General features: G+C 44.3%; 1 protein-coding gene across 2 annotated transcripts; it reads right to left on the bottom strand.

Annotated features, from left to right (window-relative positions):
• Positions 1 to 44,396: 44,396 nt before the first annotated feature.
• ATP6V1G3 (ATPase H+ transporting V1 subunit G3) lies at positions 44,397 to 63,509 on the bottom strand. 2 transcript variants are annotated; one of them, XM_044301680.1, is made up of 3 exons: positions 63,428 to 63,509; positions 45,852 to 45,952; positions 44,397 to 44,721 (listed from the first exon to the last, which is right to left on the bottom strand). In XM_044301680.1, exons 1-3 carry the CDS (start codon positions 63,507 to 63,509, stop codon positions 44,548 to 44,550), a joined length of 357 nt encoding a protein of 118 aa, XP_044157615.1. In that variant the 3' UTR covers positions 44,397 to 44,547. The 2 variants fall into 2 exon arrangements, with proteins under 2 accessions (XP_044157615.1, XP_044157614.1); XM_044301679.1 differs by lacking the exon at positions 63,428 to 63,509 and adding an exon at positions 60,460 to 60,593.
• Positions 63,510 to 72,089: the final 8,580 nt, after the last annotated feature.

The raw sequence follows: 72,089 nt of genomic DNA, 5'->3' as shown, positions 1-72,089 counted from the left end.
GAGGCCCAGGCATTATTTCATTGGCTCAAAAGGAAGAAGAGATAAGAGAGAGGAGATAGCACCCTGGCTTCTGCGCACTGGGACCTACTTTGGAATGTGAACTAATGTAAACATCTGGTTATCGTCGCCATTTTGTAATGGCGTTTATCCTAACAAGAATACTGCATACGTCATGTGTGACACTTCAAGGAGGTGCTTCTCTATAGGCAGTGAATAATAGGTAAATATCATCAACCCATATGATTGGCTTATGCATTCCTCCACAGTCTATATGACTCCCTTGGGACACCTGTACAAAGATGAGAAAACAGACACTTCCCACAGCACAGCTCTTTGCCCCCCCCTCTCTTCTCCAGTCTTGTAACAGAGAGGGGGGTGGGAGGCACTTGAAGAAGAAGAAGAATAAGTTAACTCATTACAGTCCTAGAGATACAAAATATAGAATACAATTCACACATCTTTAACAACAGTTTTCCCCAATAAACTTCTCCTTTCACCTTATGTTGTAATCACTTACATATATCATCATTCCATTCACACATACTGTAGAAAGTTCCATTTGAATCCAACAACTCCTTCTTGATGCGTTTTCTGTTTTTGTAAATGAGTGTATTTTGTAGTTTTCAGTGCCACCATTTTGAGGTACTTCTGCTGTATTCAATTCACTGCAAAAAATGCATGTGAGTTGGTTTAGACCCTGTTCACACACTACGGGTAGTTGAGTGGTAGGACCCCATGCTTGCTGAGACACTGTGACATGGTGCATGAGGGGCTCCGATATGTTCCTGACTGGAAGATATTAGCAAAGCTCTCAGCTTTTAACATCGGCCTGAGGAATTAGTTAGTATTGTCAGTTGCGTATCATTTTGGTGCCTTTTTTGCTGTGAATTGTGTTTGTATAATTTTTTTATCTGCACAATGTATCATTTTGTGTAAGATGTCCTTGTGGTGCAGCTGTCCTGATGATGGAGATACAGTTGAATTTAGGAGGGCACCTGAGTTAAATGGGGGAGTCAGATCATTATGTACTAAGCCAGCGGCTGTGTGGTGGGATCAGTATGCAACTGGGCATCGAAACACCATGGAGTTTTCCAATAGGGTCAGTCTATGGCCAGTCTACCCCTCACAGCACAAAGTCTGTAACATACTAAAAGTTCATTTACAAGGCAGTCATTGGGAAAAGCTCAATATTTAAAAAAAATTGCCTGATTCTCTGCTGGATGGAATGAGCATTCAATACAGTACAGGCTTCATTTCAGGACAGTATACGGTATATCAGCGGGTTGGTGAAAACCAGACAGTGTCATAGGCAGATATTATAGAGCATTATAAAGCCCCATAGCAAACCTTAGGGGTGGGTGGAGGAGTTATGCTGAATGTCCAGCTTTCTTGTGGAGGAATTTTTTAATTAAATAAAAAAAGGTTGTGCTCCACATCACCGTACCTGAAAAATGTGGGCGGGTGCTTTATAAATACAGCACTAATTTTGAACACCATATTTCTCAATGTATTTACACCAGGCAACCAGCATAAATATGTTGATAAACCTCCCCATACAGATTCAAATTGAATTCAATGGAAGCTGTAAAATCTCTATTCACTGAGCTCTCCTTATTGGTACCTGCTGGATTATGCCATGGTTTTATGGCAGGAACAGGAGAAGGAGTTCAGCATGGTGCCTCCTCACACCAGGGGTCCCATTTCAGTTGGGTTGTCTACCTCCACGGTAGCATGCCAATGATACCAGGAATAAATGATGGTTACAATATTCATTAGGTTTAATATTTTCAATTTGAAACAAAGGATTTTAGTTATTATTGCTCAATTATTATAGTAGTAATGTTTTTTGGAGCAATTACGCTAGGTACCTAATATACCGAGACATTGAGAAGACGGGAGATCTTACAGGCAGCGCCTCCAGAACAGCCATTAAAGGTTAGAGATATAAATGCTTCTTCTTGCTTAAACATTGTCAGATGTTCCTACACCGATCCTCTTATAAAGACAGTATAATGTGTGTCCACCGTCATCTATATGGATGCTGCACACTTTATTACACTCATTATTTGGTATTAAAAAATAATTGCTAAGCCTTTTTCAGTTAATTGGGGGATGGGAGGACTCGGGGGCTGCAAGGTGCTTTGATCAAGAACTGGCTGCTCATTATTTTCATTCTGCTTGTAAAGTGGAGCAATTCTAGAATATGGCTAATTTTCCTGTAAATAGCTCGCTATGCAATGAGAGTTGTCTAGAAAAAAGACCTAAGATATCAGATCTTTGCGCAGCGTAAAAACATGACCAGCGTATTGTCGAATCGCTCCCCTCCAAATCTCCTCCATTCCCAACCCAACTCCGCAAGTGGATTTTATTGGCCACAGCAGCCATTTTATTAATAACATAAATACAATAAATAACATAAATACAGTAATTACCAACCCAAGGCTTTCCCACCTGAAGGCCCCGCCCAAGAACCTTCCCAAGAACACCGAAAACACTGAGAAAACATGACAGCATGGAGAGGGTCCTTGGAGCCCCGTAAACCTGACGGGTAACTGCCCCACCCCTCAATTAAATTACCTCTAGCCTATAAACGCCATCTCAGATGCAGAAACCGGTAACCATGGGCAGATACCTGCCATATCACACCCCAAAATCCACCACAATACCGCCATTCCTCACCACAAAACGACCTATTGCCTCTCCATTGACCTACAGTCCCTTCATTGCTTATGCGGCACCATATCCGACCATCCCCATTCATGGAAACTGAGCCCACAAACGCAGAAAATCAAATTTTATGTCCTTTGTGATCTCTCGAAAAGGACGCATCCCCAAATCATTACCCCCCACATGCAACACCAAGACCCCCAGGGACGTATCTAACCTCTCAAACTTGTGAAACTCTGGAAGAACTGGACTCCACAGCATTCCTCTCATCCCCAATCACCTCAGCCACCTGTAGAAGTGCCCTATAATCCACACCAGGCACGCTGGACCACCTGAAAGCAACACAAAATACAACACATCAACAAAAAACAGCCCTTAACCTGCCCACATCCCCGCTAAAACTATTACCCCCTTTTATGAAAAAGCAGGCCTAACATAGGACGGGTCCCTATCCAACCCTTTTAAACAAGCTTGCAGTACCGCGATAAACTGGAAACAAGAAAGAAACGACCCATCCTCATGAACCAATAATGGTCCATCCAAATCCCCAACCTCTCATCCCCCAAACTCCCTAAGACAGAGAACTGGGCATGTGGCCAACCCAACCACCTGATATAAAACTATCCGACAACCCCGACCCAACTGATCTGTTTTCGACCTCCTAATACAAAATTCCACCCTATCATGGAATAAATCAACATCCTCTCTCTGAAGCCCATCCGCTCGACTCTTACTCGGACTAACAAATTTCCCAATGCGCAACGTCCCAAAAAAGCAAAAGAAAAGACCAACTTAAACAACCTAATCTCACCAACTGACACACAAACCCGCCCAAACTGTTCCATCATATCTACCAACAACGCAAAAGAAACAGGACTACACTGATCCACCCCCGGCGACCGTCTCATCCAACTCTTTAATGCCTGCAATACCCAAAATGATTTAGTCACATCAGGTGTAGCTGACACTTACAACCAAAAGCATCCCCTGCCATAAACTTATCCATTCTGGACACCGACCATCCCTCCTCTCTGCAGTGCCCCACAAACAACAACATCAAAGCCCCTTCCTCTAACCCACACCCCTGAAAACGCTGCCTCCATTCTTCCCATAACCCCCATGCCTTCTCGTATGCTGCCCAGGTCCCTGCCGACAAGGATCCCTTCACCAACTCTCCAACCAACCAAATGGCAAATTCCACAGCTCCTGGGGAAAGTTCGCTCCCAGCTCATCTGCCTCCGGTGCCAGCACCCAAAACCAATCCTACTGAAAACGAGACAAAGCATCCGCAATTGAGTTACTCACCGCAGGCACGTGGGACGCTACTATCCGAGCATTCAATGATAAACAACCCAAAAGCAAATGTTTAAGCAAGCACACAACCAGCGGTGACGAAGCCGAAATGCGATAAATGGCCTCCACCACACCCAAATTGTCACAATGGAATCGCACCTTCCTATTTTGGAAAAAGTCCCTCAAATAGACACTGCCACCACAATGGGAAAGAGTTCTATCAACACCAAATTCTTCACCCAGCCTTCTTTCTGCCATCGTGTCGGCCACTCCCTTACACACAAACAACCTTGTAAATATGCCCCAAAACCGTACCCCCAACGCATCTGTAAAAAAGTCCAGATCTGCCACACCATCCACCATCCATAAGGACAGACCATTATGCCTTTCCAAAAAGGACTCCCACACCCTCAAATTGTCCCGCAGTTCCCGATTAAGCTGCACAAAGTGATGAGGAACCTGAACCCCCACCAACTTTCTACATTATGGGCATAATACAGCACGCAAAATTAAGTTTACCCAATAAGAACTGCAACTTGCTTAGGCGCATTTTTTGTCGCCCATACGCAGCTGACACCCGCAGTAGATCCTCAACTTTGTCCCCAGGCAACCTACACTTCATAGCCACAGTATCTATGACTATCACCCAAAAACTCAACACCGTCAGAGGGCCCTCTGTTTTTTTCGTTTCCAATTGAAGCCCAAAAAGTTGCGACATGGCTTCGAAAGAATGCAATATCACGGAGCATCCCTCCGAACTCGGCAGCCATATGAACAAAAAACTCATCCAAATAATGGGTAATAGAACCCATACCGACCACTCTAGCGCCACCCACTCCAAAAATTTACTGAACGTCTCAAATTAGGCACACGAAACCGAACAACCCACCTCAATATCCACCATAGCCAACAAAGCTGTCATGGTCTTACCTTCTTGCTGTTCTCCTTCGTTTGACATGTGCTGGCGGCCATCTTGGTTTCTGGGTTTCTTGTAGCCTCCCACCCTGCGGCTTCTCCTTCCCACTGGGAGGAGCTGGATGCCTAGCTCATATATATAGGAGGTCTGTGGCTTCAGTTCCTTGCTTGGTCCTCCTGCGTTCACATGCTTCTAAGACTGCTGCTGCTTCTGGTTCCTGATCCTGGCCTCGTCTGACTACCCCGCTGGTTCCTGATCCTGGCTTCGTCTGACTACCCTGCTGGTTCCTGATCCAGGCTTCGTCTGACTACCCTTCTGGTTCCTGACCTCTGGCTACGCAAGACCCTGCTTCGGTTTAGCCATCCGTTTGGACTTTTGCTTACAGCTTGATTTTCAATAAAGCCTTCTTATTTCCACTTATCTCTTGTTGTACGTCTGGTTCATGGTTCCATGACATTAGGACCAAGCCATGAATTCTGACGGTACAGGGCCATCCTCGCTACCTACGCTGGTTGCCAGACTTGATCAGCAGGATCACCTGTTGGGTCGGTTCGCTGTGGCGTTGCAAACCCTGCTTGAACGCACGGCTCATTTCGCTTCCGTTGCCGATGGGTCGGTTGTCGCTCCTGGGCCCGCTCCTACTGCCGCTCCGGTTGTTGCGCCAGAGTCTACCCCGACACCTGTTGCTGCGCCTGCGGTGTCTCGGGGTATGACCGGTTCTGCCCCCCTTCCACAGCGCTTTGGGGGAGAGCCAACTCAGTGCCGAGGTTTCCTTAACCAGGTGGGCATTTATTTCGAGTTGCTGCCACATGCCTTTCCTACTGAGAGATCAAAGGTGGGCTTCTTGATCTCGCTGCTCTCGGACAAGGCCTTGGCCTGGGCCAGCCCTTTATGGGAGAACAACAATCCGGTGGTTGCCGAGTTTTCCGGTTTTGTTGCTTCTCTTCGGAAGGTATTCGATGTGCCGGCTCGTGCTGCCTCTGCTGCGAAGCTCCTTATGTCCATCAGACAGGGTTCACGATCCGTAGCTGAATACGCCATTGAGTTTCGTACCCTGGCAGCAGAGGTGGGCTGGAATAATGAGGCTCTGGTCGCTGCTTTCTCTCATGGTCTCTCGGATGCCTTGAAGGATGAGGTTGCAGCTAAGGACCTACCAGTGGAGCTCGAGTCTCTTATTTCTTTCCTGATTTTGATTGACACCAGACTCAGGGAGAGACCTTCCTTTAAGGAGAGCCTGCGGAGGTCCTTCTAACAGATTGGCGCCTACGTTTGCTGTCCCACCCGTGCCTCCCTCTCCTCCCACGCCTCCTGGGGATGACTTGTCTGGGGGTGAACCCATGCAGCTGGGGTTTGCTCGCCTGTCCGAGGGGGAGAGGGTACTCCGGAGACGCGAGGGCCGATGCATGTACTGTGGTCTCGGTGGGCATTTTCGGTTGGCATGTCCGAACCGTCCGGGAAACGCTCGCACCTGAGATCCTGTCGGGGGCAGATCTTGGGTGGAGTCTCCTCGTCCCCGGTTTCCCGTGTTGACAAACCACTGATCACTGTTGTCCTCTCCTGGGTCGGGGGCTCGGTGACGACCCAGGCGTTGGTGGACTCTGGTGCTGGTGGTTTGTTCATTGATAGTGTGTTCGCTGCCGCCAATTCCATTCCTCTGCAGCCTCGAGGTTCCCCACTGGCTCTTGAGGCGATAGACGGCAGACCCCTTCTGCCGCCACACGTGACTCATGAGACCCTTCCAGTGGGGATAGCCATTGGTGCCGTTCACAGAGAGTCGGTCTGTCTCCAGGTGATTTCGTCTCCACACTACTCGGTGGTCTTGGGGTACCCCTGGCTCCAGAAGCATAATCCGACTTTCGATTGGAGATCGGCCGAGATCCTCTCGTGGTCACCGCAGTGTGGGGCTAGTTGCATCCATGGGCCTGTCAAGTTGCTGTGTACTTCCTCGGACTCTCTGTTGCCTCCTGAATACGAAGAGTACCGGGATGTATTCGATAAGGTGCGAGCGGTTGCCCTACCTCCGCACCGCCCATACGATTGTGCCATAGAGTTACAATCTGGTGCCGTTCCTCCTCGTGGCAAAGTCTATCCACTGTCGGTAGCGGAGAATGAGGCCATGGAGGAGTACGTGAGGGAGGCGCTTTCACGCGGACACATTCGCAAATCCTCGTCCCCGGCAGGGGCTGGATTTTTCTTTGTGAAAAAGAAGGGCGGTGAGTTGAGGCCTTGCATCGATTACAGGGGTCTCAATCGCATCACGATCAAGAACGCTTACCCGATACCCTTGATTTCCGAGCTGTTCGATCGCCTCAAAGGGGCCACGGTCTTTACCAAACTCGACCTGAGGGCGGCATATAACCTGGTAAGGATCAAGGCGGGCGATGAGTGGAAGACCGCGTTTAACACCAGGACCGGTCATTATGAATCCTTGGTTATGCCCTTTGGGTTGTGCAATGCGCCCGCAGTCTTCCAGGAATTCATCAACGATGTTTTCCGTGACCTGTTGCAGCAGTGTGTGGTGGTCTATTTGGATGACATCTTGGTATATTCTGAATCCATGGAGGCCCACATTATGGATGTCAGACGAGTGTTGCAACGGTTACGAGAGAACAGGCTGTTCGGTAAGCTTGAGAAATGCGAATTTCACCGATCCCAGGTAACCTTCTTAGGTTACATCATTTCCGCTGAGGGGTTCTCCATGGATCCTGAGAAGGTTTCGGCTGTCTTACAGTGGCCCCAGCCCAGTGGTCTCCGTGCCCTGCAGCGCTTTTTGGGCTTCGCCAAATATTATCGGAAGTTCATCAGGGACTTTTCTATGCTAGCCAAGCCTCTCACGGATCTGACCAGGAAGGGCAGTAATTTCCAGGTCTGGCCGCTCGAGGCCATCCGAGCTTTTGAGGCTCTAAAGTCCGCCTTTGTGTCGGCTCCGATTCTGTCGCATCCCAACCCTGGGTTGCCCTTTGTCCTCGAGGTGGACGCGTCTGAGACGGGAGTAGGCGCCCTTCTGTCTCAGCGTAGAACACCAGAGGGCCCTCTGCTTCCTTGTGGGTTTTACTCCCGGAAACTGTCTTCCGCGGAGTGCAACTATCAGATTGGTGACAGGGAGTTATTGGCCATCGTGCAGGCCCTTAAAGAATGGAGGCACTTGCTCGAGGGTTCGGTGGTTCCGGTTCTCATCCTGACGGACCACAAGAATCTGACCTACCTTTCTGAGGCCAAGAGATTGACACCACGTCAGGCCAGATGGGCTCTGTTCTTGTCACGTTTTAATTACGTGGTCTCCTACCTACCCGGTTCCAAGAACATCAGAGCGGATGCCTTATCACGGCAGTACTCCGAGCTGTCCGGGGAGGAGGCGATTCCGACTTCGGTCATACCTCCGAATCAGATCCTGGCCGCCATTCGCACCAGCCTGACCTCTCCCCTGGGTGAGCAGATTTTGGCGGCTCAATCTGGTGCTCCCTCTGGGAGACCCAACGGCAGATGTTTTGTGCCTGAGGAGTTGCGCACTCGGTTGTTGCGAACCTACCATAACTCCAAGGCCGCGGGGCATCCTGGAAAGAATCAGCTGTCCTGGGCTGTTTCACGTCTGTTCTGGTGGCCTTCTCTACGTTCCGACATCGCCGCATATGTAGCGGCATGCTCCGTTTGTGCCCAGAGTAAGTCCCCTCGGCACCTTCCGTTGGGCCTTTTGCAACCCATAGCCACCGGGGAGCGCCCATGGTCACACCTGGGGATGGATTTCATTGTGGACCTCCCTGCATCCCGAGGCCATACGGTCATTCTCATGATTGTGGATCGGTTTTCCAAAATGTGCCACTGTGTTCCTCTCAAGAAGTTACCCTCTGCACAAGAGTTGGCCACGATTTTCGCCAGGGAGGTCTTCCGGTTGCACGGTTTGCCCAAGGAGATTGTGTCGGATCGGGGGAGTCAGTTTGTGTCCAGGTTCTGGCGCGCCTTTTGCTCCCAGTTGGGGATTCATCTTTCTTTCTCCTCGGCCTACCACCCTCAGTCCAATGGGGCCGCAGAACGATCCAATCAGGCCTTGGAGCAATTCCTTCGTTGCTATGTCTCCGATCACCAAGACAATTGGGTTGACCTCCTGCCTTGGGCTGAGTTTGCCAGGAACACGGCGGTGAACTCTTCCTCTGGGACGTCTCCCTTCATGGCCAATTATGGGTTCCAACCTGCCGTGTTACCGGAGGTATTCTCTCCCCAGGATATTCCGGCTGTGGAGGATCACCTTTCCGTCCTACGTGCTTCTTGGGTACAGATCCAGAGGTCCCTTGAGGTCTCTGCGCAGCGCCAGAGACTCCAGGCTGATCGCAGACGAGCGCCCGCTCCTTCCTACCAGGTCGGAGACCGTGTATGGTTGTCCACCCGCAACCTCAACCTTCGAGTGCCTACTCCCAAGCTGGCGCCTCGCTTTGTTGGTCCCTTCCGAGTGCTTTGCAGGGTAAACCCGGTAGCCTATGCCCTTGCGCTTCCTCCTGGCATGCGGATCTCCAACGTGTTTCATGTCTCCCTGTTGAAGCCATTGGTGTGTAATCGTTTCACTTCCTCGGTTCCTCGGCCCCGTCCGGTCCAAGTGGGCAATCGTGAGGAATATGAGGTGAGCAATATCCTGGACTCACGCCTGGTCCGCGGTCGGTTGCAGTTTTTGGTCCATTGGCGTGGTTATGGTCCAGAGGAGCGTTCCTGGGTTCCCTCCGCAGATGTCCATGCTCCTGCTTTGCTCCGAGCCTTCCACGCACGCTTCCCTCAGAAACCGTTCCTTACTCCGCGGAGGAGGGGCCCTTGAGGGGGAGGTACTGTCATGGTCTTACCTTCTTGCTGTTCTCCTTCGTTTGACATGTGCTGGCGGCCATCTTGGTTTCTGGGTTTCTTGTAGCCTCCCACCCTGCGGCTTCTCCTTCCCACTGGGAGGAGCTGGATGCCTAGCTCATATATATAGGAGGTCTGTGGCTTCAGTTCCTTGCTTGGTCCTCCTGTGTTCACATGCTTCTAAGACTGCTGCTGCTTCTGGTTCCTGACCCTGGCCTCGTCTGACTACCCCGCTGGTTCCTGATCCTGGCTTCGTCTGACTACCCTGCTGGTTCCTGATCCAGGCTTCGTCTGACTACCCTTCTGGTTCCTGACCTCTGGCTACGCAAGACCCTGCTTCGGTTTAGCCATCCGTTTGGACTTTTGCTTACAGCTTGATTTTCAATAAAGCCTTCTTATTTCCACTTATCTCTTGTTGTACGTCTGGTTCATGGTTCCATGACAAAAGCTCCCTGCCCATAATTCCAAACCCAACAAACCGCCTCATCAAACAATGTGTACACCACCGAACACAACTCAAGCGCAATAAAACCATTAACCGAACCCCCTTTTGGAAATGAAAGGTGATGGATAAGGCAAAATGTATTAGGCTCCCTCTTCGGCACAACCCCCAATGGTGACACCTGCAGATCTTGCATTGGCAAATCCCAAAAGGGCCCTGCCATGCGACCCAACTCCACCTATTTCTGCTATTTTTCAGTAACCACCCCTGGAAGATCCCTTGCTGACCTCAAATTATTCTTCCCTTGCCAAAACTCGCCCTCAACGAACGGCATACGAAAACCCTCCCTAAAACTTGTCAACAGAAACTCTGCCGCTTCCACATTCGGGTACCTATTTAGAAAGGGCACCATCTCGGTTACCCCAACCCTTTCATTTACGACTAGAGTTGAGCGGACACCTGGATGTTTAGGTTCGACGAGTTTGGCCAAACTTGAAAAAAAGGTTCGGGTTCGGGACCCGAACTTGACCCGAACTTGAACCCGAATCCCATTGAAGTCAATGGGGGCCCGAACTTTTGGGCACTAAAATGGCTCTAAAATAGTCCTGGAAAGGGCTAGAGGGCTGCAAAAGGCATCACAATGTGCTTAAGAGCATGACAACTGTTCTGCAAACAAATGTGGATAGGGAAATGACTTAAGATAACATAAAATACAGAAAAATTAAAAATAACAATCTGGATCTAGGAGTAGGAGGTTGAGGATGCGGTGGATGGGTGGATGTGGCAGTGTCGGTGAAGGAGGAATAGGTAGCCAACATTGATTTGTGTTATTTTTTTATTTTTTAATTGGGGCATCCCCCAAAATATTGGGACATATAAGAAAATAAAACAAAGAATAAATGCACTTGAGTACAAGAATGGATGGTTGAGGCTGGTATAAATGTCTATTCTGCACAAGGTACGGACAAGTCCTGTGGGATCCAGGCCTGGTTCATTTTAATAAACGTAAGCTTGTCCACATTGGCTGTGGCCTGTGATAATGCTCTCTGCCGTGCTAAACACACGTTCATACTATACACTGGCTGCAGAGCAGGTCAGCACCTCCAAGGCTGACAAAGCTTTTCCACATTTGGGCCATGCTAACCCTGCCTTCTCAGGTGCTGTGTTGCCCCAGCTGCGTTGGCGACCTCTTCCTCCTCTTCTGCCTTCGCCTTGTGCTTCCACTGTGCCCCCGCTGTCAGGTGGGAATGCCATCAGCAGCGTGCGCTTTTAGTCTCGCATCTTCCGATCAGTAACAGATTGCAATGCAGAGCAGGGGTTCATTCACGGCAAAAGGGGGTTCATGTCACCCAGCAATAGAACAGAGGATTTTGAGAGATTTAGGCCCCTGTCACCCAGGCACAATAGGGGTTCATTCACGGCAAAAGGGGGGTCATGTCACCCAGCAATAGAACAGAGGATTTTGAGAGATTTAGGCCCCTGTCACCTGGGCAAAGCAGGGATTCATTCACGGCAAAAGGGGCTTCATGTCACCCAGCAATAGAACAGAGGATTTTGAGACATTTAGGCCCCTGTCACCCAGGCACAGCAGTGGTTTGTATATGCCAAAAATGGTAAAATGTCACCTGACAATTGAAAATAAAAAAAATTTCAATTTAGGGCACTAAAATTGGCACTTTTTTAAAATGGCTCTAAAAAAGTCCTTGAAAAGGCTAGAGGGATGTAAAAGGCAGTAAAATGTGCTTAAGAGCATGGCAACTGCTCTGCAAACAAATGTGGATAGGGAAATAACTTAAAATGAAATAAAATAACTAAAAATTACAAATTATTAACCTGCAACTCAGAGAAGGAGGTGGATATGGAGTCGGAGGTTGAGGAGGCGGTGAATGTGGTGTTGTAGGTGGAGGCAGCAATGGAGGAGGAACAGGTAGCCAACAATGTTTATTTTTATTTTTTATTGGGGTAGGTAGCCCCCAAAATATTGGGACAAATAAAAAAAAAGAAAACAAAAAATCATTGCACTTCACTTGAGTGCAAGAATGTATGTTTGATGGTGGTATAAATGTCTAGCCTGCACAATGTACGGACAAGTTTTGTGGGATCCAAGCCTGGTTCATTTTAATGAACGTGAGCTTGTCCACGTTGGCTGTGGACAGGCGGCTGCGTCTGTCTGTAATGACGCCTCCTGCGGTGCTAAATACACGTTCAGAGAGTACACTGGCTGCAGGACAGGCCAGCACCTCCAAGGCATACAGGGCAAGCTCTGGCCATGTGGACAATTTGGAGACCCAGAAGTTGAATGGGGCAGAACCATCAGTCAGTACGTGTAGGCGTGTGCACAGGTACTGTTCCACCATGTTGTTCAAATGCTGCCTCCTGCTAACACGCTCCATATCAGCAGTTGGGGCCGGTTGTTGCGGCGAGGTGACAAAGCTTTTCCACATGTCGGCCATGCTAACCCTGCCTTCTGAGGTGCTGGCGCTGACACAGCTGCGTTGGCGACCTCTTCCTCCTCCTCTGCCTTCGCCTTGTGCTCTTAGGAGAGCGTCTACCAGCGTGCGCCTGTAGTCGCGCATCTTCCGATCACGCTTCAGTGAGGGAATTAGGACGGCACATTGTCTTTGTACCGAGGATCCAGCAGGGTGGCAACCCAGTAGTCCACACACGTTAAAATGTGTGCAATTCTGCTGTCGTTGCGCAGGCACTGCAGCATGTAGTCGCTCATGTGTGCCAGGCTGCCCAGAGGTAAGGACCAGCTGTCCTCTGTGGGAGGCGTATCGTCTGCGTCCTCCGTATCCCTCCAGCAACGCACCAGTGATGGGCCCGAGCTACGTTGGATGCCACCCCGCTGTGAACATGCTTCATCCCCATCCTCCTCCTCATTCTCCTCCTCCTCGTCCTCCAGTAGTGGGCCCTGGCTGGACAAAGTTGTATCTGGCCTCTGCTGTTGCAAAAATCCTCTTTCTGAGCCACTTCTAAAAGACTGGCCTGAAAGTGTTAGATATGACCCCTCTTCCTCCTCCTCGTCCTGGGCCACATCCTCTTCCATCATCGCCCTAAGTGTTTTCTCAAGGAGACATAGAAGTGGTATTGTAACGCTGATAACGGCGTCATCGCCACTGGCCATGTGATAACAGGGCACACAGGTCTCGCATGGAGGCCCAGTCATTGGTGGTGAAGTGGTGCTGTTCCACAGTGCGACTCACCCGTGCGTGCTGCAGCTGAAACTCCACTATGGCCTGCTGCTGCTCGCACAGTCTCTCCAGCATGTGCAAGGTGGAGTTCCACCTGGTGGGCACGTCGCATATGAGGTGGTGAGCGGGAAGGCCTAAGTTACGCTGTAGAGCAGACAGCCGAGCAGCGGCAGGATGAGAACGCCGGAAGCGTGCACAGATGGCCCGCACTTTATGCAGCAGCTCAGAGATGTCGGGGTAGTTGTGAATGAATTTCTGCACCACCAAATTCAGCACATGCGCCAGGCAAGGGATGTGCGTCAAACCGGATAGTCCAGAGCTGCAACGAGATTTTGCCCATTATCGCACACCACCAGGCCGGGCTTGAAGCTCACTGGCAGCAACCACTCGTCGGTCTGTTGTTCTCTACCCCGCCACAACTCCTGCGCGGTGTGGGGCCTGTCCCCCAAACACATTCTTTTCAGAGCGGCCTGCTGACGTTTACCCCTGGCTATGCTGAAGTTGGTGGTGAAGGTCTGTCACTGACCGGATGAGGAGGTGGTAGAAGAGGAGGCAATAGGAGGCAAAGAATGATGCCCTGCGATCCTTGGCGGCGGAAGGACGTGCGCCAAACAGCTATCCGCCTGGGGCCCAGCCACCACTACATTTACCCAGTGTGCAGTTAGGGAGATATAGGGTCCCTGGCCGTGCTTACTGGTCCACATATCTGTGGTTAGGTGGACCTTGCCACATATGGCGTTGCGCAGTGCACACTTGATTTTATCCGATACTTGGTTGTGCAGGGAGGGCACGGCTCTCCTGGAGAAGTAGTGGCAGCTGGGAACGACGTACTGTGGGACAGCAAGCGACATGAGCTGTTTGAAGCTGTCCGTCTCCACCAGCCTAAATTACAGCATTTCAAAGGCCAGCAGTTTAGAAATGCTGGCATTCAGGGCCAGGGATCGAGGGTGGCTAGGTGGGAATTTACGCTTTCTCTCAAAGGTTTGTGAGATGGAGAGCTGAACGCTTCTGCGTGACATGGTGGAGATGCTTGGTGACGGAGGTGGTGTTGTTGCTGGCACATCCTCTGTTTGCTGGGCGGCAGGTGCCAACGTTCCTGCAGAGGCAGAGGAAGAGGCTGAGGCAGCAGCAGAAGAAGGAGCAGGAGGAGCCTCAGCCCTTTCTTAGTTTTGAAGGTGCTTACTCCACTGCAGCCCGTGTCCCGCATGTAAATGCCTGGTCATGCAGGTTGTGCTAAGGTTCAGAACGTTAATGCCTCGCTTCAGGCTCTGATGGCACAGCACATTGTGTGAAGAAGTGCCATGCCAGGGAACTCCTTGAACCTGTCTTTGGTGTGCTCGGTCCCTGGTGACGGTGGCCAGTAGCTGCCAGTAGCAGCTGCTCTGCTTTTGCACCCTGCTCTCGCTTTTGCTACGCTGTTGGCTCGGTCTCACCGCTGCCTCTTCCTCCGAACTCTGAAAGTCAGTGGCACGACCTTCATTCTATGTGGGGTCTAGGACTTCATCGTCCCCTCTATCGTCTTCCACCCAGTCTTCCTCCCTGACCTCCTTTTCGGTCTGCACACTGCAGAAAGACGCAGCAGTTAGCACCTGTGTTTCGTCATCATCAGAGACGTGCTGAGGTGGTATTCCCATGTCCTCATCAGGAAACATAAGTGGTTGTTCGTCAGTGCATTCTATGTCTTCCACCCCTGGGGAAGGGCTAGATGGATGCCCTTGGGAAACCCTGCCAGCAGAGTCTTCAAACAGCATAAGAGACTGCTGCATGACTTGAGGCTCAGACAGGTTCCCCGATATGCACGGGGGTGATGTGACAGACTGATGGGCATGGGTTTCAGGCGCCACCTGTGCGCTTTCTACAGAAGACTGGGTGGGAGATAATGTGAACGTGCTGGATCCACTGTCGGCCGCCCAATTGACTAGCGCCTGTACTTGCTCAGGCCTTACCATCCTTAGAACGGCATTAGGCCTGACCAAATATTGCTGTAGATTCTGGCGGCTACTGGGACCTGAGGTAGTAGGTTCAGTAGGACGTGGGATGAGCGAATTGACTTTGTATGAAACATCCTAAGTCGATTCGCATAAACGTTTGTTCTAATACTAGAGTAAGGTACTAAAAGTATTAGAATGTATTGGCTCCGACTAGCCGAAGTTATTGCTTCACGAAGTCTCGCGAGACTTCACGCAATAACTTGATAAATTAATTTGTACTGTAAAAAAACATTTCGGGTTCGGTTCCATTTGACATGGCGCATTTTAGCTTTAAAAAGTCGCATTATAGTGCCATTGGTATTAAAATGTCGCAAATAGAGAGAAATACACGAATAATCAGGTTTATATTTTGAAAAGTCACATTTTAAAAGTGGTATGCGTCTTTTGATATTTGAGGTAAAACAAATAACCTCGTTTGATTTATAAGTTTAGTATTTTTTTGGGCGCAAATTACGCAATTATTGATAAATGTCCCCCATAGTGTACAAAGATACTTCATCAGACACTGACTTAACACTACATAAATACACACAGGTGCAGGAGGACCCACATAACATCGACACAAATTTCCGTGCGGAGTTATGTGCGTACAGTAGAACTGGCTTAGTTGCCCATAGCAACCAATCAGATTCCACCTTTCATTTTCCAAAGGAGCTCTGAAAAATGAAAGGTGGGATCTGATTGGTTGCTATGGTTCCTTTACACCGGTTTTATAAATCTTCCCTTTATGTTTACGTGGGCCAGTGATTGTACGGCATTTTATAATCTTCTATCGGCCAACATGTAAATGGCCGCAGCATTTTTTGGTAGTTTTTAAGAAAAAAAAGTAGTGTGAAACCACCCTTAGACCTTGTTCACATTTCCATGTCCATGTTTGATCGTGTTTGTTCTGTTTGTCAGTTTTTTGCCCTCCACTCTGCAATATTCCATGGACACTGCTCAGATGAAAATTAATATCTAGAGCATCTTCTAGCAGTGGTCAGTGAAAAACGAACCAAAGACGGATGCTATCAGTGTTCTGTCAGTGATTTTTCACAGACCCACAGATTTCAATGGGCATGGTCCACCTCATGGACCAAAGTAATGCACTTCTCTTTGATTTTTTTCACTGATCCATGGTCAGTAAAAAACTACTAATGTGTGAACTAACACATTCAATAAACGGGGGGTACATGTGCTGTCCGTGGAAAAAGCAGACAGCACGTCAGTGAAAAATGAAAATGTGAACAAGGCCTTAGGCCCCTTTCACACGAGTGAGTTTTCCAAATGGGTGCGATGTGTGAAGTGAATGCATAGCACCCGCACTGAATCCTGACCCATTCATTTCAATAGGACTGTGTACATGAGCGTTTTTTTCACTCATCATTTCTGAGTTGTGTGAGAATCGCAGCATGTTCTATATTCTGTGTTTTTCACGCAGCCATAGAAGTGAATGGGGCTTCAGTAAAAATTCACTGCATCCAGATGCAATGCGTTTTTCACTGGTGGTTGCTAAGAGATGTTGCTTTTAAACCTTCAGTTTTTTTATCATGCGCGTGAAAAACGCATCAAAACGGATTGCACCCGCATGGAAAGAACTGAAACACTGAATGCATAGTAGACAAAACTAACTGAACTTGCTTGCAAAATGGTCGGAGTTTCAATGAGCGCACCCTGAACGCATCCTGAGCAAATCTGTATGGTTAGTGTGAAAGGGGCTTTAGGCCCCTTTCAAACGGGCGAGATTTCCGTGAGGGTGCAATGCGTGAGGTGAACGCATTGCACCCGCACTAAATCCGGACCCATTTATTTCTATGGGGCTGTGCACATGAGCGGTGATTTTCACGCATCACTTGTACGTTGCGTGAAAATCGCAGCATGCTCCTCTTTGTGCGTTTTTCACGTAACGCAGGCCCCATAGAAATGAATGGGGTTGCGTAAAAATCGCAAGCATCCGCAAGCAAGTGCGGATGCGGTGCAATTTTCACGCACGGTTGCTAGGTGACGATCGGGATGGGAACCCGATCATTATTTTCCCTTATAACATGGTTATAAGGGAAAATAATAGCATTCTGAATACAGAATGCATAGTACAATAGGGCTGGAGGGGTTAAAAAAAATTTAAATAATAATTTTACTCACCTTAATCCACTTGTTCGCGCAGCCCGGCTGGTCTTCTGTCTTCTTTTGTGAGGAATAGGACCTTTGATGACGTCACTACGTTCATCACATGGTCCGTCACATGATCCATCACCATGGATCCTCACAAAAGAAGACAGAAGAGAAGCCGGCTGCACGAACAAGTGGATTAACCTCTTAAGGACACATGACGTACCGGTACCAATCACTGGTGACATCACCACTCAGGATCGCTTTCTGATTGGTCAGTGGGCGGTCTGGCGGCAGATTCAAAAGAGGCAGGCGCTCCTCTCCTCCTCCTTTTGTGTTCCGGAGCCGGAGGAGAGAGGAGCTGCCTGCACGTGTCTGCTGCCACCGCTGCACCGCTGCCTGCACCCGATCTGTGCCCCCAGGACCCGATCTCTGCCACCAGCACCCCCCCATCAGGTACATAGGGACAGCTAGGGAAAGTTTGGGTTAGGCAGGGAAAAAAAGGGAAAGTTAGTTTTTTTACTTTTCATTGCATGACCCTAGACCCCCCAGGGGTGCTGCCACTTGCCCCCCCCCTGCCCCCCTCCCCCCTTCCCCCACTTTTTTGAGGTGCAGGATTCTTTTTTTTTTGTGTACGCTGACTGTGGCCGGCACTCTTAGCGTCCGGCCACTGTTAGCGCATCGCACACCCCACCGCTGATCAACTTCGGACGGTTGATCAGCGGTTTTGAATTTTTTTTTACTTTTTTTGGCCTTTTTTTTAGTCATTTATTTATTTTTTTTGTTAGTTTTAGGGTGAGTTCGCGAACACCCGTGCCCCCACACACACGCACACAAAATAAAGAGTTACACACACGCACATACACACGCAGACACACACTCCCCTATGGCCCGCCGGACGTTCTCGGCCGAGGAGGCATACGCCCAGCTTGCCTCCGACTCCGAGAGTCCCAGTGAGGATGAGGATGACCCCACATTCCTGTTGTCATCCGCATCCTCCTCATCATCTAGCGATGATGATGAGCCCCCAAGGCGGCGGAGACGCCGCCAGGCGGAGCAAGGGGACCGCCATGTTAGGGACCCTGTGGCCCAGCCTAGTACGAGCAGCTCTGGGGCTCGTACTGGTTTCCCGGCCCACCAGTTAAATCCACCGGAGCACCCTGCCGGTGAATTTGTCTGGTGTAGCCCAGAGCGATACGAGCCCGTGATTCCTGATTTTGTAGGCCAATCAGGAATCCAGATTTCCACAGTGGGCTACACTGAATATGACTTTTTTCGTCATTTTTTCAGTGACCCACTGGTAAATCTGATGGTGGAGCAGACGAATCTGTACGCCCAACAGTTCGTCGCTCAACACCCGGGCTCCTTTTTGGCCAGGCCCGGTGGCTGGACGCCGGTCAGTGCAGCCGAAATGAGGACATTTTGGGGCCTCGTGCTGCATATGGGCCTGGTCAAGAAACCCAGTGTCAGGCTGTACTGGAGTGGGGACGTCCTATACCAGACCCCACTTTACAGTACGGCCATGACACGCTCCCGGTTTGAGGCCATCCGGAAATGTCTGCATTATTCCGATAATGCAGCATGTCCCCCCCGAGGTGATCCTGCCCATGACCGTCTGTACAAGATACGGCCGGTCATCGATCACTTTGGGGCCAAATTCATGGAGGCCTATGTACCTGGAAGAGAGGTCGCGGTTGATGAGTCTCTCATTGCGTTCAAGGGGAGACTCATTTTCCGCCAGTGTGTGCCCTCCAAGCGGGCGAGGTATGGCGTGAAGCTATACAAAATTTGTGAGAGTACCTCAGGGTACACTTACAAATTTCGTATATACGAGGGGCGAGATTCCCGGATTCAACCCCCAGAATGTCCCCCCACTCTGGGTGTTACCGGGAAACTTGTGTGGGACCTTATGTTCCCACTGCTGGATAAGGGTTACCACCTTTACGTGGATAACTTTTATACCAGTATCCCCTTGTTCCAGTCCCTTGCCGCCAGATCCACGTTCGCTTGTGGGACCGTGCGGAAAAATCAACGCGGCCTCCCTGCCCTCCCCCTCCAGGTACCTATCCCCAGGGGTGAGACCCGTGCCCTTACCACTGGAAACCTGTTGCTGGTCAGGTATAAGGACAAGAGGGATGTCCTTATGCTGTCCACAATTCATGGTAACGGCATCACCCCTGTCCCTGTGCGAGGTACCGCGGCAACGGTCCTCAAGCCCGATTGTATCGTCGCCTACAATCGGTATATGGGAGGAGTTGATCTCTCGGATCAAGTCCTCAAGCCATATAACGCCATGCGCAAAACCCGGGCATGGTACAAAAAAGTTGCGGTCTACTTGGTGCAGGTTGCCATGTACAACTCTTTTGTACTATCCCGAAGCGCTGGCAGTACAGGGACATTCCTCCAGTTCTATGAGGCAGTCCTCAAGGCCCTGATCTTTTCGGACCGGGAAAGAGCAGGCCGGAGTACCTCGGGAACTGTAGGCGCCCGGATCGTCCCTGGCCAACACTTTCCAGGTGTGGTCCCCCATACTGGAAAGAAGGGACGAACCCAAAAAAGGTGCAGAGTGTGTCACAGGAGGGGGATACGGAAGGACACCACAACTCAATGTGACACGTGCCCCGATCATCCGGGCCTCTGCATTATTGGTTGCTTCAGGGAGTATCACACTTCCATGGAGTACTAAATTTATATCCCAATTTAGGACTGACATCGGATAAAAAAAAACTGGTTCTCAGACTTGAGACACCCAAAAAAACTAAAATAATTTATTAAAAGTATACATATTAGGTATTGCCGTGTCGGTAATAATCTCCTCTATAAAAATACCCCATGACCTAACCCCCCAGATTAACACGGTCAAGGAAAAAAAAAAAAAAAAAAAAAGTGCAAAAAAAGTTTTTTTTTGTCACCTTACATAACAAAAAGTTTAATAGCAAGCGATCAAAAAGTCATATAGCCCCCAAAATAGTGCCAATAAAACCGTCCGCTCATCCCTCAAAAAATGAGCCCCCACATAAGATAATCGGATAAGAAAAAAAAAAATGACACTTAGACTTTAGAGATACAAAATTATTTTTTTTGTATCAAAAAGGATAATATAGTCTAAAACCCAAATAAATGTAAAAAAAGTAGACTTATTAGGTATCGCCGCGTCCGTAAGAATCTCCTCTATAAAAATACCCCATGATCCAACCCCCCAGATTAACACGGTCAAAAAAAAAAAAAAAAAGGTGCAAAAAAAGATTTTTTTTGTCACCAAACATAACAAAAAATTTAATAGCAAGCGATCAAAAAGTCATATAGCCCCCAAAATAGTGCAAGAAAAACCGTCCGCTCGTCCCGCAAAAAATGAGCCCCCACATAAGATAATCAGATAAAAAATAAATAAAAAAATGACACCTAGACTTTAGAGATACCAAAAAAATGTTTGGGTATCAAAAAGGATAATATAGTCAAAAACCTAAATAATTATAAAAAAAAGTAGACTTATTAGGTATCGCCGCGTCCGTAAGAATCTCCTCTATAAAAATATCCCATGACCTAACCCCCCAGATTAACACGGTTAAAAAAAAAAATGAAAACGGTGCCAAAAACTCAATTTTTGGCACTTTTTCATTTCAATTCCGGTAACAAAACAAGGGTTAACAACCAAACAAAAGTTAATATTTATTACCCTGATACTGCAGTTTACAGAAATGCCATATTTGTGGTCGTAAACTGCTGTATCAGTAAAAGGGAGGCCGCAAAAGGAAAGGACCGACATGGTTTCTGGAAGGCCGATTTTGATGGCCTTTTTTATTGACACCATGTCCCTTTTGAAGCCCCCCTGATGCCCCCCTAGAGTAAAAACTCCCTAAAAGTGACCCCATCTAAGAAACTACACCCCTCAAGGTATTCAAAACTGATTATACAAACTTTATTAACCCTTTAGGTGTTCCTCAACAGTTAATGGCAAATGGAGATGAAATTTCAGAATCTCAATTTTTGGTAACCTTGCCTCACAAAAATGTAATATAGAGCAACCAAAAATCATATGTACCCTAAAAATAGTCCCCCAAATAATGCCACCTTATCCCATAGTTTCCAAAATGGGGTAACTTTTAGGGAGTTTCTACTCCAGGGGTGCATCAGGGGGGTTGAAACAGGACACGGTGTAAATAAACCGGTCCATAAAAATCAGCCCTCCAAAAACCAAACGGCGCACCTTTCACTCTACGCCCCGCTGTGTGGCCGTACAGTAGTTTACGGCCACATATTGGGTGTTTCTGTAAACGGAAGAGTCAGGGCAATAGAGGTACAGTCTTGTTTGGCTGTTAACCCTTGCTTTGTTAGTGGAAAAAATGGGTTAAAATGGAAAATTAGACAAAAAAAAATCTAATTCTCAAATTTCATCCCCATTTGTCAATAACTCTTGCGCAACACCTAAAGGGTTAACGACGTATGTAAAATCAGTTTTGAATACCTTGAGGGGTGTACTTTCTTAGATGGGGTCACTTTTAGGGAGTTTCTACTCCAGGGGTGCATCAGGGGGGTTGAAACAGGACACGGTGTAAATAAACCGGTCCATAAAAATCAGCCCTCCAAAAACCAAACGGCGCACCTTTCACTCTACGCCCCGCTATGTGGCCGTACAGTAGTTTACGGCCACATATTGGGTGTTTCTGTAAACGGCAGAGTCAGGGCAATAGAGATACAGTCTTGTTTGGCTGTTAACCCTTGCTTTGTTAGTGGACAAAATGGGTTAAAATGGAAAATTAGACAAAAAAATCTAATTCTCAAATTTCATCCCCATTTGCCAATAACTCTTGCGCAACACCTAAAGGGTTAACGACGTATGTAAAATCAGTTTTGAATACCTTGAGGGGTGTACTTTCTTAGATGGGGTCACTTTTAGGGAGTTTCTGCTCTAGGGGTGCATCAGGGGGCTCCAAATGGGACATGGTGTAAATAAACCGGTCCATAAAAATCAGCCTTCCAAAAACCAAACGGCGCACCTTTCACTCTACGCCCCGCTGTGTGGCTGTACAGTAGTTTACGGCCACATATTGGGTGTTTCTGTAAACGGCAGAGTCAGGGCAATAAAGATACAGTCTTGTTTGGCTGTTAACCCTTGCTTTGTTAGTGGAAAAAATGGGTTAAAATGGAAAATTAGACAAGAAAATGAAATTCTCAAATTTCTTCCCCATTTGCCAATAACTCTTGTGCAACACCTAAAGGGTTAACGACGTATGTAAAATCAGTTTTGAATACCTTGAGGGGTGTAGTTTCTTAGATGGGGTCATTTTTGGGAGGTTTCTATTATCTAAGCCTCACAATATGACTTCAAACCTGAACTGGTCCATAAAAAGTGGGATTTTGAAGATTTCTGAAAAATTTCAAAATTTGCTTCTAAACTTCTAAGCCTTGTAACATCCCCAAAAAATAAAATATCATTCCCAAAATGCTACAAACATGAAGTAGACATATGGGGAATGTAAAGTCATCACAATTTTTGGGGGTATTACTATGTATTACAGAAGTAGAGAAACTAAAACTTTGAAATTTGCAAATTTTTGCAATTTTGGGGTAAATTAGGTATTATTTTGTGCCAAAAAATAATTTTTTTGACTTCATTTTACCACTGTCATGAAGTACAATATGTGACGAAAAAACAATCTCAGAACGGCCTGGATAAGTCAAAGCGTTTTAGGCCCCCTGCACACGATCAGGATTGCGTGCGGATTTTCCGCGCGGATTTGCGTGCGGAAAATCCGCACCGTAGGTCATGTCCATTGTTTTCTATGAGAATTTGAAATTCTCAATGCACACGATGCGGATTTTTTCCGCGCGGATTTTGACCTGCGGTGCGGATTTTAAAATCCGCGACATGTCAATTATTTTTTTTTTTCCTGTCCGGATATCTTGCGGATTTTCTCCATTCACTTCAATGGAGAGGCTAAAATCCGGATGGTACACGCACACAGTGCGGATTTCGATGCGGATCCGCATCAAAATCCGCATGTATGTAATAGGAAGGGGAAATGATGTAATAAGGGGAGGAGAATCAGCCACCATTTGGTGTCTGTTCATTGCAGCAAGAGAAGGAAGCAAAAGAGAAAGTGGTGTTAACAAACCTGAAAATGGAGATGCCACATTGGTACCAAAGAATGAGACTGAATGTTTCCAGGCTTATTGTCCAGGTAAGTGCAATTTGTGTGCATGTATGTCTGCATGATGTTTGTATGTATTTTGTGCATGTATGAGACTGAAAATGTGTGATGCTGCAGGTATGGTGGTATGCGTGTCACTACTTTTCAACTTTTGCAGCATTTGCATGGTTTTGTGCATGATGCATGTATGTATTTTGTGCATGTATGAGACTGAAAATGTGTGATGCTGCAGGTATGGTGGTATGCGTGTCACTACTTTTCAACTTTTGCAGCATTTGCATGGTTTTGTGCATGATGCATGTATGTATTTTGTGCATGTATGAGACTGAAAATGTGTGATGCTGCAGGTATGGTGGTATGCGTGTCACTACTTTTCAACTTTTGCAGCATTTGCATGGTTTTGTGCATGATGCATGTATGTATTTTGTGCATGTATGAGACTGAAAATGTGTGATGCTGCAGGTATGGTGGTATGCGTGTCACTACTTTTCAACTTTTGCAGCATTTGCATGGTTTTGTGCATGATGCATGTATGTATTTTGTGCATGTATGAGACTGAAAATGTGTGATGCTGCAGGTATGGTGGTATGCGTGTCACTACTTTTCAACTTTTGCAGCATTTGCATGGTTTTGTGCATGATGCATGTATGTATTTTGTGCATGTATGAGACTGAAAATGTGTGATGCTGCAGGTATGGTGGTATGCGTGTCAGTACTTTTCAACTTTTGCAGCATTTGCATGGTTTTGTGCATGATGCATGTATGTATTTTGTGCATGTATGAGACTGAAAATGTGTGATGCTGCAGGTATGGTGGTATGCGTGTCAGTACTTTTCAACTTTTGCAGCATTTGCATGGTTTTGTGCATGATGCATGTATGTATTTTGTGCATGTATGAGACTGAAAATGTGTGATGCTGCAGGTATGGTGGTATGCGTGTCACTACTTTTCAACTTTTGCAGCATTTGCATGGTTTTGTGCATGATGCATGTATGTATTTTGTGCATGTATGAGACTGAAAATGTGTGATGCTGCAGGTATGGTGGTATGCGTGTCACTACTTTTCAACTTTTGCAGCATTTGCATGGTTTTGTGCATGATGCATGTATGTATTTTGTGCATGTATGAGACTGAAAATGTGTGATGCTGCAGGTATGGTGGTATGCGTGTCACTACTTTTCAACTTTTGCAGCATTTGCATGGTTTTGTGCATGATGCATGTATGTATTTTGTGCATGTATGAGACTGAAAATGTGTGATGCTGCAGGTATGGTGGTATGCGTGTCACTACTTTTCAACTTTTGCAGCATTTGCATGGTTTTGTGCATGATGCATGTATGTATTTTGTGCATGTATGAGACTGAAAATGTGTGATGCTGCAGGTATGGTGGTATGCGTGTCACTACTTTTCAACTTTTGCAGCATTTGCATGGTTTTGTGCATGATGCATGTATGTATTTTGTGCATGTATGAGACTGAAAATGTGTGATGCTGCAGGTATGGTGGTATGCGTGTCACTACTTTTCAACTTTTTCAGCATTTGCATGGTTTTGTGCATGGATTTCAACATGCAATTTATTATAGTTATGTTGTGTTTCCATTATTATTTTATCATCTCCAGGTGGAGTCGCAACCCATTTTATGGGATGCAGCAGAAGAGGGATACTGTGATCGTAACCAAACTAAAGATGCCTGGACCCTTGTATGCAGAAATCTTTACTCTGAATGGGATTCCGCTACGATCACTGAACAAGAAGTAATTGGTAAGTAATATTATTTAAAGGCGTTATCCACTTTATTTAAACCTAAGATCAATCCTCTGGATATATAATTAGATTCTGATAGGCCGGGGTCCGACACCCGGGACCCACTGCCGATCAGCAGTTTAAGAAGGCAGCAGCGCTGGCAGTAGCGCCTCAGCCTTCTCGCAGTTTACCGCAGGCCCAGTGACGTTGCAACTACTATCACTGCCCTGGGCGTGGCTAAGCTCCATTCAAGGAAACAGAGCTTACCCGCACCCAGGCTAGTGATACTAGTCGCGACGTCACTGGGCCTGCGGTAAACTGCGAGAAGGCTGAGGCGCTACTGCCAGCGCCGCTGCCTTCTCAAACTGCAGATCGGCGGGGGTCCCAGGTGTCGGACCCCGGCCTATCAGAATCCAATTATATATCCAGAGGATTGATCTTAGGTTTAAATAAAGTTGAGAACTCTGAAATTTTATGTAAGAACACCCAGTAAAACATATATATGTCTGTACTCTAGTTAAGGATGTGAAAAATCGGTGGCGGACAGTCAGTGACCGGTTAAAAAAATGGCTCAACAAGGTTGAGCAGAGTGGGTCTTCTCCTACCAATAAAAAGTGCCCATATTATGACGAATTGCAGTTTCTGCTTACTAGTCGTGAACTCAGACCGTAAGTAGTATTTTTCAGTTTAAAATGTCTAATAATTAGCCCCCCCCCCTGTGAAATCAATTTTATTAATTTTTTTTTATTTTAATAAAGGTCTGAAGGAAACATTCCGCTATCTAGGCAGACATCAGCTGAGGAATCTGAAGAGACATCAGCGGTTGTGGACACCCAAGATTCTTCAATAATTGAAACTTCTGAAGACCACACTTCGCAATCTTCATCACAGGCTGCTTCACAATTGCACGAAAGCAATATATCAAACACTCTGGTGGCTCCTCGGCGGGTAAACCGTAGGCGCAATAGAAGCTCTGCTCAGCCATCGGTTGAGATTGAGGCTCTTTCAATGATCCAGAGGGTGGAGAAGGAGGATGAATTTGACCACATTGGAGTGTCACTTGCAAATCGGATTCGCAGTTTACCTAAGCAACGGCAACCATCTTTTATGGCAGCCATGTATACGCTGTTAGATGCTTATGAAAACCCATCACCAATAGCCAGTGTATCTGCAATCGTAACTGCGATTCAAGAGAACTGTCGTCCTCCTCCTCCTCCAACTGAATACTCCAATGTGCGTCATTCTCATCCTCCTCCTCCACTTAACCCACAGAGTCAACCATATGGTATTAATTCGCATGCTAATGCGCATTCGGCAAATTATCATCCTGCCAATGTTCCATATTCATCATCTTACATGTCCTACCTCCAAATGACTCCCCCTCCATGTACCTCAAGTCAGTCATCATATGTAAATTCCACTCCCTCCACCGGAAGTTCAAACAGCTCCGAGTATACCACACGTCCTCATCTACTTAATTTGGAGTAAAGTAGTTTGGGGGATAGTTTGCTATTGAGGTTCTCTGGGTACACCTGCATCCCCAAGTGGTGGTCCGCTGCTCGGTGTCCTGTTGCTGCCCCTCCTGGGTTAATATAAACTGGGATTAGGTATCGCTACTATTTTAGCGTTAATCGGGGGACCCAGCGCTGGAGGATGGACACAATAGTGATCTTAAAAATAATGGCCCTGTGGTTCTCTTTTTATTTGGAGAATAACGATCTCACTTGTATAGTTTATCTCTTCTATCAACATTAAGTTACAGGTTTAAGTATGCTCCAATATATCCGTTCATGAAGTCAGTACCCTGTCCGTAGGGTTTTTGTTTAGCTCAACACAACCCTATGGGCAGGAAACTAAATGTATGAACTGATATCTTTGAGCATACTTATTTGAAGCTGTAAATTTGCAGTGTTGACAGATGAGATAATAGTGATATCATTCACCATATTAAAAGAGAACTACAGGCCCTTAAAATAAGATCACTATTGTGTTCTTTATCCTGCGCTGGTGCCCCATACTGCTAATAGTATTGATACCTAATCCCAGTTTATTTTTTGTTAAATTTTTGTTTTCAAAAGTTCATGTTGAAAATGTCTTCAGAAGGGGTTATCTGGCTTCAGAGCTTAACCTGGACATACCTAAATTTTCACCCAGGCAGCAGCCGCCCTGGCAGGAGCTTCGGAGCAGTTTATGCTAAGATGCTCTCTTTTGCACTGTGCTACATTGCGTGGATCAAAGACATTATTACAAGCTCCGGTCACGTCCGAAGCTCTCCAAGGGACTGCCAGGGAGACAGTTTACGTGATATTACCATGCGGGATGTTGCCTGGCCCTGCAGGATGTTTTGTGTGGCAAAGGAGATCATCGGAGCAAGAATAGCTCAGATGCTCAATTCTGGGGTTCTGTCAGGGTGGAAACGGAGGTATATCCAGGTTCAGCTATGAAACGGAAAAAAAACATTTTCGGTAATATGTTAAATTGAAAGTTAATTTCACAATTTAATATATTATTTTGTAAATGTAACACTAAAGTGAAATGTGTTTATACTCCAAAAAAGTTCCGCCACCTGTTCTTGTGAAAGCACTTTATTGTCGCAACACTTTGCACTATTTTGAAATGGTAGTTTATTATCCAAAAAATGATAAATTTGAAGATACTGCACTCTATAATCGCAGGACATAATATCCACACCTCCTAGTACAAAAGCACCCACAAACTCAGTAAACTGTGCGTTACCTGGTGGATGGGCTTCATATATCACATGGGGTGCGGTGGGTGATCCTTGGATGTTGCAGGCACAGGTCGGGTGCTATTAGAACGCCGTTGGCGAGGCTCTTGAAACCCTACAGTGGTTTGCACTTGCACGGAGCGAGAGTGACATCACTGCTGTGACTACGGAGAGTCACAGGTACCACAAGACGTCTCTACGCGTTTCGGATAGATTCTCTATCCTTCATCAGGAAGATTGATGACTAATCCTGCATATTCCCCCTTGCTTATATGTGCCTGTTGAATCAGCGGGGATTTGGCAGGCACATATAAGAAAGGGGGAATATGCTGGATTAGTCATCCATCTTTCCTGACGGATAGTGAAACTATCCGAAACGCGTAGAGACGTCTTGTGGTACCTGTGACTCTCCGTAGTCATAGCAGTGATGTCACTCTTGCTCCGTGCGAGTGCAAACCACTGTAGGGTTTCAAGAGCCTCGCCAACAGCGTTCTAATAGCACCCGACCTGTGCCTGCAACATCCAAGGATCACCCACCGCACCCCATGTGATATATGAAGCCCATCCACCAGGTAACGCACAGTTTACTGAGTTTGTGGGTGCTTTTGAACTAGGAGGTTTGGATATTATGTCCTGCGATTTATACGAGTTAGAGCGCTGTATCTTTGATTTTATCATTGTCTTTGAGTTAGTGCGGCAGTTGTCTTTCGGTTCTGCCGCGATACTGCTGCTTTGTAGTGATGAGGAAGATATAGCGCTGCTGGTATATTTATTAAGAGGTTATTTCAAAAATATGTTTTGCCATATTCTTTGATAATAAAAATATCCTTATCAAAACAATGATGTTTCTAATTTATCGCTGAATTTTATTCAAAATGAATAAAAATGTTATATAACATTTTGTAACTTTTACTTACAAATTTCTAATGTCCTTGAATACCAGAAATTGTATTGCACATTTTGTTGTAAATGCACTTTATTGAAGCAATACTTTGTCTATTTTGAATAGGCAATTTTTTGAAAAGTAAATATTTTTTGAAAAATCTAAATTGTGTCTTGATTGATTTTAAGTATGTTAACATAATTTGATAATGACATTATATTATTGCGTTCTAAGTAGAGTACCACAGGACCTCTCTCAAGCCAGCAATTGCACATGCTGCCTTGAGAGAGGTTGTTATCAAATATGATGACGTTACTAACTACATAACCGTTTGCCTTTACATTTTTACATAACCACAGACACTGGATAGATAAATTACAATTATTTTAATTGGATATAATCAATTAACATGTGAATACTTGAAAAAAAGAAAACAAAAAGGTTTACTGCAACTACAAAAAGTCTGCTGGCTTCCATGGAAATGTCAGGAGCCTCAAGACTGAGAAGATGAAATCTGCTGGACGGCCTGCACACCACCAACACAGGAGAATTGCCAGGGCACGGCACCTTCAGGAGTCAAGAAGTAGTCAGCAAAGGTATCTCGTACACGGACACCCGAATTGGTTGGACGTCCTTGGCCCCAGTTGATTGCAGTGTTAATAACTGGTAGCTGTGACTCCATGTCTATGTCTTGAGAATATTCTCGAGCATAGTTGTGGAGTACACAGCATGCCTTAATCACTGAATCAACTGTGGCTGGGTCTAATTGAATTGTTGTGGTAAAGACCCTCCACTGACTGACCATGATTCCAAAGGTGCATTCCACGAGTCTTCGTGCCCGACTCAGCCTAAAATTAAAAATCCTCTTCCGGGCATTAAGTCCTCTTCGTGGGTATGGGCGCAGAAGGTTTGGCATAAGAGGAAAAGCCTCATCTGATACAATCACAAATGGGACTGAATGCGTGGTTCCAGGAAGTGGTTGAGGTGCCGGGAGCGAAACACAATCTCTAAGAATTTGCAGTCCAATCTGTGAGGTCCTCAACACCCGTGAGTCCCCAGTGCTGCCGTAGGCACCTACATCAATGGCAACAAATTTGTAGTGTGCATCAGCCACCGCCATCAACACCACAGAAAAATACTTCTTGTAATTAAAGAAACGTGAGCCTGAGTGCGGTGGCTGCTGAACACGTACATGTTTACCATCCACTGCGCCTATGCAGTTTGGGAAATTGGCAACATTTTGAAAGCCCACTGCGACCTGACGCCATGTCTCTTCGGTAGGTGGAGGCATCACTATGGGCTGCAATTTCAGCCAGATTGCATTGCAAGTGCACCTCACAATTTTGGAGATGGTTGAGTGGCCAACCCGAAATTGGAGATGCAGGGATGCAAAGCTCTCTCCTGTGGCCAAATATCTGAAAGATAAAATAAAATAAAAATTAGTTTATTTGCCTCATACACTTTGTTCAGTTTTGGTGTCAATAGATGCTACCCCAGCCTCAAATAATTTTAAAACTTACCGCAAGGTGATGAGCAGCCGTTCCTCAGCAGAGATTGCCTTTCTCATCACAGTATTTCGATAGGTCAATTCTCGTCTCACAATTGACAACAAGCGATCAAATCCGTCAATTGGTATACGACAAAAAGATATAAATTTCTCAGGGTAACTAAAACAGATCAAAAAAGGGGTATATCATTACTATGCTACTATTCTGGCCATGTATAACTTTTGCCTGCTTGAATAAACCTCACAGATCCAAGAGATTTGATTAATTATATAATAATATACATACCGTCGTAAATCTCGATACAGTACACAGAAGTGTCCTTTCTCTTCGTGTTCAATAAGAAGCGGATGGACCCACATTCTTCGCCTCTGTCTGGCTTGATGCTGATGAAAGTTTTAAATTAATGCCCACATTATTTGTCATATCAATACACTACATCTAGTGATTTACTTACCTCTCTTTGGCGACGACGTCTCAAAATAGAGATGACTGTTTGCATTAAGAGTCGCAGATATGGTTTCCGTAGGCGCAGAGGTCTAATGTTAGCATTATTATCCATTTTTCACTCTGCAAAACTGACAATGTGCTATACAATTGTACTAAAATGGAGTATGCTGAAGAAGTAGGACGGGACTAGATGATGTCACAGGAAATGATGTTAAAAAAGGGTGTATTTTTGTTCTGGAGAGATGTTGAAAAATCCGCATGCAAATCCGCATGCAAATCCGCATGCAAATCCGCACCAATTGATGCGGATTAACCGCACGGAATTTCCTGCGAACACCTGCGGATTTCAGTGCGGATTTTCCGCACATGAATCCTGATCGTGTGCATGTACCCTTAAAGTTATCAGCACTTAAAGTGACAGTGGTCAGATTTGCAAAAAATGGCCTTGTCCTTAAGGTGAAATAAGGCTGTGTCCCTATGGGGTTAAGGTGAGTTGAATTTTTTTTTTAAAATTTTTAACCCCTCCAGCCCTATTGTACTATGCATTTTGTATTCAGAATGCTATTATTTTCCCTTATACCATGTTATAAGGGAAAATAATACAATCTACACAACCTTGACCCCAAACCTGAACTTCTGTGAAGAAGTTCGGGTCTGGGTACCACATTCAGTTTTTAATCATGAGCGTGCAAAACGCATTGCACCCGCACAATAAAAACGGAACAACGGAACGCAATCGCAGTCAAAACTGACTGCAATCGCGTACCTACTCGCGCGGGTTTGCCGCAATGCACCGGGACGCATCCGGGCCTAATCCGGACACGCTCGTCTGCAAGGGGCCTTAGGGTGCATTTACATGACGCTAGTTCTGAGCCCACATCCATTCCGCAATTTTGCGGAATGGGTGTGGACCCATTCATTTTAATGGGGCAGCAAAAGATGTGGACAGCACGCTCCGTAGTTCAGTTCCCCTGCTCCGCAAAAAAGATAGAGTATGTCCTATTCTTGTCCGCAATTGCGGACAAATGCAGAACACATGGCCGGTATCCGTGTTCTGCGGCTCCGCAATTTGCGGGCCGCAAAACATATACAGTCGTGTCTATGTAGCCTTACTCATAGCAAAATAGGATGACAGACTATTAGGGGAGCAAAAACCATCAGGCACACACATACAAAAGCATCCGCACATATAAAACACACATAGAGAGTGGAGACATAATCGTAAAGACAATGTACAAAATACAACACGTATTTATATAATTCAACACATTTAATTAATAAGTCAAGGTCAGCCACTCTGGGGCAACCTGCAGGGCCGGGTCTCTGCCGTCACCCCCCCCCCCCCCCCCCCCAAGGCGTGCTGGCGAAATGCTAATTAGTTCAGCCAGGATAGCAGCAAGGAGAGGGTACAGTGTATTAACCCTTCAGGAGGAATAAAAGGGATACGCAGTGGGTCCGTTATTAGTTATTCTTGCTCAGAACCCACTCATAGGATTAACCATTTAATGTGCAGAGGCCATTAAGATAAAAACCTAGTGTGAGGTCAGATTTTTGTGTTTCTATACATTACATGCTGCATTTGTCTGCTTTTGGCACACACTATTGTATTTTTCCTTTATACTCTAGATTTCTTCTAACCCCGTGAGCTAGAACCGGCTGCACATATCGTAAGCCCCTAATTGTAACGTGGGGCGCATTTCTTTCATTTTTTCTGATGGAATATTTTGCTGCTTTAGAAAATATGGGCAATGTTAGTGAATGGGAACCCATGAATTGTCCTTTACACTATTGTGTTAGTTAAATGCGCAGTTTTCAGCTGGTTTTAGACCATGCTGAGATTCACTTCAATACCATGGGGAAAACTACACGTGGAGTTTTTGATACAACTGTTTCTTTAAGGAAGAAAAATCCTGAATAATCTTAACAAGAAGAGCTAGATGCGTACAGTAGTGTACCTCCTAGTGTGAACGCTGACCTACCAGTCTGCTACCTCACGTACATCATGCCAGTACGGCTTTCATTATCCAAGTAACCTGTGAATTCGATTCAGTCAGATAATTCTGGCACAATGTTGCTAAAATCAAATGTAAAGCTGGGTAATGCTATAGTTTGGGAAGTGAAATGGAGCACTGGAATTATTCAGCTATATTTGTGTGTTGTGTTATTCAAGGAGAGCTAAATAATGTTACCTAGAGATGAGCGAATTTCATATTTTGGTGGTAAAAGCAGGATTGCGTTATGGATTCCGTTACCACGGACCATAACGCAATTCTATGACGGAATGCGTAATGGAATGCCTTTAGAGGCATTCCGTTATTCATTCCGTCATAATAGAAGTCTATGGACTGCAAAATAGATCTGTCCCGTTTCCGTTATGCAGGGGAGTCCTCTCCTGCATAATGGAAACGGGACGGATTCGTTATGCAGGCCATAGACTTCTATTATGGCCTCTAAAGGTATTCCGTTATTCATTCCGTCATAGAATTGCGTTATGGTCCGTGGTAACGGAATCCATAACGCAATCCTGCTTTTACCCCCAAAAGAAGCGTGAACAAATTTGATAACATTCGCTCATCTCTAATGTTAACATCACAGAAGTGTAGGGTATGATAGTAATGATATCTTATACGGCTCCCTACGTCAGTAGAAATGAATGCAATAGTGTATACACTGCGCCATCTAGTGTTCTCATCACCCACTGGAAAAAATTCTTAATAATTAAATCAAATGCTGAAATTTCTCACGGAAAAAAACTTTAGACATGTCATACAAAATACATTAAGTAGCATGTTAGTATAAAGTGTAGAGTTAGTTTGTGACCCCATTTATACATAAATGTATTTCTGTAAAGGAGTTATATGTAAAATAAACTGAAAAATTGGGGCACATTTAGCGTTTCACACACTGGTATTAAGCTATCCCATGCTGGCATCAGATGCATTACAATTATTAAGAGGCACATCTGCAGGGTCAGTGTTGGACTGGAGTTCCTTTGGCCCACCACAAGAAATATTCTCCAGTCCCAACCCCTATATCATCAATAAAGTCTAATAGGGTTTGAATTAACTAAATAGACCCTAGTGGCAAGTTATTATCTAAATTTCTTCTGAACCTTTAGTGCCCACTATTGCATCAGAGCCTGGGCCCACTGGAGGTACTCTGGTGGCCCAGTCCGACCTCCTGCAGTATAACTGCATGATTGAGCATTGCAGGAAGGTACATAATATCTGCAACGGCCATATATACCGGTAATATTCTATATAATGGGCAAAATAAAAAAGGGCATTGCTTTTGATGTCAGCTAAGCTCCAAACCATTCCCAGTGTCAGCTTCAGGGGAAATTGTGTAATGTGTGCCATCATCTGTGTAGTGGAAATCCTCAGGACTGATGAAAGTATGTCATTATCTGGCAGTCTGATGGATGATCTGGGGCTAGTAGATGACAGATGCACAGAGCCAACTGTAAAGTTTGGTGGAAGGGTAATAATGGTCCAGCACTGTTTCTTATGGCTGGGACTTTTGAGATCTTTATTGCAGTTAGACAACGCGTTTTTCGGGGAATCACTCCCCTTCATCAGGTAAACACACTGCATATACACTTTAAAATACACAACACATATATATACACACACAGAAAAACCACCAAAACAAGGGGTCAGAGTGCAGGAGAGGCGGTGTCTGGGGTGATTGATGTGTCCTCATGCATAGATTATTCCAGCATAGTTTACAATATAATTACTTTCTTTTTTCTAAAATGACTTTATTCCTAAAATTACATTGGTGGTTTAAATGGTGAGCTGAAAACTGCAATTAAATAGAGTTTTGAATTATAACTTCATGAGAACGATGTCCCAAGACTCAGGGGCACTCGTTCTGGAGATTTCGATTTGAATTGCAGTTTTCAGCTCACCATTTCAACCACCAATGTAATTTTAGGAATAAAGTCATTTTAGAAAAAATAAAGTAATTATATTGTAAACTATGCTGGAATAATCTATGCATGAGGACACATCAATCACCCCAGACACCGCCTCTCCTGCACTCTGACCCCTTGTTTTGGTGGTTTTTCTGTGTGTGTATATATATGTGTTGTGTATTTTAAAGTGTATATGCAGTGTTTTTACCTGATAAACGGGAGTGATTCCTACCTGCAATAAAAATTTCAAAACTGCAATTCTCTGGATCGTAGTTGGTATATTGCACCCTAGGAATTCTACTGTTCAAGAACTTTTGTATCTCCCTGGAGACTCCAGGTATTTCCGATAGCTGCATTTCCATGGCTGCAGACCAACCACCAACGGTGCTCTCCAGCATATATTCCGACAAGCCCTCTCTAGAGTTGTGCCTACAGTAAGCACAACTTTCCAAGGGGAGCCTTTACTTGGAATTATTAAATACATTGTCTCATACGGTATTACCCTATAGTGGGCCTATCTGAGGAAACAAAGCCTGTGGATACATTGTCCATTGAATAGTGGCTGTGCTTGGTATTGCAGCTCAGCTCCATTTATTTGTAATTATATTCTAAACTATGCTTGAATAATCTATGCATAAGGACACATCAATCACCCCAGACACCGCGTCTCCGGAACTCTGACCCCTTGTTTTGGCAGTTTTTCTGTGTGTATATATACAGTACAGACCAAAAGTTTGGACACACCTTCTGATTCAAAGAGTTTTCTTTATTCTCATGACTATGAAAATTGTAGATTCACACTGAAGGCATCAAAACTATGAATTAACACATGTGGAATTATATACATAACAAAAAAGTGTGAAACAACTGAAAATATGTGATATTCTAGGTTCTTCAAAGTAGCCACCTTTTGCTTTGATTACTGCTTTGCACACTCTTGGCATTCTCTTGATGAGCTTCAAGAGGTAGTCACCTGAAATGGTTTTCGCTTCACAGGTGTGCCCTGTCAGGTTTAATAAGTGGGATCTCTTGCCTTAGAAATGGGGTTGGGACCATCAGTTGCGTTATGGAGAAGTCAGGTGGATACACAGCTGATAGTCCTACTGAATAGACTGTTAGAATTTGTATTATGGCAAGAAAAAAGCAGCTAAGTAAAGAAAAACGAGTGGCCATCATTACTTTAAGAAATGAAGGTCAGTCAGTCCCAAAAATTGGGAAAACTTTGAAAGTGTCCCCAAGTGAGGTCACAAAAACCATCAAGCGCTACAAAGAAACTGGCTCACATGCGGACCGCCCCAGGAAAGGAAGACCAAGAGTCACCTCTGCTGCGGAGGATAATTTCATCCGAGTCACCAGCCTCAGAAATCGCAGGTTAACAGCAGCTCAGATTAGAGACCAGGTCAATGCCACACAGAGTTCTAGCAGCAGACATATCTCTAGAACAACTGTTAAGAGGAGACTGTGTGAATCAGGCCTTCATGGTAGAATATCTGCTAGGAAACCACTGCTAAGGACAGGGAATAAGCAGAAGAGACTTGTTTGGGCTAAAGAACACAAGGAATGGACATTAGACCAGTGGAAATCTGTGCTTTGGTCTGATGAGTCCAAATTTGTGCGACGCAGAAAAGGTGAACGGATAGACTCTACATGCCTGGTCCCCACCGTGAAGCATGGAGGAGGAGGTGTGATGGTGTGGGGGTGCTTTGCTGGTGACACTGTTGGGGATTTATTCAAAATTGAAGGCATACTGAACCAGCATGGCTACCACAGCATCTCGCAGCGGCATGCTATTCCATCCAGTTTGCGTTTAGTTGGACCATCATTTATTTTTCAACAGGACAATGACCCCAAACACACCTCCAGGCTGTGTAAGGGCTATTTGACCATTAAGGAGAGTGATGGGGGTGCTGCGCCAGATGACCTGGCCTCCGCAGTCATCGGACCTGAACCCAATCGAGATGGTTTGGGATGAGCTGGACCGCAGAGTGAAGGCAAAAGGGCCAACAAGTGCTAAACATCTCTGGGAACTCCTTCAAGACTGTTGGAAGACCATTTCAGGTGACTACCTCTTGAAGCTCATCAAGAGAATGCCAAGAGTGTGCAAAGCAGTAATCAAAGCAAAAGGTGGCTACTTTGAAGAACCTAGAATATAACATATTTTCAGTTGTTTCACACTTTTTTGTTATGTATATACTTCCACATGTGTTAATTCATTGTTTTGATGCTTTCAGTGTGAATCTACAATTTTCATAGTCATGAAAATAAAGAAAACTCTTTGAATGAGAAGGTGTGTCCAAACTTTTGGTCTGTACTGTATGTGTTGTGTATTTTAAAGTGTATATGCACTGTGTTTACTATTCAATGGACGGCCCTGTTTGGTAATCTGCAAGGAGGGTGTGGTGGTCAGCAGAGCGTTAGGTCCTCCTCAAACAGCTGATTGTCAGGGTTTCTGGGAGTCAGACCCTCTGGCGATCTGATGCTGAGGATAGGTCATTAACACCAGAATCTTGGAAAACCCCTTGAGGGGTTTTAGAAGGAGGTGTTGAACCAGGTCCAGGCAGTATAATATACAGCTCTAGGCATGGGAGGCAGTAAGAGACTGGTATCTGTGATCTACAAGCAAGCCCACATTTCTGTACCTACTGTTCAATGAATCCTCTACCATTGTATTTGTTTCCTCATAGGCTGAATAAAATGTTGTCTAATTAGAAAACTGAATGGCCAATGTGAAAGTAAGATTGCGTGGATTTCTCAATTAATCTTTGCGGTTAATTGATTCTCCATGCAAACACACATAGTTAAAAGCATTTTGCTATTTCAAGTGGAAACCAAAAAAATCTTATGGGCATATGGAGCAATTAGTGGCAAAGTATCAAAGCAAGCAGAGAGGGGATATGCAAAACAGGCCAGTGTCAACTTGTATCGTCTTCGTTAGGGATCTAACGAGAATATGGAAATGAGTGTGGATGATATGAGCCAGGAAAATAATTGAACCGCTTATCTTACTTAACCCACTCTAGACCAAGGGAGACTTTTATACACAGGCAGCAGTGGTGCATGCAGGAAGGTGTAGATCCCGCAGTCACACCTGGACCCCCTATTCCTGAGAAGCTCACATTTTCTCCAACCACAGTTTGGTTGCAAAATTTCCTGTTACTGTCCCATACATCTGAATGGGGTTTGCATCTCTAGAATGAATTGTGTTTGCAGGAATATCTGCAACCAATCTGCCGTGTGTGAATTCACCTTAACTCAGTAGGAGAAGACACATTGACGTATGATGATAATACCTGAATGATGTATTCAACTATGCAAATGAATGCTCATTTTTGTAGAGTATCTTCTATCTTCTAGTGTGTATAGTTCCTATACATTATGATGTCACAGATACTATATACTCTAATGGCAGTAAGAGTTTGACACACTGCAAACTGTTCAGGAATGGTTTGATGAACAAGCCGAAGACTGCAAGATGTTGACTTGGGCTTCAATTTGCCTAGATCTCAATTTGATTGAGCATCTTTAGAATGTGCTGCAAGAATAAACCTAATCCCTGGAGATGCAACCTTACAAGCATAGAGCATAAATATCTGGTGGTGATAGTGGTGGTGGGAGGTGTCCTTCTACAGGTGAAGAGGACCCCCACCAAGTGAGATACTTATCCTATATTCTGTGAGTATATTGGGCAGACTAGAAGGGCCAAATGGTTCTTATCTGCCGACACATTCTATATTTCTATGTTTCTATGAGTAGGGCGAAAGTCAAAAACTTACCACTACAATTTTAACCCCTTCCCGACCAGCACCGTACATGTATGGTGCTGGCCAGGATTTTAAAAGGGTTGTCCGAGTTATTTTTTTTGTTCTTTGTATGTTTCTAATTAGTCAAATGAAAGGACTTTACAATTGACTTACTTTATCTCCAGTTGCTGGTTTCTCAGATTTCACTGAGGGTCACATGACCCGTGATATCAGCCTCTCTCCCTGCTCTGATGATGTTTCATGCACAAAGCATAAGAGATCAGATATGTGTCTGTACACAAGATGTCACTGGGCTGGCCACGCCCCCTCTGCTCTGCTGTCTGCTGCTTCTGCTCTCTGCCCTGTGTCTCCCTCCCACTGGATACTTCAGGAAATATTAACCCCTTCAGCTGCACAGACTCAGGGCTGAAGGCTTTACTGAGTAGCTGCAGGCAGTGAGGAGACAAATGCTGGGCACAAGAGCTGACAGAGGAGTTCTGCACAAGAACAGGCAGGGAGAAGATCCTGTGTGTATCAGCAGTGTCATTGTACATCTGGGAATTGTAGTCCTACACATACAACATGCTGCTGAGTATCCCAGCAGGCAGACATGTCACTCAGGGCAGCACTTATATTCACTCCCTTTGCAGAGCAGGGGGAGGGGCAGAGATTGTTGTTATTGCAGGTAAACAAAGGGCTAGAAGAGAACCAGGGAAATTAGGAAATATATTTTTTACCTAAAACTTGCTTAGTTCAGTTATATATTGCTGCCCATCAGATTTACAGCTCTATATATTTTTTTTTCATAACTCGGACAACCCATTTAAAGATGCTCTTAAACAGCAGGCACCCAGGACTAATGGCCACGACTGGCGTAAACACGGATCACAGACTTTTAACCATTCAAATGCTGTGGTGAAATGTAACCAACGCATCTGAACAAGCAAAAACCCAGAAGTGCGCTCTTCCGGGTATGTTCTGGCTCCCCCCTGCAAGGATCAGGGGAGCTAGATGCAGTGTGTGGCAGTGCCTGTTCTCCTGAATGACAATAGGTTGAGGCACATTTGTTTCTATGGAGCCCCTGCCTGCGGCAAGGCAACATAGCGACATAGGGGGACATTTATTATGAATTATACTCCACTTTTTTGCGTATTAATTTAGTAGATTTTGTCGCAATGTTTTTTTCTGGCAAAATATGCGACTTTTTGCTGAGTGTCGATAAAAGGGTCTGTGGTGAGGACGGTCCAGCAGGCCAGTCTCATTTATAATGTTCCACTCTAGATGTCGGAGTGGCAAATGATTTCAATCTACGCTAGCAAGGAAACTGACATAAATATTAGTATATTGCACAACCTGCTAGAGGAAGCGTCAAACTTATGTAGAGGCCTGTGCCTTTACATAACTGTAGCACATCCACCGGCAGCGCAAAGGGACTAAGACCGGCGTCTAAATCACCAGTCGTAATAAACATCCCCCATAGTGTATTTCTCATACACTCCAATTAAAAAGTAAAGCAATGTAATTAAAAAAATATAACAATTCAAATCATCCCCCTTTGCCCAAAATGTAAAAAGAGCCCTCACACAGCTCTGTAGATATAACTACAAAACATTTCCAGGTTTTATTTTATTTTTTTCAGTATCAAAACGCAAGAAAAACTATACATATGTGGTATCGCTGTTATTCTAGTGATCTGTAGAATGAAAGTAACAAGTTATTTTTACCGTATATCGAATGCCGTAAAAACAAAACCCATAAAACTGCTGCAGTATTGCTTTATTTTTTTTCCAATTTCACTCCATTTGGAAATTTCCAGCTCTCCACTAGATCATATGTAATATTAAATAGTGGAATTAGAAGCTCAACTTGTCCTGCAAAAAATAAGCCCTCATACAGCTATGTGAATGGAAAGATAGAAAGCTTAGGGCCTCGGAAAGGCAGCGAGTGAAAAACAAAAACACCCTCTGTGACTAAAAGGGTTTAAGGATATGCTGCTAAACAAAAATTTTGTGTGTGTGTATATATATATATATATATATATAATCGAAGAAATAGGACTGCACTCCGGATGTTTGATGAAAAAATCAAGTGGTTTTATTCACCCATATTATGGCAAATCTTGCGACGTTTCAGCTCTTGCGAGCCTTTCTCAAGCATAGAGTAAGTGAAAGTGAGCACATATAAAGCGTTTACAAAAAATGTTACACCCATCGGGGTGTGGTTACAATCAACTTAATTACAGACATGTGTTACAATTATAAAGTGCATATTTAGCATAGTAACCAGTGGAATACATTTTTTCATATCAGGATATAGTTCCATACAGAATAAAAATATATCCAAGACTAGTGTTCCAATTAGAATCATAAAGTGTTATAAACATACTGAATAGGGATCCCAGGAAGAGACTCAGTAAGCCATGGAGCCCACATATACCATCACGTATCCTTCGCGTCTCGGTCTCATCAGTGCGCATGCCCAGAGTGACGACATCATGTGAGTCGCCATGTAAAATTGGTGCGCATGCGTTCTATCCAGTGGCATCTCACCGCACCATCTTGGTTGATGGAAAGTAGCCCCAAGTGACAGCTCTACGCTCATCATATACATGGTAGCTAAACGGAGTAAATATCCTCCCAGTATATTTTAAGAACCATGACTATAAATAAAGATTATAAATAAAAATTCATAAAGAGTATTACAGACCGCAGCAGGGATCTCCTGCAAAAACCAGCGTCAGGACCGGGGTCCCCACCTCTCGGGAGGGACACCGGACCCTGGGGTCGTCCACGTCAGGGGGGAACATCTCCATGAACCCCACCGACGTGTCTGGCCCTCTTGCTGGAAATAAAGCAGTCTGGGAGGGGTAATCCCTCACCTTTACAAAGAGCAAAAACATACTGGAGCTTAATGATATATCTGGAATAGCGCATACACCATAGGACGCTGTAGTTGGTACTGGGCTGCACCGCTACCATTGAGTCAAAGTCCAGGGGTCCGTATCCAGCACTGTGAGGGTTAAAAATTCTAAAAGGCAAGAAAAATATATATTAGTTTCCAAATCTGTCAGTTGTGCAATTGCATATATTACTTTCACAATTCTGATGCACCTATTCTGTACAGGGAAAAGGCGCAATGCATACATGCGTGGAAAGGACGGGCAGGCGACAGATCAACAGACACCTATCTAAACTCCACATTTAATCCTCTAGGGTGCAAAGACCGTCACTTGGGGCTACTTTCCATCAACCAAGATGGTGCGGTGAGATGCCACTGGATAGAACGCATGCGCACCAATTTTACATGGCGACTCACATGATGTCGTCACTCTGGGCATGCGCACTGATGAGACCGAGACGCGAAGGATACGTGATGGTATATGTGGGCTCCATGGCTTACTGAGTCTCTTCCTGGGATCCCTATTCAGTATGTTTATAACACTTTATGATTCTAATTGGAACACTAGTCTTGGATATATTTTTATTCTGTATGGAACTATATCCTGATATGAAAAAATGTATTCCACTGGTTACTATGCTAAATATGCACTTTATAATTGTAACACATGTCTGTAATTAAGTTGATTGTAACCACACCCCGATGGGTGTAACATTTTTTGTAAACGCTTTATATGTGCTCACTTTCACTTACTCTATGCTTGAGAAAGGCTCGCAAGAGCTGAAACGTCGCAAGATTTGCCATAATATGGGTGAATAAAACCACTTGATTTTTTTTATCAAACATCCGGAGTGCAGTCCTATTTCTTCGATTATACTATTGGGGACTGCCGTTATCCCCCTTGGATTTTGCACCCACTCTTCAGGTTGGTGCTCCCGCTGGACTTTCTTTTTTCTATATATATATATATATATATATACACATATATTTATTAAGTGCCATCACTGTTGGTTAATAAGCAGTGTTTTAAACTTCCTCTTTTACTATTTTCACTTTTATATTTAGGATAACATCTTCATTTTGTATACTGAAAGCAGCACATTCTTTAGGTACCTCATTAGAATGTTTATCCTCAATTGATGCTTAACTTCATTCAATTCTTGTTTGGAAGGGTGTTTTCACTGGGCAGCTGGTGACCCTCGCTAAAACATAGCGGCTCTGCAAAAAGTACTTCAGTGCTGATATTTTAGGCCTCTTTCACACTTGCGTTGTCCGGATCCGGCGTGTACTCCACTTGCCGGAATTACACGCCGGATCCGGAAAAACGCAAGTGAACTGAAAGCATTTGAAGACGGATCCGTCTTCAAAATGCGTTCAGTGTTACTATGGCAGCCAGGACGCTATTAAAGTCCTGGTTGCCATAGTAGTAGTGGGGAGCGGGGGAGCGGTATACTTACCGTCCGTGCGGCTCCCGGGGCGCTCCAGAATGACGTCAGAGCGCCCCATGCGCATGGATGACGTGCCATGTGATCACGTCATCCATGCGCGTGGGGCGCCCTGACGTCACTCTGGAGCGCCCCGGGAGCCGCACGGACGGTAAGTATACTGCTCGCCCGCTCCCACTACACTTTACCATGGCTGCCAGGACTTTAGCGTCCCGGCAGCCATGGTAACCATTCAGAAAAAGCTAAACGCCGAAACGACGCAATGCGCCGAAACGACGTTTAGCTTAAGGCCGGATCCGGATTAATGCCTTTCAATGGGCATTAATTCCGGATCCGGCCTTGCGGCAAGTCTTCAGGATTTTTGGCCGGAGCAAAAAGTGCAGCATGCTGCGGTATTTTCTCCGGCCAAAAAACGTTCCGGTCCGGAACGGAAGACATCCTGATGCATCCTGAACGGATTTCTCTCCATTCAGAATGCATTAGGATAAAACTGATAAGGATTCTTCCGGCACAGAGCCCCGACGTCGGAACTCTATGCCGGAAGAAAAGAACGCAAGTGTGAAAGAGCCCTTAGTTAGCAAGAGAAACAATGTAAGCGACCACTAGTTGTACTGTGAGGACAATGTAGAACAAACCAGACTCTAAACACTACAAGCACTTCTGTATGATGCCTCTGGTGGCACCCTATTGTCCTCTGATTTGTTACATGGCAGGTGGTAGACCATTATCTTACATTTTCTTCTCTGTGTCCTGCCCTCTATGTAAAATGGGAGGAACACAGAAACACAGTATGGGCCCATACCAGGTACTGTTTCTTAGCTGACCATGAAGGAGTTGAAGTTGTTGGAATGAAATTAAACTTTCTATATGTGAATGTAATGATGACATATGTAAGTGATTACAATATTAGAGCGAAAGAAGTTTATTGGAGAAAACTGTACAACTGACAGGAGACTCTGTTGGCCCGCCTCTAGCCGGGACACAAGATGAGTTACGGTTGGGCACGGAGGCATACAGGCTCTCTATGGTATTCTGCAGAACATTTGCCCACAGATGTTGCAGCTGGGCCTGTAGATCCTGGACACTCGTAGGTTGCCAAAGCTGGCATCCAGCTGGTCCCATAAATGCTTGACTGGCAATAAATCTGGTCACTGGGTGGCCAAGGAATAGTTGAAATCTAGAGGAGACATTCCTAGAAAAAGCCTTGCTGTTAGTGGATAAGCATTATCCTGCTGAAAAATGCCTGGATGTCCTGCACATATCACCGAGCTGACAGTGTCACTACTGGGGTGTCATGGCTCCTCAGACCATCACACTAGTGATTTCCATTATTGCTCATGGAAATCACTAGTTATGGTTAATTGCATAGTGTGACGACAGTTACATAGATATGTATTTACTTTTTCTTTGGAATCATGGAAGCATGTCCTGATGTTGACCAGAAGAACGCTTTGAAGAAGTTTTCATACAAGCATGGAGGAACACACAACTAACATTCACATAAGCATTGTGAGTCGTAGATATTGAAACAGATTTATTTGGAAAATTTCTCACTGGCAATTTTGATGCTCCACCAAAATATTGTCCAGCAATTCATATACCTTTATTTCATTGGCTGGAGTAACACTTCATTCTTTCTAGTGATGCTGACTAGATGTAAGCAGATTGCATTATTCCTTGTACTTATAATTGACATGAAGCTCTGGATTAACATCATATATCATTTTTAAGAGTTCCTGGAGTACATTCTCCTTGTATTTCTGATAGTTGGCATTATATGCTAGCATCTTCTGACCAGTCTGTTCATCAATGTTTGTTGCCAGGTTTCCTTGAGATCCCATTATCTGGGGAAGGAATATAATAAACAATTAAATCTAACTGATAATCATGCTATGTCAAAACTTTAATCACTTTGGCACAATAACATAAGTCTCTATCTATCTATCTATCTATCTATCTATCTATCTATCTGTCTCTCAATCTATCTATCTCTCAATCTACCTAGCTACCTACCTACCTACCTACCTAATTATCTATCTATCTATCTACTTTCTATCTAAAGGGAAAGTTTGTTGCTCTTCAAAGCCTCCTACATGCCTTCATGAATCTCAATGAAACTTCATAATCCATCTTAAACTGTGGGGTTCTGGAAGGTTCTAATTAAGTAATGTGTTTTTTAAGCATCATGCGTTAACTAATGTAACTGTAAAGGCTGAGGCACTGCTTCTCACTGCCTCTCATCTCCCCGGCATTTGTCTGCCTCTCATCTGCTGTCTAGACTACAAACTGTTGCCCATAGCAACCAATCACAGAACTCTATTTATTACCACAGGGCTTCTCAATCTGCCTCTCCCTGCGTGTTGTCAGAAAATAAGGTCCATTGTGATTTAGAATGTTAACCTCCCTACATGTTTGTTGCCTATAGCAACCAGTGACGCAGCATGCATTTTATACACTAATGTAAGTAACTGTAACTGCTGAGACACTGCTTCTCACTCTGCCTCTCATCTCCCCTGCATTTCAGATTGCCACTCATATCCCTGCATGTACTGTCTGAAAGATAAACTGTTTATCTGCCCATAGTAACAAATCACTGCTTTTATTTTATTACACTGCTTCTTAGCATACTGTAGACCTATGTTTAGCAACCCGTGGCTCTCCAGCTGTTGCAAAACTACAACTCCCATTATGCCCTGATGGCTACAGTATAGTAACATGTGCTGTAGTAAAATAAAAGCTGTGCTGTGATTGGTTGCTATGGGCAGATACACAGTTTGTACACTAATGTGTATGGGGGACTTTAAAGAAAAACACATAAATGGTTTAAAATAGTGAATGTTTTCTTTACCTTTCTAATTGGGCCAGAGAAAATAATGAGTATTTCTAGATACAAAACACCTGGCATTAAATAAAACTGGCCTCATGCTAGTGCATATGCATTGGGAACCATGCGTCAAACATTGTAGTTACTTACAGTAGTCTGGATACGTCGAAAGTCATTCTCTCTTTTAAGCTTGTACTGATCAATTTCTGCAATTGCTTCTTCTTTTGCTTGCCTTAATCGCTTATTTTTTCCTAGATTAAGAAGAAAAAAACATTTCAATGACTATTTTAATGAAATCTAGTTTTCTAGTACAACAGGGAAGGGACAGTTGGCTCCCATTTGGTAATGCAAGACACATTTTGTTCCCAAAAGATGTAAAAATGTGCATTTCTCATGGCCGGTAAATATGATGGGCATACACTCACAGTTGCTGAAGTTGATATTTGGAGAACTACCCTGTACGCTTCTATCTCTGCTGGAAAAGTTTTGCTACATGTACTGTACATACTCAACTTTCTCCATAAGAGCCAGATACTAGTGACAGCCAAAAAGTGGTATTTAGATCAATGGCCCACTATTAGGCCCCCAGTCAGTGTTTCTGAACATGTGTGTTCCCCAACGAAAGCATTGCTCAATAGACATGCGGTGAGCCTTGCAGAAAATACAAAGGCTACAATTTAAGGTAAAAATAACAATATACACTCACCTAAAGAATTATTAGGAACACCTGTTCTATTTCTCATTAATGCGATTATCTAGTCAACCAATCACACGGCAGTTGCTTCAATGCATGTAGGGTTGTGGTCCTGGTCAAGACAATCTCCTGAACTCCAAACTGAATGTCAGAATGGGAAATAAAGGTGATTGAAGCAATTTTGAGCGTGGCATGGTTGTTGGTGCCAGACGGGCCGGTCTGAGTATTTCACAATCTTCTCAGTTACTGGGATTTTCACGCACAACCATTTCTAGGGTTTACAAAGAATGGTGTGAAAAGGGAAAAACATCCAGTATGCGGCAGTCCTGTGCGCGAAAATGCCTTGTTGATGCCAGAGGTCAGAGGAGAATGGGCCGACTGATTCAAGCTGGTAGAAGAGCAACGTTGACTGAAATAACCACTCGTTACAACCGAGGTATGCAGCAAAGCATTTGTGAAGCCACAACACGCACAACCTTGAGGCGGATGGGCTACAACAGCAGAAGACCCCACCGGGTACCACTCATCTCCACTACAAATAGGAAAAAGAGGCTACAATTTGCACGAGCTCACCAAAATTGGACTGTTGAAGACTGGAAAAATGTTGCCTGGTCTGATGAGTCTCAATTTCTGTTGAGACATTTAAATGGTAGAGTCTGAATTTGGCGTAAACAGAATGAGAACATGTATCCATCATGCCTTGTTATCACTGTGCAGGCTGGTGGTGGTGTAATGGTGTGGGGGATGTTTTCTGGGCACACTTTAGGCCCCTTAGTGCCAATTGGCCATCGTTTAAATGCCACTGGCTACCTGAGGATTGTTTCTGACCATGTCCATCCCTTCATGACCACCATGTACCCCTCCTCTGATGGCTACTTCCAGCAGGATAATGCACCATGTCACAAAGCTCGAATCATTTCAAATTGGTTTCTTGAACATGACAATGAGTTCACTGTACTAAAATGGCCCCACAGTCACCAGATCTCAACCCAATAGAGCATCTTTGGGATGTGGTGGAATGAGAGCTTTGTGCCCTGGATGTGCATCCCTCAAATCTCCATCAACTGCAAGATGTTATCCTATCAATATGGGCTAACATTTCTAAAGAATGCTATCAGCACCTTGTTGAATCAATGCCACGTAGAATTAAGGCAGTTCTGAAGGCAAAAGGGGGTCCAACACCGTATTAGTATGGTGTTCCTAATAATTCTTTAGGTGAGTGTATATGGATCTTTATATTAAAAAAAGATTGGAAACATTTTTTAGTTTTCTGCATGGAATGCATGGAAGGACAGTGTCAGTGTCCTGCTGCAGCCAATGACTGGCATCAGCGGTGGCATGTTCCCTCATAACACATCACTGCTTGGTTATTTGTTGCTTGGTGATGTCACCATGAAGGCCAGTCATTGACCCCGTCCATGTGGCAGTTGACAGACGGGGACTGAAAATTCTGTGAAGGCAGCCAGGTAGCTTGAAACAAGTGGCGAGGAGCAGGTAGGTACACTGTAGGCAAGTTGTATTTTTGAGGATTAAGTTTATTATTGAACAACTACAATGCTGTCGGTCAATCCAAAATGTTAATAAACCTCAAACCTGAATATTTAAGAAAGTAAAAGTGAGGTTTTGGCTTTCTTAGGAGAATATCTACATGAACATAATTATTGGGCAAATATTAGTGTGCAGAATATTATGTAACTAAATGGAAAAGGAAAATTTTCCATCTCACTCGTTTATTTTAATCTGCTAAAGTGAGAATAATAAACAAACATCTCAAAATTTACAAATAAACATTTCTGACATTTCCCCCCAAAAATCTGTGACCAATATAATCCCCCTTCTTTTCAATAACAGTCATAAGCCTTCCATCCATGGAGTCTTTCAGTTTCTTAATCTATTGATGATCAATCTTTTGTGCAGCAGCAACTACAGCCTCCCAGACACTGTTCGGAGAGGTGGACTGTTTTCCTGTACCGTAAATCTCCCATTTAAGAAGGGCCCACAAGTTCTCAAGAGGGTTTAGGTCAGGTGAGGAAGGGGGCCCATGTCATTATTCTTTCATATTTAAGGCCTTTACTGGCTAGCCATCCAGTGGAGTACTTAGATGAATGCGATGGAGGATTGTCCTCAGGGACAGCTTGGCCATACAGAGGGAAATTTTACAGTGGGCCAATGCCCAGGAGGTCACCTTAGGCCTACTTATAGTTAATTTGCTCTTATGCAACAACATGTTTTTTGTGTCCGATGCTCAGGAGGCCACCCTAGGACCTGTGCTGCATAGTTTTTTAGAATATTCTATACAACCTCTTTTCATGCTTTATAGGCTGTGGCTATACAGTATGATAGCAAATGATACACACTAGTGAATCCATAGGCATATAATGAGTTGCAATACAGTGGTCCCTTAAGATACAATATTAATTGGTTTGTCGGGTATTTATTTTACATAAGATATGGAATCATAAAAATATGATTTTTATGAAAAATAAAAAAAAATAAAAAATGAAAATTTAATTGGCGGACATATAAACGCCAGTTCTTTTATTGATGAGATCTAAAGTTAATTTGTGCAGCTAATGAAACAGGGTGCAATTAATTATACAAAATATAATTTATTATAAATACAAGCAGTACAAATGGCATACAAATGAATACAAAGATATATCAAAATTGACCATAAGATGGTGCTCCACCGTTTACAGGCTGACTTAAGTACAATATAATACTACTTCCTTTTATCAAATTATTACCGATTAATATACTGATAATCAAAATATTATAATGCAACAACAACAAAAAAAAACAATAGAAATGAATCTGTGGAAAATCCCTTATGCTCAATCAGAGAATATGGCAGTAAGAGACATCTTATAAATACGCCCGTTGACCTAACTACGGATAATAAAATCCGATCAGAGATTCCACTCTGATAGCAATATTACAGGAATTCTAATGATGTGCACGTTCATTAAAATTTCCCATAAAATTAATGTTAACACTATTGACCCACTAATAATGGGGTCTCAACTATATGCCAATTGGAGCGATTTATAATTACTGCAAATAAAATAGGTTATACATTACCCCTGGCTTTGGGATAAAGAGCTTTTAGAAGGGACCCAGCTTTCCAAGATTCAGATCTATCCCGTCCTAAGGTACGTTCCTGACGTGTGAAGTGATGCTGATGAATGAATTCCCAAGTGTTCTCCCTGAAGAAGTTCCAAGTGATGTTTGGCTCAAGTCCTCTTTGTCTCAAGTGATTTTTCAAGTGATCTCCGTTTTTCCTTTTTTCCTCCCAAAACTGGATCAGATATCCTAATCCTTATCTATGCCCATCCCCTCTTGGATTAGGGATTTCCAATTAGATAAGGTGGGTGTGACGTATGGTAATCATGGGTATGATGTCATTTTATTGGCATTTTTGAAAAGCTTCTGCCCATCTACCACTTGATGGGACTGTTGTATCATATAGCAATTTTAAGAATTAACATATATATCTGGCTTTATTACACCTCTTAACCTTTGGTCTCTCCCAACTTAAATCAATTAGGAGGTATTCTTTCTGACACTTTAGGATCACTTTCCCAGACATCACGGATCCATTTTGACAGTCAACAGACCATCTTATTTATGGTCAGATAAGAGAACCATAAACTTCTAGCTTTTGCCCTGGTTTGTATACACCTAATTGTCACAGCTATTTGAGTAATGATGTTTGAAATACCCTCAGCTCCTCTGAATAGACCCTTCTTAAGAGAAGAAAACAACAACTTGCTATATCCCCTCAATGAGATACAATACAAAAAGATACATTAATAATGTCTGGTTATAATACTTAATATTGCTTATTATATATGAATCATTAACAAGTTCAAACGCTAAATAAATGCACACAGGAATATATATATATATATATACGAAAAGATACCCATTCCACACCAGATGTGTTTTATGGATGTCTCTTATCAGATCTGGCTTAGCCATGAACACCCATTGTTCCTCAGACTGATATGTTTAGAGAAACGAGTGTTTTTAAGCAATAACCTCTCTTGACCCCGGTATTTGAGACAGTTTATGTGAGACCCATTACATTCTCTTAAGATACCACATCTGTTGGCAATAACTTTTTAAAACAATATACATTGTATGCCAGTGACCATCATGATCTTCTCTGGCTTATTCCAACAGAAAGTTTGGCCTCTTAAAGGGAATGTGAATCTCCATTTTGGTTCTAATATTGTCAGACCTTAATGTGCAGATATAAATATGCCCGACAGGTTCCAGGATGACCATTGTATGTTGAAACCATTTTAAGTTGAGTAATCGGTTCCAAAGCCCCAAGAAGTCATCCAAGATAAGAGAAAATAAAGATTTAAGAAAAATAAGCAGATAACTAAGACAGATAAAACAAGTCCTTACATATAACAGTCAGGAATAGCTGTTAACTAGCAACTAATCCAGCTATTTTACCAGAGAAGTGAGTGGCCTTGACTGGTTGGATCGGAGTTTGAGGCATTGTATGTTGAGTCTAGTTTCAACCTACGATGGGCCAGGTAAGACCATTGTATGTTGAAAATATTGTATCCTGAGGCCATTGTATCTTGAGGGATCACTGTGTACTTGTACGTCTGAAAATTTTATAGAACTGACAACAAAATGGCAAGAGAGAAGATATATGGGGAAACAGTCCCTTCCACAAGTCCAATTAGAGCAACTATTGTGGTGCTGAAGCTGTTTCGTAACAAAAGATCTCTTGCAGGCAGCCATATAGTGGCTCTGTATTGTACTAAGCTCTAATAGGGCTTCCATAGAGGTGCATATACCCTCAACAGTGCCCCTGTATCCCTGCATATGGAGCCTTTCTTCTGCTGGATTCGTATGAAGGTATTTATAAAAAATGTAGATTGGGGGTCACTCAAATATTGGGCAAACACACGATATAAGTATCCACATAAGTTTTATAGGTTTGAATATAACCACATTACAATATTACAATATTACAAATAAAACATCTCATAAAAAACAATCAATATAAAACACAATATAAAACAATATAAAACCGCATATGTCTGTAATAGCACTAAAAGTCTCTGAAGAGTCGTTTGCAGAAACACTGGTATATTTCCAGGGGTAGTTAATAAAGCCTGTTGGCTGCACGTGCTATAATCCAGAATTAATCAATATGATAAGTCACAAATTGGTGAGTCACAAATATACACGGTACATTACCGTTCCTGTGGTTCAGTCACTTATACGCCAAGTTTTTCAAATGCTTCACTGTGAGCTGCAAGGACCTGTGAATCGGCTCTATAATGAAGTTCCCCGGATGTAGCGATACTGCTTGTATTACCGCTTTGGCCTTCCAGGACCTGAGTGGCGTCCCACGTGGTTCACTGGGCGGTCAGATGATCTTTGTTTCCAAGCGGGGTTCTTTTGAATAACTTCTTAGGCGTAAATGACTTGTTCCTCGTGTAGATAGAGGTTCTTCTTCCTAATGGTCCCTCACTGTCTTTCACCAAACGCGTTTCGGGGTACAGAAACCCCTTCCTCAGTGGCCACTGGTGTAAATAGCAATCACTTAATTTAAGAATCTGCCTGCATCCACCTGAAAAGAGCTGTACAGTCAAGGCCTCTAGGGGTCTCACTTCCATCTAAGTTGCAGTCTACTGCCTGTTGTCAGGCAAAATCCGTCCCTGGTAACAGAGACTAAGGGCTCATGCACACAACCGTATGTATTTTGTGGTCTGCAAAAACGGATCAGCATAAAATACGGATGAAGTCTGTGTGTATTTTGCAGAACGGAACAGCTGGCCCCGATAAAACAGTACTATCCTTGTGCATAATGTGGACAATAATAAGACATTGTTCTATTTTTTGGCGGAACGGAAATACATAAATAGGCCTTTTTTTACACGACCATATGGCTTTTTCAGTATTTTTAACGGATCCATTATTCCGTTTTTTGTTTCCGTTGTGTTTTCTTTTCCGTTCCGTTTTTTCGTATGGCATATACAGTAATTACATAGAAAAAATTGGGCGGTGCATAAAATTTTCAATGGATGGTTCCACAAAAACGGAACGGATACGGAAGACATACAGAGTACATTCCATATGTGTTCCGCTTTTTTTGCAGACCTATTGACTTGAATGGAGCCGCGAAACATGATTTGCGGGCAATAATAGGACATGTTCTATCTTTCAACGGAACGGAAAAACAGAAATACGGAAACGGAATGAATACGGAGTACATCTTTTTTTTTTTGCGGAACCATTGAAATAAATGGTTCCGTCTACGTTCCTCAAAAAAAACGGAATGGACATGGAAAGAATATACGTTTGTGTGCTTGAGCCCTTAGAGGCAGTGGGGGAGTGTCAGAGCTAGTTGAGATCAGAGCCTGATAAAGGAACTACTTCTACATGGCTCATGAAGTCACTGGAGCCTCCTGTGTATCTGTAAGGCCTCCTGCACATGAATGTGTGCGCCCCGTTGCCGTATTGCGGACCGCATTTGCAGATACGCAATACACGGGTGCCGTTCCGTGGGCATTCCGCATCACAGATGCGGACCCATTCACTTCAATGGGTCTGCAAATACAGAGATGCGGAATGGTGCGGAACGGAAGCACGGAACGGAACTCTGTGGGAGCACTACGGAGTACTTCCGTCGGGTTTCGTCCCATACTTCCATTTCGCAAAAAGATAGAACATGTCCTATCTTTTTGCGGAATGGCTGGATTGGGGACCCATTAAAGTGAATGGGTCCGCGATTCGCTGCGGCTGCCCCATGGACGGCGTTCGTGCATTGCGGCCCGCAATTTGCGACCACGGGGCGCACACGTTCGTGTGCAGGAGACCTAAGGCTCCGTTCACACGAGAGAGTTCCACACATTAGACTCACAGCGCGTGTCAGCGAGAGTACCTGTCCTGAGCTCCCAGCCCTGACGGATCGCATAGCATTATACTGATTTATGATGCTATGTAACCCTTACAGTTCTGGAATGTATTGGATAGCAATGACAGCATTATGTCACTGGCAGGGCAGCTGAGGAGTGTAGGGGATCTGTTAGGCTGGGTTCGCATCACGTTTTTGTCATACATTTAAAATACAAAAAAAAATATGTATATGTTAAACGGACGCCTCAGACCGATGACATACAGTGGCATCTGTCACCATAGAGTTCCAATGTAAAGCAAAGTATACATTAATGTATACTTTTTTTATATCTTCTTGTATCTTTTCTCAACATATAAGTTAATCAGATAGCAAAAACATGATGTGAAAACCCCCTTAAACGTATGTCAAAAATGTGATGTAAACCCACCCTAACTATTTTTAAATGTTGATGACCTATCCTCAGGATAGGTCAGACAGCATGCACAGTGTGCCCGTGCCATCTCCCTCCCCTTCCTGCTGCTATGTCTATGGCAAAGCAGCATCAGGAAGAGAGAAGGATGACGGTAGGTGTAAGCTGATCATACAGCCGAGCGGTGGGGTCTGGTACCTGATCTGATATTGCTGATTTGTCCTGAGGAGTGAGGATAGGGCTTCAATATTAAAAGTCCAGAGAACCCCTTTAATTTTTTTTTACATTTTTAAGTGACAACCCCTTTAACGTACACAAATAAAAGCAGGGACGGCATTGTAAAGCCAGTAAATGCGTAAAACAGTACAGCACAACTATGAAAACTCCTGTTCCATTATGCAAATAGCACAAGAAAAAAATAGACCTCAAATAATGTCTTCCTGTCTCCACTTCCCCTTTAAATAATACAGGCTTCGAGTCACATTGCTGACATTTACCGTAAGTGAATTAATGTATAAGAAACCAGAGGCAGGAAGCGAAGTTATCTCACCCATCTGAGAACTGTGCCTACGAAACAAGTGAAATGCACTAAAGCCTTATTTTCTTCCTGTCTTAGTATAGATTGATAATATTTTGCGCTGTTTTGTTGCTGTACGGTAATATTCAAGGAAATAAATAATAGGTACAAAACCGTGTTTGTAAGCTAGACACAAAGCACACAAAGGGTTAACGGCCTGAGTCTGCATAGGCTGTATGGTGTAAACAGCGGAGGCAGTCAGCACCCGCCTGCCACAATGTGCAGTGAAAACGATGAGTGTTTGTGGTAATAATAGAGCCGGCCCTGAGCATGTGTAGCAAGGACAGTTCCTGGTAAAGACATCCTATCACAGTGGGTTTCACATGACTTACGTTGGCTACCTCCACACATTTTCTTTTTTGGGCCTGTAAAAACATTTTTACGTGTTTTTTTCATGTGTTCATGTAAATGGAAATATGCTACCCCTAGAGCATATGTCCCATTTGTCCCTCTTTGCTCCTTAAATGTCCCTCTTTTTGATCTGAAGTATAGATTTGCATTATTACATTGACAATATTGATCCAGAAAGTGTTTGTTTGGTTCCTCTCTGCATATTAGACCCACCTTCTATAATATTTCATTATTTAATACAATTTGGATTGTAGAAATTTCGATATTCAGATAATTTGTACGCTAAGACTAAAGTATTAAAGTGTATAGATACCGTAATCAGGAAAAATTGATCTTTTAAACTATGAACCATAAGTGTCCCACTTTGACCATCCAAAAAGTTTAAAGGATGCTAGGGCAGGCTGTATTTTTGGAAAAAACATCAGTCGCTGACCCAAAAAATGCACTAAAAGTGAGTAAAGAAGCCCTGTAAAATGTAATCTAAAAAAAATAAAATACAGCAAAAATTTGGGTGTTTTGGGGGCAGATTTGCTATTGAAAATGTGCCAGGGTTTAGGACCAAAATTCTTTTGACCATGCTTTGCACCACATTTTTCAAATGTTTTAGACACTCACTATCCTTTTTATGCATTGTGGCTTAAATGTGCCTCCATGCGCCAAAATTTAGCACACAAGATTTTTGGCGTACGAAAAGAATTCTGGTGCGCGGACCCATTTTTCAGAATTCTGGCCAAGGATTAACAATACGTCTGATTTATAACGGTCTGTAGCCTAAATCATAAATTTGCCTAATAATAAGACTAGGATTCACATTAATAGACAGTGCAGAGGTCGAGATTATTAAAAACTATAAAACTGTGATCAGTAGGTTCCCTGAGGTCAGCCCAAACCATTCCCAAGATCAAGAGTTTCCAAGTCCACCAGTCAACAGAAGACTAGCAACAAGTAAGGGTACTTTCACACTTGTGTTGTTGGATTCCGGCAGGCAGTTCCGTCGCCGGAACTACCTGCCGGATTTGGCTATCTGTATGCAAACTGATACCATTTGCAGATCTGTCTCACAAATGCATTGCAATACCGGATCCGTCTCTCCGGTGTCATCTGGAAAAACTGGACCGGTATTTATCTTTTTCACATTTTTAAAGGCCTGCGCATGCACAGACCTCAAAACCGGATCAGTTTTTCTGGAAAACTTGGGGCTGGATCCGGCATTAATGCATTTCAATGGAAAATAGCAAGTGTTCCGGATATATATATATAGCATGCTGCTGTATTTTCTCCATCCAAAAACCGCACAGTGACTAAACTGAAGACATCCTGATGCATACTGAACGGAATGCTCTCTATTTAGAAAGCATTAGAATAAAACTGATCAGTTTATTTCTGGTATTGAGCCCCTAGGACGGAACTCAATACCGTAAAAGTTTAACACAAGTGTGAAAGTACCCTAAGGCAATCATGTGAGTCTTGAGTCTGCCCCCACCATTTTTACTTAGTATCTATGGAGAGTTATCACTCAGTGGTCCTGCGATTGCATCCCCCAATCACAAGTTTATCAATATGCCGTACAACCTTGCAAGATAAAAATTCCTTTTGCAAAAATTTCCGTAAATTTTCATTTTAGATTTGCTCTTCCCTACAGCTGAGAATTGTGAAGTCGTCATCCAGCTCTTACCTTAAAGTGTACCTCCAGTTATTGTAATCATCTGTTGAGAAAGCAGCAGGAGACACCAAAAGCCTTTTCTCAATATACTTCTTAAGCCTTTGGTGCTATGTTTCTCTATATGCTCTTTATCCAGACCCTCAACTCCTACTCATCTGAATAGGAAAATACAGATCAGACCCTGAACTGAGTTGGAAAGTGGGGATCAAGCAGACAAGCGTCACATACTAAAGAAGCAGAACACTGTAGCCTATGAAGTGAATAGGAGGCATACTCTTTGAAGGGTCGTTAACTTTTGATATGTCATAGAGACATATACACACTTTAAATTGGTGGGGATCTGAGCATCCCCACCAATCTCTAAAACGAGGAGAGAAAAGCGAGCGCATATCGTCAGCGGCGTTTTAGCGCTCAGACCCCCACCCATCTAAAGTTTTGATATACATCTGTGCTCAAAATAATAGCTGTTAGACATCACTAACCTGATCAATCACTGTTGTTGGTAGAAATTATATTTCTACATGGCAAATTATTTGCTAGCAGATGTAGTAGAGTATAGAAATCCAACAGTCATGACATGCATGCTGCTGATTCAGTGTAATTCAATCAGTAATTGAAAGGGGCATGTTCAAAATAATAGCAGTGTGGAGTTCAATTAGTGAGGTCATTCATTCTTTGAAAAACAGGTGGCAATTATTGCCCTTATTTAAGGAACATTACAGTGCAGGAAAATGGGTTGTTCCAGACATTGTTCAGAAGAACAGCGTACCTTGATTAAAAGGTTGATTGGAGAGGGGAAAACATATAAAGAAGTACAGAAAATGATAGGATGTACAGCTAAAAAGATCACAAATGCTTTAAAATGGCAACCAAAACCTGAAAGACGTGGAAGAAAGCGAAAAACTACCATTCGAATGGATAGAAGAATAGCCAAAATGGCAAGGACTCGGCCATCAATCAGCTTTAGGAAGATCAAAGAAAATCTAAAGTTACCTGTGAGTTCTGTTACAATTAGAAGACGCCTATGTAAAGCAAAGCTATCTGCAAAAAGCCCCCACAAAGTCCCACTGTTGAAAAAAAGACATGTGCTGAAGAGGTTACAATTTGCCAAAGAGGACATTGACTGGTCTAAAGAGACATTTTGTGGACTGATGAAAGTAAGATTGTTCTTTTTGGGTCTAGTGGCCGGAAGTTGGTTGACTTCATGCAACACAGATGTACAGCAGTTCTCAGAAACAGTGGTTATACAAATAAATATTAGTTAAGTGATTCAAAGGAAAGCAAAATCTTCCCAAAAAATTCAGTTTATATAGTGAATATTTGAGTTTGTAAAGAAAAATACAAATACTGCTATTTTTTTTAACAGTCTAATATTCACTTTTCTTCAATTTTGTTATAGGAACAACACACATTTGATATATTTTTTTCATGTTTTGATTTGGAATAGAATGTGTGGTGTTCCCAATGCATTTGTGTGTATGGAACTAAAAGCTATTTGAAGGATTTTGAGCTTTGTTCATTTTTTTAAACACGCTGCTATTATTTTGAACACAACTGTATCACTATGACATATTAGTGATCCTCTAAAGACTTTAAAAAGCAGAGCCTAGTATGCATACAGTAGGTGCTTTAATTCTTCTCCTGAAAAATCCCATTTATCTGTGTCTTTATTATACATGTTTTGGAATTACCAATATGGCTAACTTGCAGCTCATACAGCATTTGTTACTCAGCTTTCCTAGAACACAAAGGAAAAATCAGGGTTCCAACCTCCATGGGGACTTTAAAGTCAGCCATATTGGTTGTAACGCAAGAGTCTAAGTTTAGAAAGAAGTCTTCGTCAAGTGACTACAGTATTGCTTAAGCATTAGTTGACATTGTCACAACCTCTAGATTTGTCTTTTCAAGGGCATCTTTGTGTTACTTATTATCCAGATTTCCCAGAGTTATGAACAGCAATCTGTTTAAAGGAAACCTGTCAGTAGAATCAGGTTCAAACCTGAAATACTGACAGGCTCCTCCATTATATTACATAGAACAGCACTTTATTCTGTAATGCTGAAACAGTTCAGAGAAAATATATTTTGAGGAGTCAGGCACAAGGAGAAGTGTTCTCCGGTCAGTTTCCCTCCAGCTTCTCCCCACCTGGCATGTCCTTATTGATAGGACTCTTCCTATTTGTGTAACCAAAGGGAAGCCACCCAGCGGACACTTTTCCCCATGAATCTATTGACAGGTCCTACAGCAGAGAGACAGAGATTAATCTCCAAGCATTGACGTTACCATTCAGAAGTCTGGGAAAGAAGGAAGACCAGGGTGGCCACATCATGGCTGACTTACACTGACCTCTGTATAGTGTTATTGTCACTTCACAGTCATCATAAACAACCACACTGAATCGCATATGGTATGACCCAGTACCAACCTGCAGACAGATGGGAGACCACATAGTCAGGGAATACAATAGAGATATTGGGATTTCAAAGGCAACTAGGAGAGCAGAACTGGATGTGTGCTGCCATGGTGGAGAGAACTCTCCTCTATGTTCTGATTAGACACATATTGTGTGTCTTTGCAATAGTCTCAGGAATAAATCTGCCTCTGGGTTTGGTGGTGGACATATTGCTTGCTATGGTAAGTTTATGATCTTACAGAAAACCCTATAAACTTTAAGTGAGTTTCTGATCAAAGCCCTTTATCATAGTTGGGTTTCTTTGATTTTACCTCCCTTTGTTTGTGGATCATTTCCAGATGCATTCATCTTAACACATTTCTGTCTATGAGACACTTAATACAAAGCGGTTTGTGGTTCAGCCGTCAAGGTATTTATGCTCCAAAGAAGGACAAATGTAAAAACACATGTGTGGGATTAAACTTCTCCGGGGAGATGGAACTGTAATTGCTAATGTCTAAAGAAACTAGTGTATTGAACTCCACCCTTGAAACCATGTTAACTAACATGTTAAAATTGCATTATCAGCTATAGGCCCATATCAAATGGCCTTAAATGATGGATTTTAGAATTTTTATTATGACTGCAACACCCAGACCCTGTGCAGTTCTACTGAGCCAAACTTATCTCACATGAGGTCTTTGGCCCATGTTTTGCAGCTATGAAGGCGTTCTCCAGGCTTTCCCAAAAAATTGCAAGCCTTCTGACCTGTTTGGGGAAGATTCAGCGTCAGCTTGTAGTCCATTGGGCCCACCAGAAGAAATGATTCTGAGGGAAAACCCTCTGTGTATATGGGACCTTAAGTGCCCTGTTTTATTAGAAGTCAATTATTGCCAGAGCTTGGGCCCACTGGAAAATCCTTTGGTACACTAGTGGGCTTGTCCGACCTTGGGAAAATCCTATGTCAGGTCGCCCATTCTGCTGTCTCCACTATGCTCAGACTGGATGCGTGCTTCTCCACTCATGTCCTGACTGGACATGTTTCTAAGTGTTACTGTTCAAATGCAGGGGACCTGAGTGAAAGGGCCTGCATCCCATCTGAGCACAGTGGAATCTGCGGTTATAGAGAGGTAAGTACTGACCAGATTGTCTACCAACAACTGGCCAGAACGCTGCTGGCTTTTTTTTTTTATAAGCCCAGAGGACGCCTTTAATGAGGACCCTTAAATGCTGCCCTCCAATGCTACCCTTGCCATCAGCAGAATAGAGGCACCAATTACAGCAGCATGTATATTGCTATATCAGTATATTGCTACAGTCTTTCTGCTCTCTTCATTCACAGAATATAAGTAGCAAGTAGTTAAAACTTCACTGAGGGTACGCCCACATGGTCAGGTTTCTTGATGCAGTTTTGGAAGCCAAAATCAAGAGTGAATAAAAAAAAAAAAAAGAGAACTCATATCTGTCCTTTATACTCATTGTATGATTTACTGCTGAATTTGACCTCCAAAACGACTTCAGTAAACCTGTCCTTATGGCATTACCATGATACTTTTCACCATTACCTAAATAATTCCAGGAATAGAAATGGCAGAATACAGCAGTCCATTACTTCTAGATTACATCCTGCTCCCCGTGTATACAGAACAGAAATTAAGAATTAATTAAGGTTAAAAACAATTTAAGAAAGGTTAAAACAACACATATCAAATACATATATCAAAAACGACACTTATAAAATAAAAAAAATAAAAAATTCCAAGAACACCAAGTATGTTACTCTTTTTGGCCTCTTCAAGTTTGTCCTTTGCTCTTTTCTCAGCCTGAAGGAGTTGCTGGATTCCCTGGGACTGGCTAGCCATTCTGTCCTGTTGATGTCCTCTGCAGCCAGTAAACCTGCACCCCACTAATACCTTTAGGATTTTACACCCCTGCTGTTTACTGTCATAACGCTGAAACTGGATGGGCCAGCTGAAGTCTGCTTAGACTGTGTATTCAGCAGTGTTTGTAGACAGTGCATGTATATACACTATAAACACATCACACATTATGGACAAGGACACTTAATACAAAGGGGTTTGTGGTTCACCCATCAAGGTATTTATGCTCAAAAGATGGACAAATGTAAAAACACATGTGTGGGATTAAACTTCTCCAGGGAGATGGAACTGTTATTGCTAATGTCTAAAGAAACTAGTGTATTGAACTCCACCCTTGGAACCATGTTAACTAACATGTTAAAATTGCATTATCTGCTATAGGCCCATATCAAATGGCCTTAAATGATGGATTTTAGAATTTTTATTATGACTGCAACACCCAGACCCTGTGCAGTTCTACTGAGCCAAACTTATCTCACATGAGGTCTTTGGTCCATGTTTTGCAGCCTTAAAGGGGTTGTCCAGGTTCAGAGCTGAACCTGGACATCCCTCCATTTTCACCCCGGCAGCCCCCCTGACATGAGCATCGGAGCAGTTCATGCTCCGATGCTCTCCTTTGCCCTGCGCTAAATCGCGCAGGGCAAAGGCATTTTTCTGAGTTCCGGTGACATACCGGGCTCTCTATGGGGCTGACAGGCAGCCCGGTGACGTCACCGGCACTGATGGGCGGGATTTGGCTCTGCCCTAGCCAGTAAAACGGCTAGGGCAGAGCTAAAGCCCGCCCCTCAGAGCCGGTGACGTCACCGAACACACTGCTGGGCGGAAGTTACCGCCCGGCAGTGTGTTATTGAAAACACAAGAGCCTGTGCTCTGCGCGATCTAGCGCAGGGAGGGCACGGGAGCGCATCGGAGCATGAGATGCTCCGATGCCAGGCTCAGGAGGGCTGCCGGGGTGAAAATAAGGGTATGTCCGGGTTCAGCTCTGAACCCGGACAACCCCTTTAAAGGAGTTCTCCAGGCTTTCCAAAAAAATTGCAAGCCTTCTGACCTGTTGTGGGAAGATCCAGCGTCGGACTCTAGTCCCTTGGGCCCATAAGAGGAAATGATTCTGAGGGAAAACCCTCTGTGTATATGGGACCTTACGTGTCCTGTTTTATGAGTGGTCAATTATTGCCAGAGCTTGGGCCCACTGGATGATCCTTTGGTACACTAGTGGGCTAGTGCGACCTTGGGAAAATCCTACGTCAGGATGCCCATTCTGCTGTCTCCACTATGCTCAGACTGGATGCGTGCTCCTCCACTCATGTCCTGACTGGACTTGTTTCTAAGGCTGAGTTCACATGGGCATGTCCGGATTAGGTCCGGATGCGTCCCGGTGTATTGCGGCAAACCCCTGCGATTAGGTACGCAATTGCAGTCAGTTTTGACTACGATTGCGTTCCGATGTTCAGTTTTTATCGCGCGGGTGCAATGTGTTTTGCACGTGCGTGATAAAAAACGGACTGTGGTACCCAGACCCGAACTTCTTCACAGAAGTAGATGTTATTATTTTCCCTTATAACATGGTTATAAGTGAAAATAATAGCATTCTGAATACAGAATGCTTAGTAGGTGATCAATTGAGGGTCAAAAATAAATAAATAAATGAACTCACCTTCTCCTCTTGATCGCGTAGTTCCCGGTCTCTTCTTTACGTCTTTAATGATGAACTACCTGCTAGGACCTGTGGTGACATCAGATCACATGCTCCAATCACATGGTCCATCATCATGATGATGGACCATGTGATTGGAGCATGTGATCTGACGTCACCACAGGTCCTAGCCGGTAGTTCATCATTAAAGAAGTAAAGAAGAGACCGGGAACTATGCGATCAAGAGGAGAAGGTGAGTATATATATATATTTATTTATTTTTTATCCCTCAATTGGTCACCTACTAAGCATTCTGTATTCAGAATGCTATTATTTTCCCTTATAACCATGTTAGTGATGCGTGAAAATCACAGCTCATGTGCACAGTCCCATAGAAATGAATGGGTCCACATTCAGTGCGGTTGCAATGCGTTCACCTCCCGCATTGCACCCGTGCGAAAATCTCGCCCGTGTGAACTCAGCCTAAGTTTTCCTGTTCAAATGCAGGGGACCTGAGTGAAAGGTCCTGCATCCCATCTGAGCACAGTGGAATCTGCGGCCAGACGTAGAGGTAAGTACTGACCAGATTGTCTACCAACTACTGGCCAGAAGGATGCTGGCTATTTTTTTTTTATAAGCCTGGAGGACTGCTTTAATGAGGACCCTAAAATTCTACCCTCCAATGCTGCCCTCGCCATCAGCAGAATAGAGGCACCAATAACAGCAGCATGTATATTGCTATATCAGTATATTGCTACAGTCTTTCTGCTCTCTTCATTCACAGAATATAAGCAGCATGTAGTTAAAACTTCACTGAGGGTACGCCCACATGGTCAGGTTTCCTGATGCAGTTTTGGAAGCCAAAATCAGGAGTGAATAAAAAAAAAAAGAGAACTCATATCTGTCCTTTATACTCATTGTATAATTTACTGCGGAATTTGACCTCCAAAACGACTTCAGTAAACCTGTCCTTGTGGCATAACCATGATACTTTTCTCCATTACCTAAATAATTCCAGGAATAGGAATGGCAGAATACTGAAGTCCATTACTTCTATACTACACCTTGCTCCCCGTGTATACAGTAAAGAAATTAAGAATTAAGAATTAATTAAGGTTAAAAACAACGTAAGAAAGGTTAAAACAACACATATAGTATATCAAATGCATATATCAAAAACGACACTTATAAAAAAAAAAGAAAAATACAATTTCCAAGAACACCAAGTATCTTACTCTTTTTGGCCTCTTCAAGTTTGTCCTTTGCTCTTTTCTCAGCCTGAAGGAGTTGCTGGATTCCCTGGGACTGGCTAGCCATTCTGTCCTGTTGATGTCCTCTGCAGCCACTAAACCTGCGTCCCACTAATACCTTAGGCTTTTATATCCCTGCTGTTTACTGTCACAACACTGAAACTGGATGGGCCAGCTGAAGTCTGCTTAAACTGTGTATTCAGCAATGTTTGTAGACAGTACATGTATATACACTATATACACATCACACATTATGGACAAGGACACACAGCAAATAAGAGAAACTAAAAAAGAGAAACAGTAGTAGTCTGTGCATGACTAGAATGGACTTAATCTAGCCGATTTTAATTTAGCATATGGGAAGAATATGGCGTTTATACAATATTTTCCATTATTAAATATTCTGTAAAGGTTCAACTGAAAAAAAAAATCTGACTTCTGGATGATCTACCAGGACTAAGAAGCAGAAAGCTTTATACCTGCACAATGAAACAAAAAAAGTTTTTTACCCATGTAAATGTGCTGCCGTTCTTCCGACAAATTAGCAAAATACCTTTTTATTGTGTGACCTGATCGATAAGGTCTCATGCACACTAACATATTTTTTGTTCCGCATCCAATAAGCATTTTCTGCAGATCGGATACTTGCAGATCGGATTATCATGCACACTAACGTATTTTTGTTCCGCAACGTATTTTTGTTCCGCATATGCATTTTTTGCAGATTGGATTCTTACCCATTCCTATCAATGGGGCTGCAGACAGCAGACCATTTACTGTCCAGATCCATATCTCTGTCGCAGTGCCACAAAATAAATAGAACATGTCTAATGTTGATCGAGCACCATAGTGCTCGGGTGTCAGGCCGAACACATTGGGGTGCTCGGGTGCTCTACCAGGCACCTGAGTATAATGGAAGTCAATGGGAGAACCTGAGCATTAAACCAGCCACACCCTGCTCTGAAGAGGGGAGGGTGCCTGGTTTATAGGAAAAGGTCAGAAATTGATGGAAACACCAGCAAAATGGTTCGGGGACAGAATGGGGAGGATGTCTGGATGCATCTTGGACTCCCAGGTCGCTGCTGGGAACAATGTTGTTAGAGTAGTACGCCACTTTTACAGACTGACAATAATATGCACAAAACCAAAGATAAAATCGATTTTAAAAGTAAATTTACAAGGAAGAGGCACTCTGATACAACCTGTATATCACACAAAGGTGGGCCTCATTCACATTGTGGTACAATTGTTCATGTAGTGGGACTCCTACACTCATAAAGCCTATGCACTAAGTGAAAGGGCTGCGAAAAATTACAAGGAACCGGCACTACAATACACCCTTTGTTACACATAAAGGAGGGCATCATACACAGCCTTGAAAAAAAATTATGATTGATGGTCTGCTGGTGACCCTCAAAAACATTTGGGGCAAGGGCCTGAAATCTGACTATATAAAACATTATAGGTGAGGGCCTGCTGCCGCTTTGGTGACTCTAGATTACCTGGGGCCAATTGCATGTCCCATTCGGATGTCTGGCCTATCAACTTTTGATGTTATTATCAGTGCAAATCATGGTGACTATGGGTAACGGGGAATCAGGGTTCGATTCCGGAGAGGAAGCCTGAGAAACAGCTACGGCTACCACATCCAAGCAAGGCAGCATGTGTGGAATTTACCTATTAGGTATAATTAGGTGAGTGCCTGCAGGTGATCTGACCCTGTAAAAGATTTTAGGTGCGGGCCTGGAGGTGAGCTGAACTTTAAAAGATTTTAGGTGCGGGCCTGCTGGTGAGCTGACCCTGTAAAAGATTGTAGATGAAGGCCTGCTAGTGAGCTGACCCTGTAAAAAATTATATGTGAGGGCCTGCTGGTGAGCTGACACTGTAAAAAATTATATGCGAGGGCCTGCTGGTGAGCTGACCCTGTAAAAAGATTTTAAGTGCGGGCTTGCCGGTGAGCTGACTCTGTAAAAGATTGTAGGTGAGGGTGTGCATGTGAGTTGACCCTCTAAAACATTATGCGAGGGCCTGCTGGTGATCTGACCCTGTAAAAGATTTTAGGAGCTGGCCTGCTGGTGATCTGTCCCTGTAAAAGATTTTAGGAGCTGGCCTGCTGGTGAGCTGACTCTGTAAAAGATTGTAGATGAAGGCCTGCTGGTGAGCTGACCCTGTAAAAAACTATATGCGATGGCCTGCTGGTGAGCTGACCCTGTAAAAGATTTTAGGTGCGGGGCTGCTGGTGAGCTGACCTTGTAAAAGATTTTAGGTGCGGGCATGCTGGTGAGCTGACCCTCTAAAGGGTTGTAGGTGCGGGCCTGCTGGTGAGCTGACCATGTAAATCATTATATGCGGGGGCCTGCTGGTGAGCTGACTCTCTACAAAATTATATGCGAGGGCCTGCTGGGAAGCTGACCTGTAAAACATTATATGCGAGGGCCTGCTGGTGAGCTGACCCTGTAAAACATTACATGTGAGGGCCTGCTGATGAGCTGACCATCTAAAAAATTATATGCGAGGGCCTGCTGATGAGCTGAACCTGTAAAACATTATATGCGAGAGCCTGCTGGTGAGCTGACCCTCTAAAACATTATATGCGAGGGCCTGCTGGTGAGCTGACCCTCGAAAAAATGATATGCAAGGGCATGTTGGTGAGCTGACCCTTTAATAAATTATATGCGAGGGCCCGTAGCTGAGCTGACCCTGTAAAACATTATATGCAAAGGGAATACATGCAAGTGCATTATATGCCATAAATAAGCATTTGTTGATATGAAGGAAGAGGAGAAGGAGGATGAGAAAGGGAAGATTCAACCATATACCCTTGTTTGTGGTGAAAGGGGTGCATGGGAATACAGTATATTCAGTGCATTATAAATAACACATTTAAAGTGCCTTTATGTTCATCAGATTCCCTCTGGTGTAGTCAAAAAGTCATGGTCAATCCAGGCCCTGTTAATTTTTATAAGAGTCAACCTGTCAACATTTTATATTTTTTTCAGTTGACACGCGGATACGCTTATCTGTTATAATGCCACCAGCAGCACTAAATACCCGCTCAAACAAAATGCTTGCGGCAGGGCAGGCCAGCACCAACAAGGAGTAGAGCGCCAGTTCCTGCAACGTGTCCAGCTTGGACACCCAGTAGTTATAAGGCACTGAGGGAAGCTGAAACAGTCTGCTATGTACTCCTTCACCATCTTCCAAAAATTTTCCCTTCTTGTGACACTAGGCCGTGCATCAGGGTGAGGGTGCTGGCGGGGTGTCATGAAACTAGAGGTGTGATGACGAATCCGTTGAATCTACAAATCCCTCGAATCCTATGAATCCTGCTACGATGTCACGTCCCCGCGCCTCCCGAGGCGCCTGCCTCCTGAGATTTCCCTACCCATGAACTTTCCCATGTAAAACCCTAAGCAAGCCACTGGCAGATCCAGGAAGGAGGGGCAACGGGGCAAGTGGTGTCCGAGATCCCCAAGGGCCAAGCCAAGTAATTGTAAGTATTCATGTGAAATATGTTTGTTATACACATACAGCATACACTGTGCCACACAATATACAGTATACCTCTACACTGTGTAGTCTGTTCTATAAGCACCATTGTTTTGTGGCGGCGGACAGAAAATTATCTGGAATAATCTGGAAGTGCCCCTCCCGAGACCAGGCTCTGGATCCGCCACTGAAGCAAGCACCTCATAACAGCAGCCTGAGCAGTGCACTCACCTCGGGTCCCGGGCAGCCGCCTCTGCAGTGCTTGGGCAGCAGGTGACACTCTCTGGACTTCTTTGCACAGCTCTCCTGCCAATTTTTTTTTCTCCATCCACAAAAGAGGGAGGAGGAGAAGGTTCAGACAAACTGACGCGGTTTGAGCATCTTCAGCAGCTGTCCTTGAGGTTGCTGGTTCTCTGGCGGCTTCCATAGTCTTATCTGCTGACGCCTTATCTGCTGCCTGCTGCACAGCAGAGATGTGTTTGTGAGCTCTGGGGTAACTTGTGTGCTCAACTCTGTGTTCTCTCATTGCACTCACTGAACCGCTTTACGTCTCATAGCAGATCCGTTGTTCAGCCTCTTGAAAGCATGCATGCTGTCAGGAGAGGGTTGGAGTAGTAGTAGTGACTTCTTGTAAATTGTGTTGCGCTGGTCTGCTGCTGTCTATTGATATGTGAGTGGCAGGCTGATGATGGGGGTCATAGTACCAATGCACTTCCCAATGATCTTGTCACTTTTCTGTAGACACAAGAAGTCCCTCTCTTATGAGACATGCAGAGGGTGCAGTCTAACTGTGACTGCACACACCTGAAGCTGTCCTATAGACCAAGTCTGTGGTCCTCATTACAGGCAGTTATTGGGAACTTTCGGAAGTAACTGACTTACATGTAGTGATCCTTTCCTCTGTATGGGGATGATTTTCTAGTGCCATGTCTGTGATCATTCATCCCCATACAGATCCATTGTTTCTGGACAGCCCTGGACAATTCTTATGTACAGGATTCGTAGGATTCGAGATTCGAAAGATTCAATATATTCGAGAACCTTTTCGGATTCGGATTTTAAAAAAATTGGATTCGGCCCACCTCTACATAAAACTGCCCCAGGCATTGGAGAGTGTTGCCCTGCCTCTGTTGGAACTGCTGTGTGTTCCCCTTGTTTCCCCTCCTCGGTTGGCCAAGGAACTGCGGCCTCTGCCTCCAGCATTGTCAGATGAACATTTTTGGAACAATTTTTTAACACGGATCTTCTGCTATTGCACCGTTTTGCTCATCCTCTCCACCTGAGGAATGAGAGATGATAAGTTATCTTTGTAGCAGGGGTCAAGAAGGGTGAACAACCAGTAATCCGTGTTGTCTAAAATGCGCATAACACGCGGGTCGCGGAAAAGGCATTCTAACTTGAAGTCAGCCATGTGTGCCAGAGTACCAACAGGCAAGACTTTGCTGTCATCATCAGGAGGATCACTCTCAATCTCCTCATTCTCTTCCTCCTCTTCTGCCTACCCACGCTGAACAGATGGAATTAAACTTCCATGGGCACTACCCTCTGTAGTGAAGGCAACCGTCTCCTGCTCCTTCTCCTCCTCCTCCTCTTCATCGTCCAATTCGCGCTGAGAAGTCGAACTGAGGGTGGTCTGGCTATCACCCTGTGTAATGTCTTCCCCCATTTCCACCTCTTCCACATGCAAAGCGTTGTCCTTAATTGTGAGCAGCGAGAGTTTGAGTAGACACAGAAGTGGGATGGTTACGCTGATAATAGCGTTATCTTCGCTCACAATCTGTGTTGATTCCTCAAAGTTTCTTAAAACCTCACAGAGGTCAGATATCCATGCCCACTTCTTGCTTGTGAATAGCGGAAGCAACTGGTATTCCATTACTGCCCTCTGCTGCCCACAAAGCCTGGCCAACTTGTGGAACGTGGAGTTCCAGTGTGTGCTCACGTCGCACAACAGCCGGTGAGCTGGCAATTTCAAGCACTGCTGCAGCGTTGACAGACCAGCTGAAGCTGTCCGATGACTTGCGGATATGGGCACACACGCGGCACACCTTTACCAGTAGCTCAGGCAAATTGGGGTAGGTTTTGAGAAACCGCTGAACCATAAGGTTGAACATGTGGGCTAGGCATGGGATGTGTCTGAGCTTGCCGAGCTCCAAAGCCGCCACTAAGTTACAGCCATTATCAGACACAACCATGCCTGGTTCGAAGTTGAGTGGCAAGAGTCACAGCTCAGTCTGGTCTCTTATCCCCTGCCACAGCTCTGAGGTGGTGTGCTGTTTGTCCCCTAAGCATATCAGCTTCAGCTCGGCCTGTTGCCACTTCCCCACTGCAGTGCTGCACTGCTTCAAGCTATGGACTGATGACTGACTGGTGCTGCATGCAGATAAATCGGAGGTGGAAGTGGAGGAGGAGGCGGAGAAGTGGGATTTGGAGTCACTAATGTAGGTGCTGGTGGAAACCCTGATCGACGTAGGGCCCGCAATCCTTGGCGTCGGTAGCACCTGTGCCATCCCAGGGTACGACTTGCTCCCAGCCTCCACAACATTCACCCAGTGTGCCGACAGGGAAATGTAGCATCCCTGGCCGAACGCACTTGTCCATGTGTCCGTGGTTTAAGTGGACCTTCCCAATAACTACGTTGGTCAGGGCACGTGTGATGTTACGGACACATGATTGTGTAAGGCGGGCACAGCACACCTTGAAAAATAGTGGCGGCTCGGGACTGTGTAACATGGGACGGCCGCCGACATCAGGCTGCGAAAGGCCTCATTGTCCACAAGCCTAAATGGCAACATTTCCAGGGCCAGTAATTTGGAAAGCTGCGCATTTAGAGCTATGGCCTGTGAATGGGTGGCTGGGTATTTTTGCTTGCGTTCAAAGGCCTGGAATAAGAACATTTGGATGCTGCACTGGGACACGGAAGTGAATGTGGTTGCTGATGGTGCTTGCAAAGGTTCAGGTGCAGGGCGGGAGGCATCCGGTCCTGCGCCTTCGACAGGGGATTGGCCAGCATGTAACATAGGGGAAGAGGAGGCAGTGGTGTGACCTGCAGACACAGATTGTGGACCCAGGTGTTCGTTCTACTTATTATGGTGCTTGGATGCCATGTGGAGGATCATGCTGGTGGTGGGGAGGTTGCTAGTGTTCATGCCCCGGCTCATTTTGGTGTGGCACAGGTTGAAAACTACTATTCTTTTGTCGTCTGCACTTTCCTCAAAAAAGTGCCATACTGCAGAACATCTACTTCTTGGCAAGGGAGATTTCCGCAAGGAGGTGCTCCGTGGAACAGTTGCGGGCCTGTTTGGTGTGGCCCGTCTGCTCCCTTTTGCAACCCCACTGCCTCTTCCAGCCTGTTGCGGTGCTGCAGATCCCTCCCTCTGTACTGCTGTCCTCGCTCGGCTTTCTACCTTCCCAGGTTGGGTCAGTGACCCCATGGTCCACCACATCCTCGTCCACTTCCTCACTCTGATCATCCTCCTGATTTATTGACCTAACCACAACCTCAGTGATTTACAACTGTGTCTCATTCTCTTCATCAACCTCTTGAGACAGTAATTACGGATGACTCATTGGCAACTGTGTCTCATCATCATCCACCTCATTAAGCACTAATTGCCGTTCCTCACCGTCATGTTCTTGTGACTGTGGATGCTCAGAAGGTTGTGAATCAGGGCACAAGATCTCATGTCTCTCTTCAAGCATGCTAGGCGAGTGGGCCAAATCAAGCAATGGCGATGAAAAGAGGTCCTCGAAATATCCGTGTGTGGAATCACTTGTCTGGCCAGACTCTCCATGGTTGGAGGAAGGAGGATTAGGGTGAGGATTGTGTTGACCAGAGTCCTGGCTACTGAGACTGGAAGACAGGGTGGTGCTTAACCGACTGGAAGCATTATCTGCTGCAATCCAACCGACCACCTGGTCATACTGGTCTGACTTCAAGAGTGGTGTCCTGCGCCGCCCTGAAAACTAGGACATGAGCCTAGGTATCGTGGATGATTGTTTTTCTTGTGCTCTGGCAGCAGACACAGTTTCTCCGCGCCCAGGGCCACGGCCTCTGCGTGCACCATCAGCATCACAGCCACCTCCACGTCCCTTACTGCTCGCCTTCTTCATTTTAAATGTGATATATGCTTGAAAGTATGTCACATGTAAGGTAGCGTAGGATTTAGAAGTGTATGCTCAAACAAAAATAGATATTTGTGATTAGGAAACATTATACAGGACAGGTACCACAGGTAATGTCACTGTACGCAGTGTCTACGGAAAAAGGTACACTGGATGTCACTGATATTTTAGAGAAGCGCATACTTTAAACAGGAGATGTGGCCCAGATAATTTAACTGTCTGCAGCGGACACCATCTACGCAAAAAGTGCTCTGGACGTCAATGACATTTTAGGGATGCGCACACTTTAAACAGGAGATGTGGCGTGAATAATTTAACTGTCCGCAGCGGATACCGTCTACGGAAAAAGTACACTAAATGTCACAGATATTTTAGGGATGCGCACACTTTAAACAGGAGATGTGGAGCAGATAATTTAACTGTCCGCAGCGGACACCGTCTATGGAAAAAGTGCACTGAATGTCACTGATATTTTAGGGATGCGCACACTTTACACTAGAGAAGTGGTGCGAGTAATTTAACTGCCTGCTCAGTATTTAGCCCAAGATGCGCTACAAACATATATTGCTGCTGTCACACACAATAGTCCTTACAAGGACTTTTGGGTCGCTGAAACATTTGTGTACAAAAAAAAAATCAATTACACTCCCTACACTCTCTGTGCCTTCCTATGCCCATCTTTCCCTGACTACGAATGAGCTGAACATGCATCATCGGGGGCTATATAGCACCCGATGATGTGTTCCGGCCAGCCAATCACTGTGATGCCAATAGCCAACATGGCTACTGGCATTACAGTGAGGGTAGCATTTACTTGCATGTTTATTGGCTGCGTACTTGGCTGAGTACCGCCATGTGCCGAGCATCGAGATGCTCGAGCCGAACATATGTTTGGCAGAGCATGCTCGATCATTACTAAACATGTCATATATTTGTCTGTTTTGTGGACCAGGATTGGACACTTAGACAGGAGGGTATAACAAAATGGAGGCATGCACATGGCTGGTATCTGTGTATTGCCGATCCGTGGTGTGTA

The sequence above is a fragment of the Bufo gargarizans genome, chromosome 7, assembly GCF_014858855.1.
Source record: "Bufo gargarizans isolate SCDJY-AF-19 chromosome 7, ASM1485885v1, whole genome shotgun sequence".
In the NCBI taxonomy this organism is placed as follows: Eukaryota; Metazoa; Chordata; class Amphibia; order Anura; family Bufonidae; genus Bufo; species Bufo gargarizans.
Note: the sequence above shows the minus strand (reverse complement) of the source record. Positions and strands in the feature narration are given on the sequence as shown.

Coding starts and splice junctions, on each gene's coding strand:
- ATP6V1G3 (XM_044301680.1), bottom strand. CDS start 63,509: ATGGCTAGCCAGTCCCAGGGAATCCAGCAACTCCTTCAGGCTGAGAAA. Junction 45,953..63,427: donor ACTTGAAGAGGCCAAAAAGA/GTAAGATACTTG, acceptor TTCTTAATCTAG/GAAAAAATAAGCGATTAAGG. Junction 44,722..45,851: donor TTCGACGTATCCAGACTACT/GTAAGTAACTAC, acceptor TTCCTTCCCCAG/ATAATGGGATCTCAAGGAAA.